Below are 72089 nucleotides of genomic sequence, written 5' to 3'. Positions count from 1 at the left end.
ACTTATGTTTTTGGTTTATCACCACCGATTTAGTCTGGTTCGGAGGCCAGTTATAGCATCAAGTGGTTCCAGCCCCCTCCCAATCGCAGTTGCGGAGGATCGAACCGTAGTTCTCCCTACCTAATCTAGGGTCAATCACCATTAAATCGACTAACGATTGGTTAGTTTACTTATATTTGACTCCCCTCAATCCTGCCTTAATGATTTGCCATTAATTACACTAGTCAAATATCCTTATACAAACACCCTTATACGAAATAAATTGTATTTAGATACGTATTTAAATTTAAAATTAATTATTAATTTTAAAATAAACAATAATTATATAAATTTAATTATATTAAAATATAAAGAGAAAAAAAATCTGTGAGATGAAAGAAAAATGAATATTTAATATTTGAAAGTAAGAATTTTATCTTTTAAATTAAATTAATTGTTGATTAAAATAAAATATGAATTGTGTTGATAGTGATCCGTAAAATAAAAAGTTTATTTAATACAATATAAAATATATTATATACAGATGTAAATTTAAAACGAATTACTTAATTGTAAGATGAAAAATAATTATATAAACTCAATAATATTAAATAATCATGCAAAAAGAAAAAAAGGCTCATGAGAAGAAAAAAGAAAAAAAAGAGAGGATATTTTGAAATAAGGATTTTGTCTTACAAATCAAGACAAGCGATAGATTAAAATAAAATAGACATTGTATTGATAATGATCTATGAGATAAAAAAATTATTTGATATGATATAAAATGTATTTAGATACACATGCAAAATTTGAAATGATTTACTTAATTGTAAAATGAACAATAATCATATAAATTTAATTGTATTAAATAATCATTCAAAATGAAAAAAAGGAATTGTGAGATGGAAAAAAATTAACATTTAAAAATAAGGATTTTGTCTCTCAAATTAAGACAATGATTGATTAAAATAAAATAAATATTGTATTGATAGTGAGCCGTGAAATAAAATAAATTATTATTTTTATTATGAATAAATAGATAGGAAAAAAATTAAAATGAAAGTGAGAAAGTGTAGGAAAAAGAAATGTGAGAGATATTTGAAATTTTAATCAAGAGAGAAAATGTGTGGATGTAATATTGGAAAATAAATGTCAAATATCAATCTTGGAAAGAGTTATATATATATATATATATATATATATATATATATATATATATATATATATATATATATATATATATATATATAGTATATTGTTTAAATAAATTATTAATTTTATTAAAGTTAAAAAATAGATTATTAGTATTTTTAATGATATTAAATAAATGGAGAGAAAAAATTAAAATGAAAGTGAAAAAATGTGGGAAAAATAAATGTCAGAGAGATTTGAAATTTTAATCAAGAGAAAAAATGTGTGTGTAATATTTAATTGTGATTTAATGGGTGAAAGTTGGAAAAATGAATGTCACATGTCAATCTTACAAAGAGTTAGATATATAGTAGATTGTTGAAATTGAACACATGTCATGTTATAATAAGAGATGAAATAGAAAAGATAAACATTACTCCCTCTGTCCCACAATGAGTGACCCAACACATAATTTCACACAGATTAAGAAAAATGTATAAAAGTAAGAAAGATAATGTTATTTTTACTATACTACCTTTATCATGTATAGGTAATGGTGAAATTTTTAATAATTAGAGGGTAGAATTGGAAAAAAATATATTGAAAATTGAAATAGGTCATTCATTTTGGGACATTATTTTATTCCAAATGAGTCACTCATCGTGAGACGGAGGGAGTACTTGATTACTTAAATGCTCTTTTCTTAGTGTAAATAATTTGTAGTGAAAGAACAATTTTGGAAGTTGATGCAATTGATTTTTAATAGATAGATAGTAGATAGTAGATTTAACCACTTTGCCTTTTTTGTCTGAGTATGACCAACATGTCATTATACAATTAACAGTCATGTCTTCTCAGCTGAGCGTGACCTTATAGCTATTAATTACTCCATATTCTTGTATGTAAATGGTAAGTCCAATCAATATGACTTGAGATCTACCTCGGCTCGTGTATGTCATTATGAGTCATCTCCACAAACTTAGCGTGCTCTAGACCTAAAAGTCTGAAGTTCATTGATGCCAAATAAACTTGGATCATTATGGATATATTGATGCACACCCATCAACTAATTTTTTTAAATATGTCTATACTACCTGATATTAAAAAAATTGTTTTAAAATACGGTCAAAATTACTAGTCTATATTCAGCTCTATATTTTTAACAAACTATTCATTAGAAGCAGTATATTAACAATCGACCTGACTTCATGATTAGATTGGTTAGATCATATAACGAAGGGTAGAGCATACTGAAAAAGATTAAATGATTGAAAATATAATTGACTCGATAAAATCGAAATAATCTCGTTAATTCCCAAGTCAAACTAGCAAACCAGTTAGTTTGCTTGAACTGACACATTGCAGTTTTTTTAATAACACATTTTGGGGAAGTAAAAAATATCTAAAATTGAAACAATACTTCTCTCTCTCTCTCTCTCTCTCTCTCTCTCTCTCTCTCTTAAACTCGAATTATAAAACTTTCATAAACTTAAGAATCTCTCTCATATCTAAACCCTTCAATTTCTCAAATTATAAGACTTTCATAAACTTAAGAATCTCTCTCTTCTCTAAACCCTTCAATTCTCACGATCAATATTTTTATTACTTTGAAAAGTGACGATTGAGCACTTTATAAGTGAGAGAATCCATATATCCATTGCCTTAAGATTTTGGGTGAATATGTGGCATCTCTCTCATTTTTTTTGGTATTTTTTGACCCAAGATGTTTCCCCTCCTCGTGACCCATAAAACACTCCACCCCAAGATAATCAAAGACACTCGAAGCCGCTATAGACCCATAATGAGGGTAAGGTTTTCCAACCAAGTAGATAAATGACAAATATAATGTGAAGACTTTCTAAGATACCATTTTCATTCCAAAGTGATGCTCATGGCTTCCAGGTCCTCCACTTTCACAACTTTACCTAAAAAACTAAATCAATTCAAGACTTCTAGATAACTCAAATCACAACAATCCATACCATCAGATGACCCTCTCTCTTTTTAGCTGAAACCCCTAAAGTACTAAAAGACTAAAAAAGCGACAGGATATTCCCATTAACAACAAAAAACCAACCAGACACCCAAATATCATATACCACATAGTCAAGACAACATCACAAGTGACAAATAAATTAAAAGTAGACTCTATTATATTCCTACATAGATTACAAGATACCCCTACATCGTCTAAGAGAACACAAAATCCCTTCGAATAAAGGAAAAAGATGGGTTGAACTTTTCCTTAATGAGAGAGCTATAAGCAGAAGAAATCATGTAAACCTCCTTCTTACCCACCTTTCACCACCAATAATCACTACTATGATATATATATATAGAGAGAGAGACCCCTAGCATAAAGTGGAAAGATTTATTCACTAGTACTTGCTCCCGAATAAAGAAAGGTTTCCTCCATTAAAAAATCCACCTCAAGTACCACTACCTCACCCACTAATCTACCAGGATTGTAGACAATCAGACACAACACATGAAACCTCTCTTTAGGAAGGTAGATCTCAGCCAAGGATCATTCTAAAATGAGGTGGTAAAACCATCCTCTATTTTCCTAATAATAATGTATACAAACCAGTTAGACTCAAAACCTTATTTAGAACCTAATAAAGATACCCATTTCCACAAGAAAGAGGCTGAGTAGAGATTGGAAGACCTACCACCTATAAGGGAAGAAATCACAGGGAACTATATCTAGCATATATGATATCCCTTCACAGACCAGTGGAGTGAGATGAGAATCTCCAATGCCATTTAACAAGCAAAGCTAAATTAACCAGGCGAATGTATCTAACCCCCAACCCACCAAAAAAATCTTACACTTACAAACATTGGACCAACATACCCAAGGAAATCTTAGTTTCTCCTTTCAATCCCTTCCCATATAAACCTTATTTTGGTCCTCACTATTTCTTCCAGACTTGAAATGGCATATTCAGAAAAGAGATGTAAAACACTAGGGTATAATTAAGGACCGAGTTCAGCATAACCAGACTCTGCTCAAATTCGCATACCTATGACACCAAAGACACCAACCTCCTAGAAATCCAATAGAATTGAGGATCCCAAGAAGACTCATAACGGGGGTTAGCTCCCACATGAAGAACAAGATACTTATATGAGATAGCACCCTATCTACTGTGGAGAAAATCATCCACTAAATTCAAAACAATCGGGTCCACATTAACACATATGAGACAACTCTTAAATAAGTTAACTCAAAGACTTGAAGCTAACTCAAAACCCCGAAGGATAACTTTGATCACCCAAAGATTCTCCATCGATGCTTCAGCCAAAATAAGAGTATCATTTGCTTACTGAAGGTGAGAAACGACAAAATTAGACGACCCAACTCTAAAGCCTGAGAAAATACCCAACTCTAAGGCTTTGAAAGATATCCCAATTAACCCTTCAACCACAAGAAGAAAAAGGAAGGAAGCGAGCCGGTCACCTTGTTTCAATCCTCTCTTAATAGTGATTTCATGGGTCGGGCTCCCATCAACTAAAACCGTCATATTACTTGAGAACACACAGACACAGATCAAGGCATGCCACTTCTAATAAAAGCCAAATCTATGGAGCATATAGTTCAAAAAACTCCATCTACCCGAGTTATAAGTCTTCTCAAAATCTACCTTAAAGGTGAGACAATCTTTCTTAGTTCTCTTGACAAGATTCACTAACTCATTAACAACAACCACCCCATCTATCAAGAGTCTCCCTTTCAAAAACACATATTGATTCCGAAAAATCAAGTTCTCCATAACCTTACCCGATCTAAACATCATGACTTTGGCTACAAGCTTATAAAGTGAGCCGAACTAGACTAACAACTTTGTTTTTTCATCTATTTGAAAAACATATAACATTATATCATTTACTCATACAAAACTATAATAATATACACTATATATTATATTGAGAATAAAAAGTAAATCACTTCACCTGGACTTGAACAGATCCAAAGAATGACAGCACAAACCAGCAAAACAAAAGGGATAGCATGCACTGCATTCTCAGAGAATTTAACACGTGCTTTCTCCCTCTTAGCCAACTCTACAATAGGATCAAGTGTAGGCAAATTATTACTAGATGATCTATGTGCTTGAGATAATGATGAAGAACTACTACTTGTTGCATGTTTGAAGTAATCATCAGAGAATCTGTTCCAGCTTGTAGATCTATGCATTATTAATTCTTTCTTAATTTGTAAGAGATAAAAAATTAGAGCATAAAATGTTTTGCATCCTTGTGATCAAAATAAAATTATTTTTAGAAAAAAGGAAAAAGAAAAAAGTCTTCACGAAAATAAAGGCTATTTCTTTGAGTTCGGCAATGTTTGCTCACATTTTCATTCATCCTCTTACCAATTCAATTATCATAATTTCTTGTGTCTTTCAAACAAATTAATCTGAAATTGTCAATGATAATTCTATAATTTTAGAAAAGGGTATATTATATATATTTTATTGGAGTTTAACGCAAATAATTTGTGTGTAAGGTGTATGAGTGTTATAAACCACTCCTATTTGATAAAAGAAAATTATAGGTGCATTTTATTGTTGCAATTTTACTTTTATAATAATTTAAGTAATTATACACTGTCAAAAAAAAATAATTATATATTAAGTACTCCAAAAATATATTTATATTTGGCTTAATTATAATTTTGATCCCTCTATTATTATTTTTTTGGAGTGTATTTCAAGAAAATTTAAGAAATTAAGAATTTGTGTATTTTTACTTTGTCCCAAGTATGAGGTGTTGAAGTACTTTTTGAAGTATTTTGATATGTCCAATGTGAGGCGTTACGGGAAAATGCTAGACATTTTGTTTTAGATCATGTTCCATATCTAAGGTTTTTTTTTTTTTAATCATTTTTTGACTAAGAAGTTACTTTTTTTGAGAAAGAAGTTTGTTATAGTTCAATGTTCTAAGAGTTTTGGTAATTTTGGGAGTTATTTAAGAGTTCAGAAACACTTTTAAACATTTTTATAATGAAGTGATTTATGTATTGAAAGGGCGAGAGATAGAGTCACGAATTGAGTAAAAAATAAGAGATATTTTTATAAATTTGAATGTTTATTTTTTTAACTCATTTGTAATCTCCTGATTAAAGACTCTTAATTGATAATGGATCAAAGGACTATTCTTTTTTTATATCAAATCATTGAATCGAATTGGCTAAACATTTTCCTGTGTATTAATTTCTCACATTTTATCTTATCTTGTTATTGTGTTTTTTTATGGGTTGTTATTGTGGTTTTGTTTGTAAAAGTTTGTATATTAATATTGCTTGAGAAAATTTAGTGTTGTTGCTTCTATTATTTGTCTTACACGTCATTTTTTTTTTGTGTAATCGGTCTTCAATGTTTAAAACAAGTGGTGTACATTGTATTGAACATGGTTTAAGTTTACACGTGAGCATTTGGGAATCTTAATAAAATATCAAAAAGTTTTTCAGAAATAACGATTTTGGATTATAGAAATTGAAGATGCAATAAATTTTATTAAAAAATTAAGTAGAAGCATTAAAAGATGAGATATTAATGTAGGTAAGCCTAATACAAGCAATGAAAGACAAGATGAAGAATGGGTCATGAGTGCAACTATCTTGTGTCTTAGATATAAAGTATTGATGGAAGTCACAAAGGAGAAGATCGTGAAAAAAAAGTGGATTAAGCTTGAGTTATTGTATATGATTATGACCAAGTCTTTCGCGCATAAATCGTGTATGAAACAACAATTCTACTCATTTTAGATAGTGGATAACAAATTCATTGCATAGCAATAGACAAAATTTTATAAAATTATTGATAACATGCAAAATATTGAAGTGAGACTTAATGTTGATGACGAGGTTATACTTTTGTTTAGCTCATTAACTAGATTTTTTTGAAAATTTCAATTATTTCCTTCTTTATGGTAAAAAAAAAGACTATACTTTTGAGGTGGTCCAATTACATATAAGAAGAACCTTGTGAGTTGTGGGCACTATAAAAAGTATAAAAAATTAGGATTGTATAAATTATTTATTAAGTCAAAGTATTTCGGCATTTTGTATTTGATTATCATATGTACTAAAGGACACTGTAAAATTACATAATAAAATACTACAACCAAATTTCTAATGGTTTACCATCAGAGACTTGATTATATACCTTGCGAAGACACTGAACTAGTATAAGTCATGACTATTATCTGTTTTATTCTTTCTTTTTATTTTCTATTTAGATATTGCATGTGATAGATTGATTATTTTCAATACTTTGTATGCTTTAGATTATTTTCTTGTTCACAGAGATTTATTTTCTAAATGTAGGTTTGTTTAAATCTAATCTTCTAAATTCATCTTTTTTCTGATTATACTGAAGAATGTAATATTAAAATATTTAATTTGTTAATCCAACTATATTCAAATATCTCTATTTGAATATTAAATATTAACCCTTCCATTGTTATTAGTTAATTCATAATTGTATTGCATTCCTTAGATATTCACTATACATTTATCCAATTTGATAATTTTTAAAAACGTCTTTCAAACTTCTACTTTCACTCTTAACTCTATTTTGAAATTATTTTTATAGGGAATGGTCTATTCAACCGCCTCTTATACACTATTTTACGCCTATTTTCACCAACAAGGGTTTTACTTAGGTAGAGGAAACTAATTGCAATGATATATTTTCATGTGGAAAAATAAATTTGTAAGGGTACTTAAGACTATTGTGAATCAATATAATCTAGAGTTGGAACAAATGTATGTCAAGAGTGCTTTTTTTACTTTTAGACCTTGAAGAGACAATCTACATGAAGTAATTTAAAGGGTTTGCAATGAGAAACACACAAAAACATCAATATTGAGAGCGGTAGTGATGATAGTTTTTGCTTTCAAACAACACTACACTTTTCTCTTTCCTCTTGGGTCCAATTATATTCCTCTTTGCCTACCATAACACCATTAACTTGATATTGGAGAAAATGACCATTCTCTATAAATTTCCAAATATCAAAATTTATCCCCTTTATAAATATTTTCATCTTCCCTTTCCACAAAACATATTCTTCTCAATTAAAGGATGGAGGTTTGTTTAGTGAATAATTGAAAGAAGTTCATTCCTCTCGGGTTGATTAGTCTTAAAACAAGAGGTATACTCTCATGGAACTTGTTGACTAAGTAACTCCAAACACAATAGGGGGAGGTGAATTATGTTATTTGAAAAGCGTTGTCCAAAAGACATGGAAAGTAAAAGTTTGAGGTGGAGAGGTATGGAGAGATATAGAGATAAAACGCATGAGCGATAGGGAAAATGAAAAACAGAGAGAGGGGGGGGTAAAAATAATATCAAAAGAAATAGTGAAAGAAAAAGGGAGAGAGTATAAAACAAGTGAGCGAGTGAGAAAATGAGAGAGGACGCAAAAGAGAGAGTTTGAGGGATATGGAAATACAGTTGGAGGAAAAGAATGAGATAAAATAGATAGATTGAGAATGATAAGGCAATATGCTTGTATACAAATGGAGAGATAACAAGTGAGAGTGATAATGAAAGTGAGAAAGTGAGAGATGAAAAATGAGAATGGGAGATATTGGGAGAAGGGGTTGGAGAGGGAAAAAGAGAGAATGAAGAATAGAGTGAGCGAGACCCTTGTCCATCTCTCTCTTTATTTCTCTCTCTCTCTCTCTCTCATAATTGATCTCTTTTATATCACCATCTCATATTCTTTTCTATTCCCCAATCTCTTCCCCCTCTTCTTTCCATTCCCTCTATCCTTATCCATATCTCTCTCTCTCTCTCTCTCTCTCTCTCTCATACACACACACACACACACACACACTTGTTCTATCATTTGCTATAAATCTTTCTCTCCTTAATAAAAACTATTTGCTATAAATCCTTATCCATCTCTCTCTCTCTCTCTCTCTCTCTCACACACACACACACTTGTTCTATCATTTGCTATAAATCTTTCTCTCCTTAATAAAAACTATTTGCTGGAAAATTTGAAGTGATTAAAAATATATTTAACTATAAATAAGACAATTTTCTTATGTGTCGTTATGCCAATAAGAAAAGTCGACACGATAGTAACACGTAGTCTTCCATTAATCAAACAGGGGTTGACTTAACGAAAGAGACTCAAATACATACGAACGATTTCATGAAGCCACAAGCATGTATTTTTTATAGAAACTAAAATGTTGCCCACTTGACTCTAAACACGAGGGAGGGGTGGGGGTTGAATTGTGTTGTTTGAATATTAAACTTATTTTAGTTAATTTTATTATTAAAAAAGAGTTTGACCAGCGGAATAAAGTGTAAATAAAATAAAGTAAAGAAGATTAAAGAGATAAGGGAAAAAGAGCATACATTAGTGATTTATATAAGTTCATCCTAATCACTTGACATACTCTTGTCTCTAAGAGTTCTTTCTAGAGAGTTTCACTAAAGATGTAAGTTTTTCAAATGTTATGCTCAGAAACCTTCTTATAAACAAATGGATATTTTAACTGGCTAATCTCACGAATCAAACAAGATATCTTAGCAAGCTAATCTACAAACCAAACGAGAGGTTTTGACACACTAATATCCAACCTAAAACATAGCTTTTAATAGGATGAGCTCACTAACCAAATAAAAATTTCAACTGACTGATCCTAAGAACCAAACACGTATTTTAAGTAGTTAACCTCAAGAACGAAACAACAAATTTCTTTAATAATATTACAAAAGAGATAATGCCCTCTTTAGTAAAAATACCATAATTCCACAACACCAAAACTCTCACAAATATTTTTTACTCTCAAAGTACTAAAGCAAATTTGTGAAGAAATAGAAAAGATGGAGTAGGAGAGAGTAAAAATGAGAAAGAATAGATATAGACTTAATTTTTGGTGTAAGAACTAAATAAGGAGAAACACTATTTATATGAGAAAATTTTGCTCAAATTTTAAAAAATCCATGCGCTTTTTAATGATTGAATCGATCAACTCTATGACTTAACCGATTAGATAAGTTAAACATTAAAGATTTTCAAATCCGTCGTCATTAATCTATTAGAAGCATCCTTAAATGATTGAGAGGCATTACAAAAGAGCTAATCAATTAACCCTAATGTGTTAATTAATTATTTAATGTAAAAACCACTCCTAATTGTTTCAGCAAGCCATTAATCATTTAGGTATGAGCATAAACGCATTCTCAGGTGTTTTAACAAAAAAAGAGAGACTTTAAAATATTTTAATATGCGTATGTTTGTGTGAGTTACCTCAGTATACTGAGAGTTACTGATCTTATACCTTTATATTTAACTAATCACTCAGATCAGGGCCGACCCAAACTGTTAAGAGGCCCTGTTCTATTTTAACAATAGGGTTCATAATTAATTAAAATAAAAATTAATTTAAATTATAAATAGTATACAAATTGAGCAAATTAAAAAACTATTAAGAAATATCTCAACTATAATTTTTATATTTTTTATGTCAGTAAATTTTTTCTATTTTTAAGAACTGTTGCTAGCTCATACAACTATAAAACCAATTGAATACAATTTACATATATTGTTTAGAAGAAAACATGAAATATTTCTTTAAAAAAATACAGAAATTTTTTATTAGGTGGTGTTATTTAACAAGCTATAAAAATAATAAAAAATGGGTATAAATTTTATAAATAGTACATTAATCTAAGTTATTCAAAAATATTTTAAATTTAATAATTTATCATCTACTATTTAATCGTAATAATTTAATTTAAAATAATATTAAAATATTAATTTTTAAATATATTATTGTAAAATAAAATTAACCAACAATACATCTTCAAATATATAGTAGATTTGTAAAAAAAAGAAGAAGAAAAATTAACAAACCAACCATAATGTATATAATTATTTTATCATAAAATATTTATAAAAAATTTAAGAGCTAAAATAATAATAAACTGTTTGCATTTTAATTGTATGTGTGTGAACTCTGAAGCATGTCTACTAACCTCTCAATAGTTTTAACTTTTTGTGAAAAAAATAATGTAATTAAAAAAGTAAATTTAAGACTATGTACAATAGTTTATGGATTCAATATCCTAATTTTTCACTTTTTACACTGCACATCATCTTTCCTCTCTTCCACTTAATAATTCAACACTCATTCAACTTTTATTCACTACAATGTTTTTTGTTTTATAAAATTCAACACCCTACCCCACCACTTTTATTTCATATTCATATTTTCTTTGATGTTTTTGTTTTTGTGATTATATATTAATAACAATTATCAATTGAAATTAAATTAAAATAATTAAGAGTTAAATAATTTTTTTCTAATTTAATAACTTATTTGAAATTTAATTTTCTAATTTTATATTTTAGTAGAATTTTGGGTGTTAAAAGGTTATTATTGGGGTCTATTTTACTAAAAAGATTGTTAGTGCTACAAACAAGATTTTACTTGAGGCTAAATAGAAAAATTAGAGAGAAAAATCTCAATTTTTTTCCGTGTCCAAATCTAATAAACCAAGTCTCTATTTATAGAGGAAAAAAAATAAATTTTGATGAAAATAAAAATAAATAAAAAATTGACTTAAAATAAAATAATTAATTTAAAATAATTAAAGTGAGATAAAAATCTAAACAATTACAACAACCAATAAGATTTTGCAAAGTATTATAGTGGTCCCCACTTCCTTCTCATTCAACATGTTGAATGTTTCCAACACAAATTAATCCACATCATTTTCAACACTTCATTTAACACTCCGTTGTAACTATTCCACTATTGAACAATTTTTTCAACACCTCCATTGTACATAGTCTAAGGAGGATCGAAACAGCCACTTTCAAATTGCAAAACATCTTACATCTGTTGTGCTACTTTGTTTGCATCATCCGTAACTCGTAAAGTCAATATATATTATATACTATGTAACATGGTATAATTATTTGGAGGGGCCCTGTGCTGTGGCCCTTGTTGCACATGCACAGGGTCGGGCCTGACTCAGATACATTATGAAATTAGCTTTCACACTTTCTCTATTTCACAACCATGAAGTTTCAAGTTCCTCGACTTGATTCATACTAGATTTAACATTTCTTGTATGAAACTTGACTCTTTTACTGACGAGTCTTGATATAGCTTATTTAATATACATCGTCATCAGAGGTTACTTAACCTGAGATCATCAAAGACTTTTCCAAAAGTCAATTGACATTAGATGTTGTCATCATCAAAACTACCAATGTCATTTGATGGTTGCAAAGTAATATCACATTGATCCACATAAAATTTATAACTTAAATTTAAAAAAATTAAAATCATATTTAATTGTTAAATTTTTACTAAAAATACTATTACACAGCGTAATAAAAGAGGTTTATCGACAATATATAGTCTAATTTCCTCCTAAATTCATTTTTTTTAATTTTTTCCCACTTATTTCATCTTTAAAAATGATATAATCTCATCTTATTGTAAATAAATCATATGAAAACATTACTCAAGTGAAAAGACAATATTGCTCCTATCTTTTAAGTTATTTTTATATTTATTTAATATAATTGGACACATATATAATTATTTATTGTTGTTCGACAAAAAAATATGTCTTAATGTAATTTGTTGTTTCAATCTCGTCTTTATATTGTAGAATAAAATAATTTTTCTTATTATATTTATTTAATGATTTATATAAATAGTTCTTTTATTCATTCATATATTTTATCTTATTTTGCGCCGTTCACAAACCCTAGGTTTTACAGACGAGCCAACTCGATTCGTGAGATTTGAAGAAATTGCTGGAAATCAAGCCGCGCCAGGTAATTCTTAACCTTTCAATGAAGGTCAAATGCTATTTATTATTGCATCGATGTCACTATAGTATTCTATTTTATAAAATACACCATGAAAACATATGTCTCGATGCGATTGATTTGATGTTTTAATCTTATGTTTATCACATGAAAACACAATTTCTCTCATTTTCTTCATTTTGATTTGCACTGCTTACAAATCTTAAGATATCGAGAGATAGTTGGAGATTGAATCGTGCAAGATGATTTTTGATTTTTTTAGTGAAGGCCGTATATTTTGAGAAATTAAATTTCACAATAAAATTGAAACCATTATTACAATTAAAAAAAACTGAAGACATAAAGTTGGTTTGATCATTGTTTTAATTCATCTAAATCTAAAAAATAAATAAAACCAATGAAACTCAACTCAAACCAATACAAAACTTGATGACTAGATCCTTTCTTATTTTTATTTTTATTAAAGCACAAATATTTTTATTTATATGATTTATTTCATTCCTTAGGTACTCTTATTTTCTTGTAGAGAATTTTGTTTATATTTCAATGCATTTTATTTCACTTATTAACTAACCCTAACATTTCCAAATTTTCAAGGATCCTAACCAGACAACAAATCTTCTTAAATTTACTTAACGGTATTGTCTTAATTTGACTTTTAAATGCTAATTATTTAAGATTAAGATAATAAACCAAAGAATGTGACATAGTCAAAAAGTTAGTGTATTATTATTAACTAAACCTTATAAACCCATGCTATTCTCATTTTTCATTTCATTCTCCTATGGTTGCAAACTTAGAACAAAGTTTGATAATTTTTTTAATGCAAGTTTTTGTTATTTATTCTTATTATTCTTCTGCAATGGTTTCACCGTTCATCGTCAATCCCTAGTTTGAATTTGTCTGCTTGATTCGGCACCGCTTTCAGTTTCTCTCTGTGTTCCCATTTCCCTCATGCTATTGCTATGCTACTCTTGTTCATATCCCAATCCCTTAACCCCTTTCTTCTTCCCATTCAGGACCTGGTATTCTCTCAATTTTCGCTTTGAATATTTTGCTGTTAATGTTTCTTTGTTCTGAATGTGTTTCACACAATGCTTATTAGTTTAGGTTTTCTTCTGCATTGTCATTTTCATTTTACACTCATTGTGGCTATATCATCTTAAATATGATTGTATGCGTATTACTATAATTAGGCTATGTTTGGATTGACTTATTTGAACTTATCTGAACTTGTCTGGTAATGGAAACACTCGCGAGAGTGTTTTGTAGAGCTTATGGAAGCAATTGATGAATTGTCCATAATCTGTTTTCAGCTTATTTTGATAAGTTATATAAGATAGTAAACTGCTTATAGCTTATAAGAAAACAATTTGACTAATTAAGTTGTTTATTCTAAATAAAGCCTTTATCGGTTACTCTTCCTCATAGAGAACTTGATGTTTAAGCTGCAGTATGGTGCACTAATAATATTCATTGCTTCCCGATATCTGCGTTATGAGATTTCGATATATGGTTTTGGTGATTTTGTGCCTCATTTCAATTTCAGGTTTGTTTTCACATACACAGAGGTTCCGTTAAATGTGCTTATATCCTAGACTTGTATGACAATAATGCCAGGCTATCCTGTCGCTGATGGTGAACTATGGTATGTTCTCTTTTAGAAAATGTGTTCCGTTCAGAAATGTTCTCGATGTATTTTTCCATGGAAGGGAAACAACTGCAGTTTTCTCTTTTCTGTTTCAAAAATGCTGCAACGTAACTGCTAATATCTGTTTTCTCTTACAGTAGTTTTATAAGCACCGATCAACAGCCTAGCTCTCTAGATGCTTGTGCACAATTATCTGCAGAAGAGAAACTTGCTGCAGAACAGAGTCTTTCAGTTTTTTGCAAGCCAGTAGAGTTCTACAACATTCTTCATCACCGTGCAACAATAAGCGCTGTAGTATTTCATCTAACTGACTAAAATTATCTATCATTGTAAATTATAGTATTTGTTTTATTTCCTGGGATAAATTGCATGAGCTACAAAGCTGGTTTTATTATTGGTAGAATTATTGTTTCCTTTGGTTTTTCTTTTTCTACCTGTTGTTTTCCAACCATTTCTTACATTTTCTATTTACTTCTTATCTGAAGTTACTTAATATCCGCCTTTCAGTTTTACCTCCTGGCCTCTTGATTTATGGTCTCTCAAGATTTTACGTAAAAAATATTATTGCATAATGCATACTAACAGAATACATGTTTATTTTATAGCCACTTTTCCTTCCGAGGTGTTTCGAGTACAGGATACAGGCCAGGGACAACAAAAGGTAAAAGTCTATCATATCATTTATAATCCTCCCTCCCTTATTTCCTCCCTTTTCGTTAGTATATTCATGTCAGTTATATTCCATATCCTCTTGTTGGATGTTTATGCTACACTCAGTTCGAATAGAGGAATTTTATAGATATATCTATGAAGTTTAGGAGCCATTTTGTGGTATATCTGTGAAGTTTAGGAGCCATTTTGTGGTGGTTACTATATAAGTAAATTTTCTTTTTTTAAATTGACATGTATTTAATATTATATGTTATTCTTCACCAAGGGCAACCTAAAGCTATAAAGTTTCCATCATTGTTGGGTCCAAAGAAGGGCCGGATCCATTGTGGATTTATTGTAGTCAGTAGTTTGGTTTTGCAAGAGAGTGATTCATAACTTGAACCAATGCCATCCACTTGAACCTTTGATCACCTTATGTGATTGATTTCAAGAGATTGTAGACAGTACCTTGTCTTTGCAAGAGATTGATTTCATAGTTTGGGAATTGAGAAAAAAGTAGAGTGTCACTATTATAATAAAACTAGTGACACCTTTGATTTTGGCTCAGCTGAATGAGTGTACTTAAGTTGATAGTTTTGCACTTGGACATGTAGAGTTTTCATGGTCTAAGCCGAGTTAGGATTAGCTTTTTCTGTAAGTATTGTATTTCTCCACTACTTTCTTTAAGCAACTTTGATACCTGTTGATATTGTTGCTGTGGAGCAACTTTTATCCACACTTAACGTAAATAGGCAAATTAATTCTGGCAGACAATCTTTTTTAGCATGAAGCGATGTTTAAGATAATTTATGTTATTTAGATCTTGTGATGCCATATTCTTAAATCTTTATTCAGGCTGTACGTATAATTTACTATGTTTTTTGAGATAAGGATGAAGCTATTATAATTTCTAGTTATTTCATTTGAGCCGGTATTTCAATCTGGTTGTCGCCTTATTTTCTTTGATTATTCTTTAATGTAAATAAAAATATTGAGATGCTGATGAGATATCTGATACGAATGTTTAGGATACAAATAACAGTTTTTCTGTCATGGAGTGATGAAGAAACTCAAAACATGTTTCCGTTTTATGTCAGTCTGGCGAGACGTAATCCTAAAAATGAAGACGCTGATGTAAGAATATTGCTCTTAAGCTGAACTGGTTTTTGTTCTTTATGCTAACTAATTTTAGTATATAATTATTAATGTCTTATTTAATAAATTTTCTCTTGCATAATACTTTTTGCTTAAACCTACAAAAAACAAAAAGTATTCTACTGTTTATCTACTCAGTCAGATAGTCACCATTCGAGGTTCATCCGGCGCTGATGGGAACAGGATAATCAAAGCAGAATTTACGCTTTGTGAAGTTAATAAGTTAGCTGCGGAGGCTAATTCTGGCTCACTTTTTCTCTTGTTTTTTACCACTGGTATGCATATGGTTTTGCAATCCAATTGTCATATATGTGACTATGTGTATATATATTGTTTTGCTAAATTCATTCTTATAACTATTTACTTGCAGAGGGAAACTCAGATTCATCATCTAGAGTCAAAGCAAGCCTGGGGCCTTCAGATCCAACTTCTCATGAATGTGAGATATACCAATTGATAAATTCATTCATGCTAAAATATAGTTTGGCAATTTATTTTGCTACCTTGTTACCACCTGAACAGCCTCCATATTATTTATTTTGTCACCTTTTTATTGCCCGAGCAGCGTCCATATTTATTATTTTTACAGTGATTTTTCCTACATACTTTTTGAAATTTTATTTGATCTCTGTTGTTTGATTTCCTTGTTATATTTTAAGGAGGATCTCTTATCATTCAGACTCATCATCTTCTATTTTTCTTAATGAATTTCTTCTTTCAAAAAATGTAAACAGAAATATGATATTTTGACTGCCTTGCCACTCTTGGATATTTCCTCCCAAAAAAATATGTTCATTTTATTATAGAAAATGGTGATTTGTGAACTTTCATATGGTTTCATTTTGTACTTGACAGCATTAGCTGAAAAGAACTGCTTATATGGGAAAATTTCTTTTCAATCCATTTACTTGGCTTGGAAAAATTCTCCAAATTTCCGTTGGGGACAACGAGCCGAGATTAAGACTACTCTTGAACTGCTTCCATGTGTTTTGAAGGTATGACATCTATCTATATGCAGCTGATGATCAATAATGTATTTGCCCTGTGCTAGTTAAATGATATGCTACTCAGTGGGCACTAATTTTATTTACAATATCTATGCTTTTATTGGATCTTTGCATTATGATAGACACATTTTGTTACAAATTTCTTCACATTACAGTATGACTTTGTAAATAAGGGTACGACCATCGCAATCCAAGATCTATGGAATTTTGGGCTTGAGGTTTGTTCAGCCTCAATTGTCTTTACACACTAAGCAAAAATCCCCACACCCAAACATGGAGAACTTGTTTTGACTGCTTCTTGTTTGTTTTCTGTTCTTTCCAAAGAGTACATCAAAGAGCGTTGAAATCAAAATCTTTGCTGAAGAGATCAAGGCCATGGAGAAATCTCGTAACCGCAGAAATACATTACCATCATCATCATCATCAAGATCATCATTATCTCGTGTCATTCGGTAAATTTCATTATGCCATAAGTGTCTGTCGGGGAGTGTTAGATATATAGGGATGTTACTATGAGTTTTGTTATGTAATTTTAGCTTTAAGATTTATTACTGTGTACTATTTTTACAGCTGTTAAAGATTTCTAAGCAAGCTCTCTCATCACTTAATAAAATAAGAAAACAGTGACTGATAAAGCCTTTTCCATATCTTGGGTTTATCTCTTAATTTGCACTGTTAAACTAATGGGGTTTCCACTTGATTTAGTTCCCTTGGTTCTGAATTTTTGTTACATTTTTGTGCTTTCCGCAACTTAAAGTAGTAGCATTTTGTTGTTGGTTTGGGCGGGGCAGGGTTTGAACTTTAATATAATTCCTATTCGTTAAGTTTTGGTGTTTAATGTTTAGCTGCTTGTATGGTTCAGGTTGAAAGAAGGAAATGTGACATTTAATTACAGGTATTGCATTTTAACTTAGTTGTGATGGGGTATTTTATGTCTTCTTTGTGGACTGGAAATAAGAAATAGAAGATGGATTGGAGCGCTATTTTAAAAAAATTATTTTCCAACTTCTCTCTTGCCTCCCTTTCACGCCTTTTGCCGTTAAACGAAATGCTGATATTTTTGCTCTGTATTATTCTACAATTTTAATGATTCTTGTTTTATAAAAATATTTCAGGTATTACAATAACAAATTGCAGAGAACAGAAGGTAATCTAAATGGTGCTTACCGCATTGAATTTTTTAGTTTATTTCTTCTTAGAATAACAAATTTATAATTTTTTTCTTCCAATTTAGTCACTCATATAAGTTTGCATTTGTTTGAATATTAGCATCTATATTAGATTATATAATCAATTATATTCATGTAAATTATGTAAATTATATCAGAGTAATGAATTACTAAGAATTATTAGGTTGGAGATAAGTTTTTTGTCAGCTTTTTTTAAGCAAAAAAGTTAAAAGAGAAGCAAACGATGATGACCCAAACATCCTAATTAAGTTGGCACTCCTGCACTCACACTCAAACTACTCAATTTTAATAGAATAAAAAAGAAAAAGTTCGGGGAGATTAGCCACAAATTGTCATCATGCATAATAGAGGTAATTTGCTGAGTAACATGTCTAATCTTAGCAATCTTGTGGAAGTAGGAAGTGTTTCTGTCTCCTTGCACATGCCACTTCATCTTGGCTTTCTCATGCCGATACCCCCCTTCCTCTTCAAAGCATGCTCTAAGGCAACTTGGCAACCTTTTCTCGATCTCTAAGAATATCGGAATAGCCATCATATTCAATCCGATCCTAAACCTCAGTAGCCTTTTGCACGCACAGCAATATGTATGTTGCCAAAAACAATTTTATTTCAGTCTTTTAACTAAAGGTATTTCAAATTGGTGCATAAAACCTCCATGAAACATCCTATGCCTCTCTTGCCAAACATTCTTGATTACATTAGCACAGTCAGGATAGAAATTAAAAACTTTATACTTTCAGAAATTTAAAAGAGGTGATGTGTCTAGTATTAAGAGATGTAATTAACCATTGTCTATTTCAGCTTTTTTTATTTTTCTAGTCTCTTCTCCCGATAACTCAAGCTTTTTGGGGATAGTTAGTTTGTGAGATGTTACAGAGCCTTATCAACTGACAGTTCAGGAGCTAGTTCACCAATGCTCAGACCCAGATCTTAGTCTAATTGTCACATCGAGTAAATTTTACCTTCCTGCGAGTAAATTTTGCAGACGCATCGAGTCTTAGTCTAATTGTCATCTCTCAAATTAATGAGGAGTTTTTACATTTATATTAAGAATATTAGCTTTAATCTCAGAATATACAGCCAATTATGTTTTTTTGTTGTTGATGAGAATAGTCAATTACTGATTATTAGGCTAGAGATTAGTACTTAGTTAGCTGGGCTCTGTTATAAATAGTCAGCTCTTTATGTTCTTTTATTTTCTATATATTATATATAAATGCTTACTGGCAATCAGCCCACATATTAACTGAAAGCTTTGTCAACAGTCTCTGAAAATTTCTCCTGTCCATTCTGTTTGATTAAGTGGGGAAGCTATAAGGTGAACACTACTTTTGGCCACTAATTTAAAGCTATAATGTTTTTTTTAATTACGATAAGTATATACCAGTTTTCAATGCTTCTGACATGACCTTTTTTAGGGTCTAAGATGTCACTTGCTCGCATCACATGATTTTTTCAAATTTGAATTTTCGGTCAGTAATCTTCAGAACTCTTGCAATCTCTTTAATCACTGAGCTGAGTCATGGAAAAGGTTTCAAGTATAAATAACTTTGCAGGCATCGGAAGATTGTCTGGCTGTTAATGTGTCTCTGAATTTTGATATATGGAGATTTGAGGTCAGAACAGTTTTTCCTATTAAATTTCTGTAAATCTACTATTACTTAGTATTGTATTGGTTACAATTTTATTGTTCATCGGGTGCTTTATTCTCGGAAATGTTAATCTTACTCTTTCATTAGGGGTTTATGTTTTTTGATTTGTTAAATTCTGGGATCATCAACCTTGTTTTATTTCTCCATTCACCCTGTTTTATTCTCGGAAATGTTAATCTTACTCTTTCATTAGGGGTTTATGTTTTTTGACTCGTTAAATTCTGGGATTATCAACCTTGTTTTATTTCTCCATTCACCCTGTTTAAACTGAAGGTGAAATTGTTGACAACTCTAATTATGTTCATTTATGTCTTTTCGTGAGAGGAGGAGAAAGAACAACCAAGAGAAAAACAGTTTTTTATAGCCATATTATGCAAGGTGTGACCAATAAATTATCTTACCAATTCTTTTGTATCTTCCGGTGTCAACAGGAACATTTCCTTCTCTAAAACATTTTGCATTAGGATCCATGGGGGTGTCAGCCGGCCGAAAACCACCCATCCCTACTTCTCTCAATAAACGAAGAATGTATTTCTGCTGTGAAACCGCAATTTCTTCTTCGATCAAGAAAGTATCTCAAGAGTCCTAAGTCCTTGATTTCAAAGTCTCCAACAAATCTCTCTCTCACTCTTCCAATTTCATTTGTATCATCTTCCATGAGGATACTATCATCTACATAAACAATCAATCAGAGCAAAAAATTTTCCATGAGGGAAACTTTTTGCTAGTAAAGTGTGGCCAGCTTGTCCTTGAATACCTTTGAATCTTCATAGACTGAGTGAACCTTTCAAACCAAGCTCTCGGAGAATGTTTTAGACTATAAAGAGATTTTTTCAACTTGCATACCTTTGATACAAATTTGTCTTCAAAGCCAAGAGGACCGTTCATGTATACTTCTTCTAGATCACCATTGAGGGAGACATTTTTAACATCCAACTGGTGTAGAGGTCAATCTAGGTTAGCAACCAGAGATAAAAGTACTTTGGCAATGTTTAGTTTTACAACAAGATCAAGTAGTCTATACCATAGGTCCGAGTGAAACCCTTAGGCTATGTTTGCGAGTTTGGAGGGGAGGGGAAGGGAAGGCTTCCGAAAACGAAATTTTAAAAAAATATAGAAAAACTTATCATTTTCAAATTCTATTTCTTACTTCAAACCTGTTTTCTTTACATTACTCATCATTTTGTGGCATTTAAGTTAGTTCACCATCATTATCATTTTCAAGATTCTCATTGTTTTCTTTAATGAGAAAATGTAGTCTTAAATTCACCAGGTTCCTTACTCATAGCAAAAGTAGGTTCAAATAATAAATCATGACCATTCTTTGTTGGTGCAGGAGTACAAGTCTTAGAAATTTGTGATATAGGAAAAGTATTATAAAATATGTCCTCAAATTCAAAGAATCTTCCTTTAAGTTCCCCTTCCTGAAGATAAGTATCATCAATAAAAGATTTGCTTTTAAAGAATGTGACATCCATAGTGACATGCATTTTCTTTTTTGTAACCCCATTTTGTTTGCGAGTATTAGGACATGGATTTTGATGCACAATTCCATTAAAAAAACCCAACATTGTGATAAAATATTTCTTTCCTTTATCACTTCTAAAGACTTGAATATTTGTCTGAAGTTGATTTTCCACCATTTAATATAAATCCTGTACGGTCTATCAAACATAAGATTTTCCCTTTTACAAGTACCTAACATACTTTTGTGAAAAGTACATAAGATTTTCCCTTTTACAGGTATCTAACATACTTTTGTGAAAAAGTGCACCCATTCAGTTAGGGTCCTAAACATCACTGTGAATAAAAAAAAGATTGTGATAAGATTAGAAATTATAATATTAGAGAGTGTAGGGGTAGCACCTGTAGTAAAAAAGACGGTGGAAAATAGACTTAGGGGATTTGGACATGTGGAGAGGAGACCTGTAGGTTCTGTGGTAAGGAGGGTAGATCACATGGAGAGAAATCAAACAACTAGAGGTAGAGGAAGACCTAGAAAAACTAAAAGAGAAGTTATTAAGAAAGACCTCAAGATTAACGATTTGGATAAAAACATGATCCTGAATAAAACATTATGACAAAAGTTGATCCATATAGCTGACCCCATTTAGTAGAATAAAAGTTGGTTGTTTTTGTTGTTGTTGTTGTTGTTGTATAAAGGTTGTATTGGAAAGTAGGAACGATGATGATATTTTGCAAATTCACATACTTCACATTTAAACAAATAAACAAAGACAAATCCTTGTCATGAAATACATTAAGAAACAAGTGTTTTAAATTACGAAAATTAGGATGAGCTAATCGTAAAAAACATACCTTAACGCCGCCATCATTATTCAAAGCATAACAAAATTCAAAACAGGAATTTATTAGTTTGGAAGATGGCTGGTTTGGAAGGTAGTTATGATTCAGGTCTCATGTCTAAGTAATAGAGTCCTCTATGCTCCTTAGTACCGCCAATCATCTTCCCCGCGTTCAAATTCTGAAAGACACGATGAGAACAAAAAGTTAGTTAGAAAGGTTTTACAATGGGAATAGTTTACTGAGAGACACTAGATTACATGCTAGGTTTTGGAACGTGTAGAACTTCTTTAAGTGTCAACATTCAACTTTTACATGCAATGACTAAAAAAGAGTCATTTGCGACTTTTATTTTTTGGTTACCTACACAAGGACTATATGAAGAAAATGTAATAGATTCACTTATCATGTGATGAGTTGTACCTAAATCCACTATCCATGTACGGTTGAGACTGACAATAAGAAGGGCATAATTAATTTTTTGCGCTATAGAGCAAGAAGGAGAATGAGTTTCGAGGAGTTTAAACAGTTTGTCTAGTTGTTATGCTGTGAGTGAAACTGAAACCTGAGTTGAAGAAGATTGATGCTCTTGATCAGAGTTACTGGTCTCAATGGTCTGGAATGCATGAGCTTCGTCACGACCTTTCTTCTTTCAATTCAGAGGCCTGCCATAGAATTTCCCACATGTTTCACATTTACGCTATGTGTGTTTTTTGTGATCATACCAAGATTTGTGTGATTTCTTACCTTCATTCAAGTTCCTAGTGGCCATAGCCGAGCCTTCAGATTCTAAGTTTCGAGGTACCTTACCCATCAAGTTTCATTGTGGTTAGTTGTGTTCACTTGATGGTTAATGAGTTCCAGCACCTTGTTATATCCATTAACCATATATTGAACGTAATTAGCCACATATTTAACTTGCATTAACCACTTAGTTTGTTGTTAAAGTTTGATGTCAAAATAACACAACCCTATAAAAATTGTGGAGCATAATCCCATTTACAAGTTTCAATTGACCTGAACCATTTATTTATCATGCAGTTTATCTAATTGTAAGAAGATAGTTGTGCACCGGTGCACTGCATTTGAAGTGGTGCATCTTAAATGCAACTTGAAAATTAATGTTTTTATTGTTTCATATTTAGAATTCCTCTCACCTACCCAATTTTGATTTGGGAAAATAATCTTTGGATCTTGGCATATGGTTTCTTATAGGGGTTTCCCGAGCTGAAATGTGAAGTAGTAATTGGAGAGAGCATTGTTGTTGCAAACATGTTTGTTTGTAATCTTTTTATTTGTCACCTTTGTTATTTCTCAAACTTCCTATTTCAGTCCATTTCTAATAAGATTTCTTTGGTTTATAAATGTTTTTGATCGATTAAAATATGAAAGAATTTTGCTAGCAGTATTTACTTAAAATTCTATTCATTTAGTCCTTAAAATAAAATTTAAATAGGGATTAAAACAACAAAAACATAGTAAGGTAGTTTTAATGTAAGCATGCTCTTTGTCCATGATTAGTAGGCTTTTCTTGTCTGGGAGTGTGCATTGTAGAAGTCATTCTTGAGTTGTGTTCTTGGTTAGCAGTTTGATGTTTCAGGTCTCTACTCCACTGAACTTGAAATTGGTGTTGTTCTGTAATCTGTATAAGAAATGATGTTCAATAGCTACAACACTGTTGCTTTGGTACACAGTAGCTCAATCATGTAGATGGTGGATTTCATTGGCACTTTATTAATGTTGCACTGTGCATCCGCCTAGAAACATCGAAAAGCTTGACAAAACTGTCTAAATTTTTTGCATGAATGCATTTGGATATTTGTGCTTTCTCCAGAAACTTATTGATTAATTTTCCTGCAGCTTGTTGGAGATGGCGTTGATCCAAAATTGCAAACTTTTTTCCTTCAGTAGGCTATTTATTTCCTACACCATTCTGAAATTTTTTGGTCCTCATAAATTTCAATATAACTATTGATGAAGTAAAATGGTCAATTGATAATGTTTATATGCAGTGGCAAGCGGATGACACACATAAGCCCAGAAAATGCATGTTTTGAAGTGGTCCAGGATGTAGACCCACCGACCTTAGCTAATAATGAAGACCCACCGGCCTTAGCTAATAATGCAGACCCACCTGCCTTAGCAATGGACGAAGACCCGCCGGCCTTAGCAATGGACGAAGACCCGCCGGTCTTAGCAATGGACGAAGACCCGCCAGTCTTAGCTATTGATGCAGACTCACCGGTTTTAGCTACGGATGCAGACCCGCCGGTATTAGCTACGGATGCAGACCCACCGGTATTAGCTACGGATGCAGACCCTCCGGTATTAGCTACGGATGCGGACCCGCCGGTATTAGCTACGGTTGCGGACCCGCCGGTTTTAGCTACGGTTGCAGACCCACCGGTCTTAACTACGGGTGCGGACCCGCCGGTATTAGCAATGGATGTGGACCCGCCGGTATTACCAATGGATGCGGACCCGCCAGTTTTAGCTATGGGTGCAAACCCACCGGTCTTAGCTGTGGGTGCAGACCCATCGGTCTTAGCTGTGGGTGCGGACCCACCGGTCTTAGCCGTGGGTGCGGACCTGCCGGTCTTAGCCGTGGATGCGGACCTGCCGGTCTTAGCCGTGGATGCGGACCAGCCTGTCCTAGCCGTAGATGCGGACCAGCCTGTCCTAGCTGTGGATGCGGACCCGTCTCTCCTAGCTAGGAATGCAGACCCACCGGTCTTAGCTATGGATGCAGACCCACTATTCTCAGAGTCGGAAACTCCTTTAGGAGATAATGAGTTTTTAAAGAAGATTGATGGAAATTCTGCAACTATATCAGGTACTTTACTTGTTGAGTTTATGTGCTTAAAAGCTTTATGGAAAGTGCTATATAGCCAGCGAAATTCAATAGAATTCAGTGCTGTTGTTGGATATGTCACATTTTGGGGGACCTCTTCTCCATCTAAAAGTTAATAACAGTGTCCACTACATATGGAAGAAAAATAAGGCTATTTAATATTTTCCAAAACAAAATAATGGCTTTGAATGGTTTTCCTCTGTTTGTTGATTCTTGAATATCCAGCACTCTCTGCTGCAATTAATCATGACATGTCTATGTTGATACCAACTCAAAGCTGGAATATATTTCCCCTTCATAAAAGTTTGTTAATTCCTTTTTCTCTTAAGACCTAATTGTTAATATGTGTTTTGATCATATGTCAGATGGAATATTTGTAGAATGTAGAGTTTGAGCATTATTGGTGCTGTGTAAGGAATGTGATACATATTGCTATGATATTGCAGGGGATGCAAAATCAAATGCAAATATTGTGCCCAATCCCAATCCAGACTGTGTCCCAATAATATCTAAGCATGGTCATGGGACTTCTGCAGGGCTGCAGATTGGCAATACAGGGAAGTTACCAGTTGAGCATTTTGACCCACAAAAGTAAGTCCTTGATCTTTTTTCTATCCTTTGAAAGCAAAAACAGCTTCTTAGATTCTTGTAGCTTATTGGATGCATGATTAGAATGGTAATTACAAATACTAAAATGTTGCTGAAATGAAATATAGTCTCACACAAAATTAGTTCCATCTCACAGTACTTTGTTTGGTGTAATAAATCAGTGGAATATTATTATAGTATAAAACTGTTGACCTGATTGATCAATGATTCCTTGATTTTCAAATAAATATATCTTCAGTTTGAGCAGCCCTAGCATAATCTTGGAATGCCATAATAATTTACAAAGCCCTTGAATATAGTAGATTGTCAAAATGTACATTTGGGAACTTATTTTATGTGGCTGACAGGGTGTTGATTTCGGTTTTGTAAACTTTTAAACACAAGTGTATGTCAGTTAGAAGGCCTGTTTAACAATGCACGGATGGGCTTTACTCTTTTTTCATTCTATTAATAAATTCAGTATTGCTATATTTCTAGGTCAAATGTGGTTGATGTCATTACAAGTTACAAATATTTGACATTTATAGGATTAGTCTTTTAGATGTAGAGGGAGGAGAAATAATTCTCAGAGTATTAAAGTTATATAGATATATCATTGAATGATATGTTTGATGTTATTACAAATGAAAAACACTAATCATTATTTATACTGATTCTAGGCTCTTAATCCTAATTAAATAAGGAAACAAATATTGATATATTCATACTGTTATAATTTTTTTCTCATGTGATACCTAGATTAGTATGATTATTGTTTATAGGCTGTGTTGTAATAAACTGTCACTTATAATATACTACTTGTGATTAAATTTTTGTAACTCTTGCTATAAGTGTTCAGCAACTTCGTGGACAAAATTTTTACCTAATTCTTTCCAAACCATTTCAGCATAGCCCGGTTGAAGAAGAGGCAGTTTTATCATTCTCACAAAGCTCAGGTGATGAGTCACTACCATTTGTTTTCCTGCAGCTTTATTTTCTTTGCATGTTAATGGATATTCCCTTTAAAAGTGAAGCTGCCTTTATATCGCATTAGATTCAATATTCCATAAGAGGACCAATCTCATTGAAAGAATTTGTATTTAAGTCAATGATAGGTGCTTCAATCAATTATGTGTCTAACAAGTTTGGTGCATATAAATATGGGTAAGGGGTGTAACGGGTTGGTTTGGTACGGTTTTTTAGAGGAAATCCGGACCAATAACAAATAATTTGTTTGATTTGGTTTTTACACTATCTTTTCATGAAATCCGAACCAAACCAAATCAAACCAATGGAAAATACACTGGTTTTGTTTGGTTCAGTTGAGTTGATATTAAAAAAAATGGTAAGAAACTTATATTAAAATATCTAAAAAAACAATTTTTTTCAAACACTGGGCTTTTAATACTATTAATTCAAAGAGGGATAAAAATGACTTATGGTTTTTATTGACTTAGAGAAGACGTTTGAAAAGGTGCCAAGAGAGGTTTTGTGGAAAACTCTAGAAAAGAAAGGTTGAATTGTCTATATTTAGGTTATCAAGAATACGTATGAGTGAGCCGCCCACGTCTAGTGTGAGAACGTTTGGTGGTGCCGTAGGATTTTTCAATGACTATAGGTCGTCACTGAAGCTCTACTTTAAACCCCTATGTTTTTAAAACACTCTTGGATATACTTAGTGAACACATTCAAGAGCCAACACCTTGATGCATGCCTTTTGCGGATGATATTTCCCTTTTTGGAGAGATGGGAGAGGAACTAAACTGAAGGTTAGAAACTTAGAATCAAACTTTAAAAGCATACGGCTTTTGATTGAGTAGAATGTAGACAAAATATATGGAATTAAGTTTGGAAAAAGGCAAAGCACACCTAGTTTAAAACTTTCAGTGCAAGAAATAATATATAACACTATTATGGCGCCGTGTGATTGATGGAGGCAACCCCACCTAGTGAGACTTGGTTGTTGTTGTTGTGATTCCACTGTGGTTGCTCAAAATCGGAACAACATTCTTTTATGCCGAATATTGATTTCTTTATTTTTTAAAATAAAAGTCTAGTTTCATGTTGTTGAGAATTTCAAATATCTTTGCTATAATCATATTTCTGATATCATCTGTTCATTTTTATCTACCTTTTTCTTAAAGGCAATGTGTCTTGATGAAGTTCTATCAAATTACGATAGTGAGGATGATGTTGATGATGAAGTTGCAGATATTGAAGAGCGGGTGGTATGTACAAATATGTGATCTTCTATTTTGATTTTATACATATCTATTTTCTGCAACTATATCTTTTATTAAACAACAAAACGCTTTCGGAGCTTTATACTGTTTTCCTTATTGAACTTTTAAGGTTAACAGTGAGAATTTGAGGAAAGGGGAATAGAGGAAAATAGAAAAAATATTACACATTATTTGAGAGTATTTTTGTAGAGAATGATAAGAAAATGTTTATCATTAATATACTTTTAATTGAGAGTATTATAATAATAGATTCAACTCGAAAAATTTATCTTGAGTTATCCGATTTTGGGGAATTTTGTATTATGAAGAAAAATAAACTCCCCAATGCAAGTTGGGGACCATCTTTTCTTCCATGTTCCTTTCCTCCTTTTTACCCAAAACCTTCCCCTCCCCTTCTAAATCCCTAAACTACCCCTAACGAACTGGACTTTTTATATTTCTTTTGCATTATTTATTCATGGTTTCAAATGTCATGATATGGTGAAGTGGTGAGCGAAAACCCGCAAGGAGGAAGTAATATAGAAACAACACTTGTAATGAAAATTTGTCCGTTCAAGTTCATTGGGACTGGTTTTTGAGTTCAGTTTGGTTCAATTTGAGTTTTCTTGTAAACTGCCATGATCAGACCTACCCCTGATGAGATCTCATCTCTGTTGTTCAATTGTAATCCAGCTCATAGTTCCCATGATTACACCATAGCTTCTACTTTTAGTAATATATATCATCATCAACTCTCTCAGCATCGCCACTAACAGTCCGAATTGGTTATTCCCCGGCCACTCAAACTTTATTCATTACCACTCATTGTGTTGCTTTCAAGAATGACAATGAAAACAGTCTTGGCTTCAGTTATTTTTTAACCTACCAAATTACCACAACTACCAACTAAACTAATCACATGATAGAAACCACTTAAACTGACAAATCCTAAAATTTGACAAGCATATGACTGAAGTGAAAACCTTCAATACGCAACTCAGAAACTAACTAGTACTGAATTAAGAGAGTATATAGATAAAGAAGGCACATGGTGTTCTTTTTTGAGCACCCAAACAACTCCCTGCAGGCTGTAGCTGAAGCTGTCATACTTTTTACAATTATTCATGCTTATTTCTTGAAGAACATTGATATGCCTTTGATACCTTGCAGAAGCTTGATCTTCAACCTTTGAGCAAAGAAGAGAAGCAATTCATGTTCATGTGGAACTCATTTATTCGGAAGCAACGGTAAGTTCTTTTGATTTTGGCTCAAAAGACATTCACTTCTTGTTGCATGTTTCATATTTGTTTCTTGCTGTCAGTAACAAGTAACAGCACATACTGAATGGTGAATGCATCTTAGCTTTAGAAATGTGATATGCTTGTCCTTTCTGAATTTAACTTTCTATTTTAAATTATTTTCTTCTTGTGGCAGTGTGCGAATAGATTCTCACATTCGTTGGGCATGTAAGGCTTTCTCAGTATTGCATGGCTCTGAGCTTGTTAAATCCCGCGAATTAACTTGGTAACTACCATCTCTTTTGTGTTAGAGTGCCCCTTTTAGAAATTTATACCTAACTTGTTTTCTAATGGCTTTTATATATTTATTAGCATTGGAACATAATCATATGACAACACGTACAATCTTCAAAAGCAATTTTATGAAGATGGTTTATTTTGTTAAATTCAATATTTTATGCTATTGTAGCACTTTTTTATGGCTTCACCTGGTCAAAATACCACACATTATTACACTCTTGTATTTTTGGATATATTTATATCTGCAATTATTTTTGGCAGGTATTGGACAATGTTCAGGATCAAATTATATAATTTGGGTCTTATAGATGGAAAAATCATCACTGATTGCAGTAATATTCTCGAACAACACGTGAAGCATAATTCAAATCCTGAGATCCCAGTAGCTAATATAAACTCCATTCATTTGTCCCCTCTTAAAAATAAAAGAAGTAAGAAGATAACACAGAAAGTGACTTCTTTATAAGGTGCAAATTGCCCTCACAGTCTTGTGGAACCTCCTCGGATTTAAATTTATACCTTTGTTGTACTATTATTATTTGTTGTACCATGAGGTTTACCAAAGGATGAATGGTTCATTCTACATCTCTTTTTCTGCGGCATGGAACTGAAAGAAACTCGTGAGCAACCTGAGTATTATATTCTTGATCCATTTCTGTTGAAGTTTGAAATTTCAATGTTCCATACTTTTTTTGACACCAGAGTTATATGGAACTGGGTTGCCAGTAGTCCAAAAGGGATCTCTGCATGAAGTCCAAGTCTCTATACAAAAGCTCATATTTAATGAATTATGTTTACATATTTTTTTTGGTTATAGAATAAGACCTTTTTATGGTTGACATTCATTGTGGTATACACCTTTAATAAATTGGTAGACATACTCATTCGGATTGTTTAAATAGATGATTCATATTAATTTTTTTATGAATTTTGTCTATTTGTATGCTTATTATTTATCAATGTCTTATACCCTCTTAAAACCTTTTATGGTTACTCTCTGCTACTCATTGCAGTAGCCACCATTACTGCCCTCGACACTACTCCCTCTCCCTCTGTTTGTGGAAAAAATTTGTTTCAATTTAACTGTCATTTTCAAATTTCAATGTAGTAATCATTATAGTTTTGTCAAAATTGCCCCTAACTAATTATTATGAGAGAGAAAAAAGTATATGGAAATGATTAAAAGTTAAGGGTATTATAGGCAAAAGAAAAATTATAACCTAAAAAGTAACAATCATTATTAATTTTCTTGGTATATGTAAACAGTCAAAATGTGACAATTAAAACCCTTTTTTGTGTCTTTTTATATGAAAATTTCAATATTTTTGAGAAATGAATAGTTTTCTTTTGAAAAATAAACGATTTTAACTTCTTCAAGTTTTGTTGCTGTAACATGTCAGACTCACTTCATTATTGTGACAAAATAAAACCCTTGGCTGACTTACATCTTTCAGCACCATCGTCGATGCTATTTGAAGTGCATAGTTAGTTTCAGTTTTTGGAGAAAGCAAAACTGAATCAAGAGATGTATAATTAATTTTGAAAATTTCTTTATCCACCCCATGTCTTTTTGGTCACCTCTGGCGAAAAATCCAAAATACCCCTAACTTCGAAAATGCATTTCTGAAATGCAAAATAATGCTGTTTTCGGAGATGCATCTCCGAAAACGCTTTTTTTTTTTCTTTCAAAATTTGTCTTATTTCGGAAATTCATTTCCGAAAACAGCATTTCGAAAGCGCATTTTCGAAATACTGCGCGTTTTGCAGATTAAACAAAACAACCCCTCCCCCTATTATTTTTGCCCTAAATCACCATCAAACTTTCTCTCTTAAGTTTTTTTGCAAAATTAAGTTTCAAGTCTACATCATAGTTACTCAAAAGCTACTCAATCACATTCAAAAGCTACTCAATCACTTCAATTGGTAAGTTTCTAAATCTTAAGATCTATGATTCAAATGCATATTAGGGTGGTTAGAAATTGCAAAATGATATAGGAGTAGGTTGATAGTAGTATTTAGGTTGTTTAGAAGCATTATAACATGTTAGAAGTTTGCATTTGGGGTTCTGCCATGGAAGTTGCAGGATTTGGCTTCGCAGGGGTGTTTCGGAAGTTCATTTCCGAAAACACCTCCATTCCCAGTTTTAGAAAATGAACTTCCGAAGTGGTCCAAAATTGATTTTTTTTGTTTTTTCAATTGTTTCGCATTCTTATTGATTTCAATTGTTTTTAGGAATATGACAGGCAACCCAACATGCATCAGACAGGGGAGAGAGACCCAGACAACATCGGCTAGACGCGAGCGGGAGGCGCAGCTGGCGTCGACGCAGGGACGGGGTCGTGTGCGAGTACCTGTGCAGATGGACGAGGGTACTTCCTCATCTGGATCGAGGAGTCGTCTGGCTCGAGTCTCTTCTTCCCGCCAGCAGGAGGTACGGGAGGAGGAGGAGGAAGTTAGATACCAGGAGGAGGAGGAGGCAGTTAGATACCAGGAGGCGGAGGAGGTACCGGATGTTGACCCTCTGCACGGGGAGGAGGAGGAGGAGGGCTACCCGGGAGGGCCCTTTGACACGTTCTTGCTAATTTCCTACCACGAGCACGTCGCTCGACGTGTCTGGGGGGAGAGACATTTTTTATAATTTGTCCGACTTTATTATTTAACCGTTTTTTATTTAGTTGTTTATTCCACATTTTCTTAACGGTCTAATTAACAGTGTTTTTTTTTGTTTTTGTTGTAACAGGAGAGACAGACTTTAAAACAGGTGAACCACGCCGGGAAGATTTTCAGTCTCTTTAAACCAGAGGCGCAGTGATTTAACGACGCGGTGACAGCTTCAGGGCTAGGTGGGCTGTGCATGACGAGGTATACCAACATCAGCCACGACATGCAGGGGGCCTTTGTGGAGTGGTGGCACAGGGAGGCGTCTTCTTTCCACTTACCGGTTGGGGAGATGACTATCACCTTGCACGATGTGCAGTGTCTTCTCCACTTGCCGATTAGGGGGGTGCTGCTGGACCATTCTCGGATCCAGAGAGTCGATGCCATCGAATGGATGACGATCTATCTGGGTATGGAGTCAGATATGGTTGACTTTGAGTGTCAGACGAAAAATGGGCCTCATACCCGGTTCTCCACATTGAACGCTTATTTAGAGAACCACCTGGTGGGGCCGAATTCGAGGCTGCGGAGAACGCCCTATTTATGGAGTATCACTGTGCCTGCGCTCTCCGGTGTTGGTTCATGTTTGTGGTAGGCACTGCACTCTTTGTGAACAAGAGTGCAAGATACATCGACGTGACCTACCTCCGCTACTTCATGGACTTGACTACCGTTCACCAGTGGAACTGGGGGTCAACTATTCTAGTATACCTATACCAGAAGCTGAATGAGGCCTCCAACTGGAGGACCAGGCAGTTGACCAGATCCTGCACACTCCTGACGGTACGTTTCATTTTAATTGTTTCACATTTATTTATTCTTCGTATTTATTTTTAATACATTATCGTGTTTGTGTTTCAGAGCTGGATCATCTCCTACTTCCCCCGCATCCACGGCTTCCACGTTGATTCTGCGTACGAGGACGCCATGCCCAGGGCCGCCCGATACGTTCTCCAAAGGAGGAACAATGCATTGGGACCAAACCGTGGGTACCTCGTCCGCACGATGCACGATGACATCAGTTGGAGGCCATTCAACGACTACACTGCTGTTGTCGCCTTTGACAGCATCTCGTTATATTCTGGCTGGTTGGCATGCGGGACCAACACCATGGTGAGGTATCTCCCTGAGCGGTGCATGCGGCAGTTTGGATTTGTGCAGATGATACCTAGGTCAACTTTTGAGGCTGCTCCCGACACAGTTACCCGAGTGCAGCTCACTGACATATTTGCGGATTGGGAGCGTCATGTGGTCCCGGAGGAGTATCGTCGCATGCAGGTCACCCAGGACTGGCACAGTGTGGAGGGGTATGCCACATGATTCTATCGGGTGTCACATCCTCTAATGACATCTGACGCTCCCGGCGCTCCTAGGCCAGCATACGAGGAGATCCTGGAGAACCAGCAGGCCGAGGATGACCATGTCATTGATCTCTTGCCGATAGAGCTGCTTGAGCGGGACACGTTGGATCGAGGTATCATTGATCTGGGCGGTCGAGAGGCAGTCGCCGTGGTGGAGAGGATCGTCGGTGATGCGGGCCGTGCGGCGGCATACAGGAGGCAGAGGAGGTCCCAGGGAGAAAGGGTTAGGCATACCCAGTAGGGGTTCGGGTTTATTTTTCTTGTATTCGGATTGTATTTCGCACACTATTACTCGTTTTGTATATATATATATATATATATATATATATATATATATATATATATATATATATATATATTATTCGGATTTTATTTATCATATTAGTATTTTATGTTGATACGGCGTTTTCACTTAATTAAATACAGGACTGTTAAGAAAAACATTAAAAAAAAAACACAATTTCTGCATAATTCGGAAGTGCATTTCCGAAACCCCCCAAAATGTGAAAAAAGGTGTTTTCGAAAGTGCATCTCCGAAAACACCCCCCATTTGGTGTTTTCGGAAGTGCACTTCCGAAGTCTGAGAAAATTTAGAAAAAAAATGAAAATTTCTTCACCCACCTCCTAACCTTCTTGCTCACCCCTGGTGAATTTACAACATTACCCCTTGTTTCGGAAGTTCATTTCTGAAACGGTACTTTTTTTGGAAAAAAGGTGTTTTCGGAAATGAACTTCCGAAAATGTGTTTTTTTTAATATAAAATATTGGTTTCGGAGATGCATCTCCGAAATAAAGTTACATTATCAGAAAATGTGGTGTTTCGGAAGTTCATCTCCGAACGCACCCCCATGATGGAATTCGGAAATGAACCTCCGAATTTATGTCTGGACAGAAGAAAAATGAAAAACAACAACGATTCGCTTTATTTAATCGGGTGAAGATTACAACGATAATATTACTGAAAAATTAAAGTTACATATTGTTGAACACGGGTAGGTGGGGATGAGTCAACATTTTGATAACGTCGTCCGCCGATCTTTGAAGTTTGGCGTCCAACTCGATCGGGCCTTTCGAAGAAAATCGGTCGAACGTTGTCCACATAACCGCTAAATCTTCGTCGTTCTTGATCTCAAAAGGTGTGAACTTAATGCCTCCCTCGTCGTTAAGCGATGGCGAGCGGTACTCGAGCTTGACAACCTTTCGATTCTCGGGATAGCGCAAAAGCGTGTTGAGCGACGGTATCAATTCCGCAAACGGCGTGTCGCGCGAGAAGCGAAATTGGAACGGCATCGGGTAGCCGGTTTCAAAGTAGACGAATGCTAGGTGGGGGTAGGTTTGTGTCATTTGTGTTTTGTGGTGTGAAGAGCATGAAGAAGAGTGTGTAGTATTTATAGACATATTGGAGCATTGATGGCCCAACAAACCTTATCCTGCCTCAGGGGACATTTCGGAAATGAACTTCCGAAAATAGGCTCCAGACATGTATATTTCGGAAGTTCATTTCCGAATTATGCAGAAACAGAGGTGAATTTTGCATTTTGTGCATTGCATTCTGTTTTGTGTAAACAATACCAAAAGCATACAAAATAGGCATAAAATAGGCAATGACAACATAAAACATACTTATATTATATATGTATTGAATCGGTCCGATTTTACATGATAAACAACAATACATACAAAAAATGATCGTTACAAACAAAAACGATCCGGAACGAACTAAAATTCACCGAACCAATCGGTGGATCCTAAGTCCAAAATAGGCACGTTCTTCGACCGCTCTCTATTTTGCTCGCGCTCTTTGCTCATCATTTCTTCAAACTCCGCCATCCTCGAAACGAACGGATCCGGCCAAGTCTCCGCCTCATTTGAACGATGTGCCGTCCATTGACAAGAAGTAGCCGGTATAGGACGACCCGGTTTCAAAAACACTTGAACGAAGTGCCGCGATCGTAGATACCCGATGCATATGATGCGGCCCAACGGCGGTCGACTATGAAGTGGAAAGAAAGTCTCACTTAGTCCAAACCTCGTCAAATCGATACACACCATATCATACGCACTTGCTATTAGATGACCCATATCGGGGAATGACATCCACTTCGAAACCGGAGCGATACCGGTAAGTGATGGAACAAGTGCATCATGAATTTTTGCAAACTTTTCTTGATTTTCATATAGTCGGCCGTAGATGTCCTGATACGAAGTCAACTCCGCAATGAGTTCCCGTCGGACTAAAGTGTGATTATTTTCCCCTTTACCGAGCAAACCCGCAACGGCCCGATATCCACATTTGCCGTCGCCTCCAACATCAACGATGTTATCGATATATTTGTGCATAAAAAGTGGCATCTCATCAATGTAGACAATTGGTGATTTTTTGATCGGCGGTGTACGAGGTGGCTTCGAAATACGGGCTCCTTTGTTACCACTACACTTAGACTTCGGTGTCTCATGAATTTCCGGGAACGATGCATCAACATGTTCAAAGTAGGAAGGAGATCGTTTTGTTGACGTGTCATCTTGTGTAATTTTGGACTTTTTCGGTGCACCTTTCGTTTTAACCGGTTGAGATGGCGGTTTCAAATCGGTGGTCTCCAGAAATGCGATCTTTCGCAATTGTTCTTTTATGTGCATTTTTGTTGTGTCGTCCGCTCAAACTTCTCCATTATCACTTCCAACTCGTCGGAGATGGTGATTTTGGAGTCATTTTCTTTCGGCGGGTCAAAATCATCAAAACGAAGCTTCTTCCAATGGTCGGCTACCTCATCCATGCGTATTGGTGAATTCAACTTCTTCTTTTTTGCAAGTATACAGGCACATGGAAGGACGTATGTCTTTCTAATGGTGCACCCACATAATGAACTATCCGTCCCCGTGGTCTCCGACCGCTTAGCTTCATGAAACAAAAAATTCAAACCCGTTCGAGATATGTTGTAAATCAATTGGGAGAATAGAATTTGGCCCTTATACCGGTGTTCCATAACCGTCTTGCTCCGACCGAACAATGTTTGAATTTCATTGTGTTGATTTTCAAGCATTTGGTTCACGGTGTCCCATCCCCGACACAAATCTCCCTTGCTATCACCCAACCACCTCTTGAAGACCGCATGTGCGGATTTAACACGGTTAGTCGTGGTGCAACCAAGATGTCTAACTCGATTTGTCCAAGCGCACACGACTTTTTCTCTAACTTTGTCAAGAATGGTGGATTCGACGTAATGACAAAATGTCCTAATGGAACCACACAAAGACCTAAAGTGTACCAATTTCTCGGTATACACCTCTTCGGAGTGTGCATCCAAAATTTCCTTCCATGCCGACATTATCCTTTCAACCACAACACCGGCTTTGACAACTTTACCGTTTTCATCCGGCCTATCTTTTGTCCCAACCGCGGGTTTCAACTTGCTTCTCACGTTGCAAGTTATGTGATACCGACAAAGTAACGCGGTCGATGTCGGGAAGACGGTATCGACCGCATTCATTAAAGCATTGTCTCGATCGGTGACAATGACGTTTGGCATAATCTCTTGATCAACTAACAAAGACTTGCAAATTCCCAAGGCCCACGTAAAGTTTTCTTCTTTTTCATACTCTAAAAAAGCAAACCCCACCGAATAAGTCTTGTCCGTCGAGGTCACACCGACGATCTCTAGAAGAGGAAGCCTATACTTGTTTGTCTTGTACGTCGAATCCATGACTAGAACGGTTGGAAATGTGTTGAACAATTTGATACTTTCGGGATGAGTCCAAAAAATATCACGCACGGTAACTTTGTCCTCGGAGGTTCGGAAGCTTGAAACATAATAGTTATCGCCTAGAAGTTTCAAAAGTTGTTGCATTTCCGACCGAGGGCCCATATTCAAAACCTTGAGATTGTGCCGTTCATTGTAAACTTGCTTGATATTTGAAACGCTATCCGGTTTCTTACGCTTCAAATCGGCAAGTATGTTGCGAGGCGCCACTTTGACTATCGTTAGGTCCGATATCACATTTCTCTCTTCGCGGGACAAACGACACGCCACTGGATGCCCGTGTAACTTGACATCCAAGGCATGATTATGCATTCCACAAATTACGGTTAACCGCCACAAATCATCAACCCTCCGAGTGGCACGCAACTTAAACGGACACCCGCACTTTCTCGATCCCGTGTCCTCGTGTTTTAGCACCCGGTTTGATTGTACATATCTACCACCCCGTTCGCAATTCAAAACAACGAAAGCTTTCCGCCTACTATTTCCGTTGTCCGACCTTAAAATAACAATTCCAAATCCATGTTTGTTAGCTTCCTTCCGAACCCAATCAATCAATTGTTCTCGACTACCGAAACTCCGATCATTTGTAAAATGTTGCCGAACATCGACCGCATTGATCATGGGAGTAGCGTCAATAACCGGATCGTTATTAACGTTGACAATTTCCGGATTTAATACTCCATCGTCTTGCACAATGTTGTCCGGATGCACCATACCTAACAAATGCAAAAATTAGCAAAATTGGCCAAAACTGTTTTTTTTAACTGCCAGGGCATATTTCGGAAGTTCATTTCCGAAATTTATTAGGTGATATATTTCGGAACTGAACTTCCGAACCATATCAGTTTTCAGCATAAATTTGTTGAATCAATGTAGTGAAATAGGGGATGAAATGAGAGATGTTTACCTGAAATTGTAGCTTTCTATGCTCCCTTTAACGTGATCAACGGTTTGAAACTTGATTTTAGGGCGAAAAATTGATGGAGATTGATTGGGTTTTAGAGAGGGTTTTGAGAAGTTTTGGAGAAAAATGATGAAATAGTGAAGGAGGGAAATTTGTATATGCAGAAATATTTTCGGAAATGAACTTCCGAAAATATTCACGGTTTTGAATTTTTTATGACTTCGGAGATGCATCTCCGAAAATACCAAAAAAGTGGTGTTTTCGGAGATGCATTTCCGAAGTAAAAAAAAAAACTTCGGAAGTTCATTTCCGAAGCAGGGGCAGTTTTGGGTTTTCGCTGGGGGTGACCCCCCATAGGGAGGTGAGTAAAGAAATTTTCAAAAAAAATACTTCAGAGGTGCATTTCCGAAGCATGGGTAAGTTGCAGTTTTCGCTGGGGGTGACCCCTATAGGGAGGTGGATAAAGTAGTTTGAATATTTTTAAGTATTAATTAATTTTATGTATAAAACTGATTTTAATTTAAAACTAGAATTCGGAGGTTTTGTTTCATTTATTGATTTTAGTTCCATACTAATTTTTCAAATCATTTTTGCATATAAATTTTCTGAGCTGTGACTGACTCAATTTTATAATGCACTGAGGTAAAGATAGACCTATAGATGTATTTTTAAGTCATATTTTATTTAATGTAAAGAGTTTTAGGTATATTCTTTCTTATTTAGTAATATTGGGTTTAATGTATGATATAAATGGTAGGTGATTTGCCTGGAAAGGAAATTCTGTTACACTTTGTATTATTGGGCGTAATATGTTGATAGCGAAAAATTGAGGGGATTGTTATTCCCACATTAAGTGGTGGAAACATATATGTGAAAATTCAAAAATATTTTATGAATTTGAAAGTGTATTTACGAATCTCCCCATTCACACTGAATCCATGGTAAATGAATCACACCTCTATTTTTGGTAGAAATTAGTAGGGACGTTCAAATCTAAACCGATTCAAATAAAAATTGCAAATCGATCCAAAAAAACTTAAAACCGATCTTAAAAAATTGAAAAATTACAAAAAATTGAATATTATTGGATGTGTTTGGATGTCATTTTGTAAAAATCGCTCATTTCGGGTCGAAATTCAGATTGATTTTTCAAAATCAATTCAAATCGAACTGAACCGTATATATATATATATATATATATATATATATATATATATATATATATATATATATATATATATATATATATATATATATATATATATATATATATATATATATATATATATTTAGATTTATTTATTTTTTCATTAATATGATATGTTGTGTTAGTTTATTATCCCAATATTTTTGACCAAAAATTGATATTCTTTCTTATTTATTTAGACCAAAAATTGGGACCATTGGTTTGATTTGGACCAATTTTTGGTAAGAAAAAATGTTTGAATCCATAATATCTCTATTTGTTTGGTTCAGTTTTTAGTATTTTTTAAAAATGAAATCGAACCAAACAAATCGGTTTGGTTTGATTTGGCTTGGTTCGGTTGATCAGTTTACGATGTTTTTTTAAATATTATATTCATCTGTGTATTCTCTATTACCGTGTTTTTAGTGTATTTTATGCTATTAGTATCTACTTAATATAAATGTAAAGTTGTCATGATGACAACCTTAGACAAAAACCCTAGCATTTGCTTATGTGTCATCTTCACATAACATTTGCTTATGTGTCTTCTCCACAAAATTCTAGCTCCCAAAATTCTACCAATTAAATATAATAATAATAAGAATTATATTTAATTTTCAATGGACAACAAATTAATTTTTACATTAACTCAAATTCTTCCAAATTACTCATATAATGATAATAACAATATTTTAGTATTTAATATTTTGTAACTCTCAAATATATTTCAATTATAAAGTATAAAAATATTAGATAAAAAACTTTTATATGTATGTATTTTAATGTTTATATTGTTAATAGTATTTTATTATTTATTATTTTGTATCTCTCAAATATATTCTAATTAAAAAGTATAAAAATATTAGATAAAAAACTTTTATATGTATATATTTTTAACTTTTATATGTATGTATTTTTATGTTTATATTTTATTATTTAATATTTTATGTGTTAAAAGTCTTTTTAATCAAATGATTTTATTTGTATATATAATATAATAATTTATATTTTTATACTTATAAAATTATGTGTTAAAATTATTTGTATAAATATTATTTTATTTGTATAAATAATATGATTTATACAAACCCTAATTTTAACTTTTTTTAATTTGATCCTACGTTAAATATAAATCATAATAAATAAATATGAATAATAATAATAATAATAAAGTAACTCCTTATGTAATGAATAAATTTTCAAATTTAAAAATATCAAGAACTAAAATTTATATGAATAATATGAATAAGAATTAAACATTATACAATTATAATAATAACAAAATTAAAATAATAATTAGTGCATTAAATTACTATGTATAACTCCTATAATAAATTGTAATTAAAATTGAAACGTACGTTTTTTATGTCATTTTATATTAAGAATACAATGAATATATTATAATATCAAAAAAATTAAAATAATAGTTATTGCATAAAATTATTATGTATAACTCCTATAATCAATTGTAATAAAAATTGAAACCTACATTTTTTATGTCATTAGTAATGACCAAAATTTAGACTTTTCAGTTCCAATCAAATTAAAAATGATGATATAATTAGATTTGATACTACATTAAATATAAATAATATTATTAAGTATAAAATAATAATAATAATAATATAGTTCAAGTATTCATATTTTTATTCTTATAAAATTATGTGTCAAAATTATTTATATAAAAATTATTTTATTTATGTAAATAATATAATTTATACAAACCTTAATTTTAATTTTTTTAATTTGATACAACATTAAATATAAATAATAATAATAATAAATATGAATAATAATAGTATAAAGTAACTCCTTATGTTAAGAATAAATTTTCAAAATTAAAAAAAATTAAGAACTAAAATTTATATTGAGAATACAGATAAAAATTAAACATCATACAATTATAATAATCACAAAATTAAAATAATAATTATTGCATAAAATTACTTTGTATAACTCCTATAATAAATTGTAATTAAAATTGAAACCTACATTTTTTTTTATGTTATTTTATATTAAAAATACAATGAATGATAAAAATTATACAATTATAATAATGACAAAATTAAAATAATAATTATTGTATAAAATTATTTTGTATAACTCCTATAATCAATTGTAATAAAAATTGAAACCTACATTTTTATGTTATTAGTAATGACCAAAAAATTAGACTTTTCAATTCCAATAAAATTAAAAATGATGATTGACTATAAATATGTCTTTTCTATAACCTCTCTGCCTATATGAGAATGCTTTGATCGAAGAAATTGTACTTTGTGGGTAGAAGAAAATATTCTTATTGTGTATTTGTATTATGCATTTGTATCGCATTCATAGTTGTAATTTATAATTCTGTTTTTATTATATATATTTGTATTTGTATTATGGATTTATATCTCATTCATAATTATAATTTATAACTCTTATCCATTCTAATTTATATATTTATATATAAGGTCAAAATCTTGATTAAGTGTTATATTTTATTTAGATAGTATAAATAATTTAAGTATGTTTTTATTGAGTATTGTATTTTATTTGGGGATGTAAATAATATATATCACACTTTTATGAATATATAAGTAGTTTCTAAAATAACACAGGTAAAGTAGATGAACGTCACCATATGAAGCAAGTGGAGGAGCAACTGAAAAATGATGAAAGTTAAAACAAGCTCAATTGTATGATATTTAAACAACTTGCAAAAGCTTGAGATTAATTAAAAAATAAATTGTGTTTGATGGAATCTTTCATTAATCTTAATAAAATTGAGAAAATTTTATACGAAACAGATAGGATAGTTAACGATTATTCTATTCATTTTTTATGTATTTGTAAAATTCATTTTTTTTTATCATAGTTATAATTTCATTATTTTTTGAATTTTTAGGTTGAATCACATTTTTATGAGAAAAAGGTGAGTTGATAAATCACATTTGATTATAAGATTGAATTTTGGATTGACAACGTGTATCATAGAATTAGACTAATATATTATTTGAGTTTTCTTTTTCATTGCTATAATTAATTGGAAGAATAAAAAATATATGAAATTTCAAATATGTATTTTTTTGTCTTTATTTTTCATCTATCTTTTTCAATGATATATCATATAAGAGATTTGCTCAATTAAAATTTTATTTTATATATATATATATATATATATATATATATATATATATATATATATATATATATATATATATATATATATATATATATAATTTTTGTGAAACTTAAGATTTCTTAGTTACAAGTGAATATAAATATATTATATAATATTACTATTAATTAATACACGTGACTCTTTTTTGTGTTTGGTCAAATAAACTATTTATGTATTATATTAAAATACAATATTAAAAATGAGAACTAAAATAAATACAAATAAAGTGATAAAATAAATATTAAAAATAAATTTAAAAATCATAAACATTGTTAGGATGACACATAAGGCAATCTCTGTTTCCTTCTCTTCAAGTTTATGTTATTATTTTTTTTTTTTATTATTTTTTTTTTATGAAGAAGTAGATACAAATCAAAGGTCTGAAAAACCTATAAACCTAGCTAACACCATTCAAAATAAAAGTCAAACCTTGATAACCAAAAAACCATATCACCCTTTACAAGATCGAGAGAAGATGGAAAGAAGTAACAGCAGCTATCAACTTTCCATCAACAGCCACAAATGCTTCCTTTTGATGAGTTGAGCAAGAACAATGGCCTTAGGTTATTCTGCTGCTGCCGGCGATTGGGTTAAGGTGAATAGGAAGGGTAGACAGGGCAACTCAGGATTCAAATGGGACATTTTCAAGAATACTTTTGCAGGTGAAAGAGGAGTCGTTACATCTTATTTCATCACGGATTTTGACAGTAAATGGAGAGCTAGAGACCTCTTCTTTGAGTTCAAAACATTGGGAGAGGTGGATGAGATTGTTATACCCCCTAAGCTTGATTGGAGAGGGGTTAAATATGGTTTTGTGCGGTTTGTAAAGGTTGCCGACGAAAGATTGCTGGAGGTTAAGCTTGATAACGTGTGGTTAGAAGGGAAAAAATTGAAGGCTAATGTATCCAGGTACAGAAGGAGTGGCCAAAACGGTGCTCACAAATCTAAGCCACAAGCCTCTGCGGGGTTGCGCCCATCAAGTATCAAGAATGCAGTGTGGGGATCAGGGGGTGGACCAGCTGCTATTCCAGGATTCAAACAACACTCCTTTGCAGATTTGCTAAAAGAAAAGGCACCTGTTTGGGGTTCGAGTGAAGAAGGAGAACAATCAAAGAAAAATCATCTCAACATAATCAAAACAGGAGAAGCCAGTTGTCCAGAGGTCATCAACAAATCTTTCTTCTACAAAACTAACAAAGAAGAGACCGAACGTTTCAGTAAAGCTATGGTGGGCATAATGAAAGTACCTGGTTTGGCTTACGGAGTCAGCAAGAGTCTGTTGGAGGAGGGAATCTTCTCAGTCGTGGCGACTCCACTGGGACCTAACTTGTGTCTGTTGGAGGAGAAAACGGTAGGGGATCTAGATCTGTTATTGAGAGATGCAGGGGATTGGAAAGATCATTGGTTCAAGGAGGTTAGGAAGTGGTCGAAGTCGGATGTCGAATGCGTGAGGTCGGTGTGGGTTTCCATCAATGGTATCCCTTGCTTCGTGAGGAATAGAAGATTTTGTGAGAGCCTCCTTTCCGATATCGGAGTGGTGGCTAACGGTGACGGATTAGAAGGAAATCAGATCAGAATGGATGTAACAAATGTTATGGTGTTTACTAACCACCTTGACACGATTAATAGACGGATCGATGCTTCCGTGGATGGCGTTTGGTACAGGATTCTCGTGAAGGAAGATACAACGGTGAGGGTCGGAGATCTGGAGGAATCCTTTACCGGATCCGTGTTCTCCTCGGACGATTCGGTGGACTCCGTTTCCACGGCGGAGGAAGGTTCCGGCGAGATGAAGGACTCGGTTGGTGAAGGCGCGTGCGAAGGGTGTTCTGGCTCACATTCCCAGGAAAGTGTCAGAGAACCTGAAACGTCAACATCAGTAGATCAGGGAAGAGGATATTGTGGAAAAGGTTTTAAGGATGTAGGCTTAAAGGAGGGTGCTTTACTGTCTGGAAAGGATGTTCAGGAAGGAACAGCTAGCTTTACTAGTGTAACTCCCAGCAGGGTGGGTTGTACTGGGAGCGTTGATTTTTCTGGGAAGGAGAGAATTGAAAAGGTGGAGATGAAAAAGCAGAATGCCGCAGAAGAGAGAGATAAGGGTTTGTGCCAAGGTATTGAAGCTTCGTTGGGCCCCACTAGTCATGGGCCTATTATTTTTACTGAGGAGGCCCAAAAACGCAACTTGGACCCAGGTTTAATTGGTAAACCGCCTTTAGCTGCCACGAAGGCCCTTGTGGAAAGTAGTGAAGACTTTTCCAGCTTTATTTCTACTTCTTCTTTGGTGGGACCCAATATTTTGGAAAGAGAACCTGTTGTCAAAGGTGGATTGTCCATGCACGTTAATAAGAATATAGAAGTGGGGGAGGCATTGTCTTTTGATGCCCAATGTCTTAAATTGAAAAATTCTAAGAAAGTGAGAAAGCAATTGAGGGAGACTTTCAATCTGGGAGAAAGGGTTGCTAACTTCACGTATCCTCCTGAACTAATGCTCCCCATGAACCCCGATTTAGAACACCATATCGTGGAGCAGGATTACTCGAGCAATTCTCTTACCCACTCGGATGTGAGGAATTGTAATGCTAGAATTATCAAAAGGGGCATTGGTGCGTCATCGGAGGGTCTTTGGAAATCCATGCAATCGTTGGGAATTAATTACAAGTCGGAGTTTTGCAAACCTATCGCAAAACTAGAGGAGATGGAGCTTCGTGGCCACAAAGGGAAGGAGATTTCAAAGGGGACACAAAATGGTTTCAAATGATTATTTTCTCTCTAAATATTAGAGGAGGTGGTAAGAGGGTGAAGAGGAAGAGGATAGGTTTCAATATTCAGAGAGGTAGGGCGGATGTTGCTTTCTTACAAGAAACAAAATTGAGGGATATTCAGTTTCACCATGTCAAGGAGTTTTGGGGTGATGAGTGGGTGGAATGGTCTCATTTCGAGGCCGAAGGGACAGCGGGAGGGATGCTTATTATGTGGCGGAAAGATTTCTTCAATCTCAATTTTAGTTTTCGTGGAGAGGGATTTCTAGGTGTTTGTGTGGAGAAGGATAACAAAAGGTTATACTTGGTCAACATTTATGCGTCTTGTGATCACAAAACTAGAGTGAATTCTTGGAGAAAGTTAGTGGATTTGAAGAGGAGGAGTGTTGTTGGATCTTGGTGTATTGGTGGGGACTCCAACATTGTCTCATCTACGGAGGAGAGAGTAGGTATTTCGAAAAAGAATTATAGAAACGAAATGACCGACTTCTTGAACTTTATCGATGAGATGGAGTTAGTGGATCCACCTACGATTGGAGGGAAATTTACGTGGTCTAATAGAAGCGGGAGTGCTATGAGTAGATTGGATAGATTTCTTTTATCTTCTTCTTTTATTGATGATTGGAAAGTGGAGGGTTAATCTATTGGTGCTAGAGATGTGTCGGATCACTCTCCCATTTGGATTCGAGACAACAAAAGGAATTGGGGACCAAAACCGTTTAGATTTAACAATCTTTGGTTTAGTCACAAGGACTTTTTTTCTTTTGTGGAGAAGGAGTGGAATTCCGTGAAGATGAAGGGTAGAGGTGATTTTTGTCTTGTAGAGAAAATGAAGGTTCTTAAATCAAAGTTATCTTTGTGGAACAAGGAGGTGTTCGGGTGGATTGACACAAACATAGAGGAGGCGGGAAAAGAAATGCAATTTTTAGATAACAAGTTTGCTCTTTTTGCAGGTAATGTACCGGAGGAGGAAGTGATTAAAAGATCTAAGGCGACCACGGCGTTTTGGGAAAACCTTCACAAAAAGGAGGGTTTTCTCCGGCTCAAATCGAGGCAATTGTGGCTTGCCGAAGGCGATGGCAATACTCGATACTTTCATAATTCCCTTAAAGAGAGGAGAAGGAGGAATGCTCTTTGTTCTCTTGTGTCTAGTAGGGGTGTTCTTGAGGATGCTATGGAGGTAAAAGACTTTGTTTTCAATCATTTTAAGTCTTTTTTTGAGGAGACGGAGGAGATTAGGCCGAACCTAAGTGGTGTGGGTTTGAGGAGTCTTAGTGAGCCGGAGGGGTTGAGGTTGGAGCGGCCGTTTTTGGAGATGGAGATCAAGGAGGCAATTTGGGCGTGTGATGGTAACAAAAGTGTCGGGCCGGATGGTTTCTCTCTCGAGTTTTTCAAGAAGTTTTGGGTCGTGATTAGGGAAGACGTTTTGAACATGTGTAACGACTTTTATCTTAGAGGCTCTCTTGTGAAATCTATTACCTCATCTTTCATTGCTTTGATTCCAAAATCCAATAACCCACAATCTTTAGGTGAATTCCGACCTATTTGTTTGGTGAGTAGCATTTACAAGATCATTGCTAAAATTCTAGCGGCTAGAATTAAGGAGGTCATTGGTTCTCTTGTTTCTAACAACCAAACCGCCTTTGTTCCGGGAAGAAATATGATGGATGGTGTTCTCTTGGTCAATGAAATTATTGATTGGTCGAGAAGGAAGAAGAGAAGTTGTCTCTTGCTTAAGGTGGATTTTGAGAAGGCTTATGATTCCGTATCTTGGCAATATCTTAGAGAAACTATGGTGAGGATGGGCTTTGGAGTAAGGTGGATGAGATGGATGGAAACGTGCATTTTTAGTAATCATATGTCCGTTTTGGTGAACGGTAGTGCAACTAAAGAGTTCAAGGTTCACAAGGGCCTAAGACAAGGGGATCTGTTGTCCCCTTTTCTCTTTGTGATAGCCATGGAAGGTTTGACCGCCCTAGTGAAGAGTTCGGTAGCGTTAGGGAATTTTAAGCCTTTTTTGTTCGAGGACAATGATAGTGTGGACATCCTCCAATTTGCGGATGATACCATTCTTTTAGGCGAAGCTTCTTGTGACAACATTTGGAATATGAAGGTTATTTTGAGAGGTTTTGAATTGGTTTCCGGGTTGAGAATCAATTTTGCTAAAAGCAATATTTTTGGAGTTAATGTGGGAGAGTGGTACATAAATGCCGCCTTGACTTTTCTATCTTGCAAGAAAGGGGCGATCCCTTTCAAATTCCTTGGTCTTATTGTGGGGGACAATCCTAGAAGAAAGAAAGTTTGGTTGGAAGTGGTGAACAACATTAGGAGGCGTTTATCCTCATGGAAGGGGAGAAATATCTCAATGGGAGGAAGAGTTACGCTTATAAACTCGGTATTGAATTCTATCCCTATTTTCACTTTATCTTTCTTTAAGATTCCCGGAAAAATTGCAAAAGAAATTAGGAAAATTCAAAGCGAGTTCTTATGGGGTGGTAGTCTTGATAAAAGGTGCATTCATTGGGTCAAATGGGAGGTGGTGTGCAAGCCGAAGGTGAAGGGGGTTTGGGGATTAGAGATGTCAAAGAAATGAATAATGCTCTTCTCTTGAAATGGAAGTGGAGAATTCTTCATGATGCCGATGCAATTTGGAATACATTTATCAAAATGAGGTATGTTTGTCCTAAAGTTAGGATTCAAATTAATGGAGGAATTTTGCATAGAAGTGACGATTCAATTTGGTGGAGAGATATGTGCAACATAAATGTGTTGGATGAATTTATCGATAACGGTTTTTCCGGTTGCTTCAAATGTGTGTGCAAGAATGGTAAGGACATTCTTTTTTGGCACAATAGGTGGTTGGGAGAACAATCTCTTTGTTTCGACTTCCCGGATTTATATGATTTATCTACAAAAAAGTATTGTACGGTGGAGGAGGTTATAGATTGGCATGGTGGAGTTTTTAGGTGGAAGTTGGATCGCCTTTTCTCGAACGACCCTTCTCACGGCCAGACGGTGGCAGCCGCGGCTGTTGCTGGCAGCAGCTGGGCTAGGCTGCGTGACTGCATCAGCACATACAGCCCCAGCGAGTCTGCCTCCGACACTTTTGTGTGGTTCTTACACGATAACGACGAGTTCACCGTTGCGAGCATTGCTTCCGTGATTGATAGCGCGAAGTCTTGTGCTTGGGATTATCATGTGATTAATTCGTTGAAGGTAATGTGGGATCTTAAACTTCCTCCCAAGATTAAGGTCTTTACTTGGAGGCTTTTTATTGACCGGCTTCCTACTAGAGATAATTTGTTGAAAAGAGGTGTGACTAGTGTTGTGTGTCCGAATTGTGTGATGTGCGGCTCCTCTCTTGAATCTTCTTCCCATTTATTCTTTTTTTGTCAAGAGGTGAAAGCGGTTTGGAACTATGTATTCACGTGGCTTGATATAGCGGAGGAGATTACTGTGGATGATTTTCTTAGGTTCGAAGTTATCCAAGAAAAGGCGTTAGGTAGCAAGCGTAGAATTGCGATCAATTTTGTTTGGATAGCTACTCTTTGGTGTATTTGGCTTATGAGAAATGCCATGATTTTTAGGGGGGAGATTTTTAGTTTTGAGGTGGTGTGTACTAACATTGTGTTTCTTTCTTGGAGATGGTTAGGTTGTGGATATACGAAGTTTAAACCAAACTACTACGAATGGTTTAAACTTCCTTTATCCGAATATCGTATACCATAGTGCCTTGTTTTTTTTGTAAGGGTTGCACCCCTAGTGCGAGCTTTTCAATCAATCAATCAATTGCTTATTAAAAAAAAAAGTTTATATATTTTTTTATTTAATTTAATTGTAAATTTATAGTGGTTGGAAGTTATTAAAATATTATCATCTAAAGATATTTATTCATTAAAATCATTAAATTTTTAAGATACAACTAATCAATAAAATGTAATGTAATTTCTAAATTATTTACAATTACATTGATTTTTTTATTATTCTTTAAAATTCAACATATTTTCAAATCTTATAATAAATTCATATAATAACTATTTAAATAAATTCATTAGAAAAATATCCTATAAATATTAACCGCGCGCGTTATATACTAGTTATTTTTTAAATATTAAATTTCATATAATTTATTTCATGATCTATTTTTTCAACAGTGACATGAATCCCATTATATCATGAAATAAATTCAATATCAAATATAAAAATTGACACTTGGTAAGTTTGGAAGGGATTTAAAAGCTTAATAAATAAAACACAACAATAAAAACAAAAAATTTCAATATACATAAGTTAATATGTTTCACACCTTAAACACACAGAAAAAAATATTTTGTAACAAGACTAGAAGAAATTTTGTTGAAAAAGAAACACAAACAGTAAAAAAAGAAGATAACTAATGAAGAGAAATTGAATAACAAGAAGACGAGCACAACATATCAGAACAATGGTAGAGAGAAATAGTGGTGGCAGAAAATTCAGTAAAAGCAATTTTTTGTGACTTATGATTTCTACTTTCTATATTTAGAGTTTATTTTTAGATGTGTGTTTTGGTGAAAGTAGGAAGCGTAAACAGAGGTTGTGAATGGTTGCACCGAAACAAAAATTGAACGTAATGATAGGTAGAATAAAAGATTTAAAGAATGACTATAGTCATTGGTGTAGTACATAAGTTTAGCGGTTTAGTTCCTAAATTTGAGTAATGCTATATTTACATCCATGAACAGTACTTTACAGTAGTCACCAAATTTAATTAATGCAGTGTAAACTTAGTTAATGCAGTAATGAAGTTGGTTAATGCAACATCTAGATATTAAAAATAATTTTTAGTAGTCATCAAACTTGATTAATGTAACATCTAGGTATTAAAAATAATTTTTAACAGTCATCAAACTAATGCAGTATAAAAATTTGGTTAATGGACGTCCGTACATGAAAAAAGTATTAATATATAATATGAGTATTCCTCCGAAAAACACCACTTCTCCTACACCGTGATAAACAAAAAAAAACATCACTTCTCCTACACCGTGATAACCAAACAAAATGTATTGCACAAAAATCAAATTGGTTAACTTATTAAAAAAATAAAACTATACATTTAGGTGGATACTAATCATACCCACATTATACAAACTAAAAACTGCAACATGCAAACTACACAAAACAGAGAAACTACGACATGTAAAAATAAGCAAGAAGAGAGAGAGAGGTCAACAAAAACAAGAACTAGAGAAGAATCATACAAATGAAATTACACTTGAGTTTTCGTAAGATACAATCGAGTGCATGCGATGGCAGATTTAAGAATTCTGCGTCCCACTGATTTTCTGTTGACTATAGTCCCTAATCTCACGCGCTTTGTTTATCAGAGTCTGACGCGCTGTGTCCAACCGATCAGCGCCAGGTGGATGCTTACCGGTAACATACGTATAGATCCATGCTAACACCGTGATCGCAGCCACACCGAATCCACCGGAAGCAAAGAACCCCAATGTCAACAGAGAAAAAATGATCACCGCAGGAACCAACACGGGACTGAATATTACAAACAGCGGTGTGATGATTGTGAGGGCGATAACTGTGCCGGCTAAGACCAAACCAGAGAGGATCACAAGAGAGCTGCCGGCGGTTACGGCGGTGGCAGCCTTAACGAGCTGAGTTGACTTGGTTGGTGGAGGTTGTTGTTGAACTGTGGTGTTACTGTTGTGTTGGTCGTTGTAGCCTCGGAGTGGTTGGTAGTGTCCTTCATGAGACATGTTTATTAGGGTTTTGAATTTGATGGATGAGAATTGAGGATTAGTTGCAGTTGCATGGGTTAGATGAGAGGGTTATGGAATTATAAATGGTGATTGGTGGAGGATTGTGTGGCAGCAGGTGAAGGTGGTCAGTGGCACGTGTTGAGGTAGTTTTCATGCAAGGCTTGCATGGGAAATACAATGCTCTTCCCGTGACACGTACGTCTTTTATTTCTTTCTGTACCACTTATTATTATTATTATTATTATTATTATTATTATTATTATTATTATTATTATTATTATTATTATTATTTCTTTTCAAAATCAGAATTAGAGTTGGTTGATGATGTAGAACATTGGTGGTGTTGATTTTCGATTCGAAGGCGTGGAATGAATTTATAAAATTTACCCTCTAAAGACGAATCAATTCAGAGTTTAAAATGAATATAGTAAAAAATGGAAATTAGAAAAATATACCATGCATCTTACGGTTATATACTTTACATAACTTCATCATTTATATTGAATTATTACTATAAATAATATATTTTTTAATAAAATTTTCACATCAATCTACCAACATAATTGAATAACTCAGCTCCATGTCATTTCATGAACATGAGCGCACGGGCGGCGATAGGTAGCGGCCGACCGCTTCTTCTCTTTTAGGGCTTTCGCAGGTGGTCGTGTTTCAGAGGTAAGCCGTCTTCTACCTTTGTTTTTCCGGGGAGGTTCTTCTGGTTCTGGATATAACTATCATAGGGTTTCCCTCTGCTTTCGCTCCATTTTCGGTTTAAATTCCTGGTTCTAGGATCAGGGACCTTGGTGGAGGGATAGGAGTTTGGGTCTTGTGGTAGTGTTTATCCGCTTCCCCCGTTTAGGGTTGGTTGAGTGTCTCGTGTGGTAAGCTGCGTTTTTCTTTCTTTGGGCCTGTTCTCTCTGTTCTGGAGTATGAGGCATTTAGGTTTTCAGAGGGGGGAGGATTGGACGAATGTGAGGAAGAAACAATTTAGGAATTGGGTCGCGAGATGGGATACTTTCCCTTTCAATTCGGCCTTTACAGGAAACGACTTGAGGAAGCTGTCTTCATTCTATATTTCTGAGTTTCCTGAGGATACCAAAGCCAAAGATCTGTTCGGTTTGTTTGGTTGTATTGGTTCGGTGGTGGAAGTTGCAATATCGCCCAGAAGGAATAAGGTGGGGAAAAGGTTTGGGTTCGCGAGGTTTAGTGAGGTTGTTGATACGAGACTGTTTGCCATTTCTTTGGACAACGTTCAGATCAATGGGAAGAAAATTCACGCCAATGTTCCTAGATTCGATCGTTCTAATCTGTGGGCACACGGGAACACTACGGGTATGAACAGAGTTAAGGAGCTTGACAATGTGGCTGCAGGCAACTTCAGAAAACAGATGTCTGGTTTGGGTCATGATGCTCGTAGAGTTGGGAGCCGGTCTTTCGCAGACGTTGTTTTGAATAACAGGCAGCAGAAGTTTCTGGATGACAAGTTCAGGGTCTCCTTTTCGTCTAAGGCAGAAGAGAAACTGAGATTATCGAAAGCTTATGTAGGAGAGGTGTCGGTTTTTGGTTCAACATTTAATATGCAAACTAAGTTTGAGATGGAGGGGTTTTTTAATGTTAAGGTTACGCCATTGGGTGATTCTCTTTGCCTTTTGGAAGAATCGGAGTTGGGTGTCATTAGCAATTTAATCGAGGAAGGCGACATTTGGTGGAAGAATTGTTTTGAGAAGGTGTACAAGTGGGAGGAGGATGTGGTAGATTCCTTTAGGTCGGTTTGGATTGGATTAAGAGGAGTGCCGGCTCACGCGTGGAATTCGGAATTCTTTGTTTTGGTGGCTAACTCTCTTGGCAGGTTTCTAGCTGTTGATGAACACACTAGTTCTGGGCTTTTTCTTGACTATGCTAGGGTGAAGGTATCGGTTCCATTGTCTTTTCATTTGCCGGATTCGTTTACGGCATTGATTGACGACAAGCAATTCTGTGTTAGCCTTTCTGTGGAACCTGTTAAGATGTTTTCCAAGACTGTGGTTTCAGATCATGAGTTTTCCGAATCGGTCTCCTCCGAGTCGGATTCTTTGTTATCTTGTTTCGCGGTAGCTTCGATGGATGACATCGAAGAGTTTTCCAGCGCAGAGGGGTTGGCTGGCAATGTTGTGGCTGGGGGCGGTTTTGATGCTCAGCAGCCTAGCGTCGGGAACAGAAGTGTGGAGTCGGTAGGTGACTCGACTGTTCCGGAGAGCTCCTTCTCGAAGTCTGTTTTGCAGGAGATAGGCGTTCCTAAGTTTGTTTCTGAGCGGGTAGCTGAAGTTTCTAAGCTTGATGGAGAGTATGCTCAGAAAGTTTATGAAAGGCCAGCTGAGGTTGCTAAGCAAGGTGGTGATTTTGTGCATGGCTTGGGCCTGTCAGTTACTAAGCATCATGCTGAGTCTGGCGGTTTAACTGTTGCGGGTCAGACCGATGCTGTTGTTGTAGGTTTGGAAAACTTGGTTGTTCCGAAGGATGGTGCGGCAGGAGTTTTCGACGAAGCGGTGAAAGGGATAAAGATTAGCAAGAGGAGTCGTAATAAGAAGGTGGTCTTTAAGAATGTATCGGATTGTGGGGGTTCTTTACATAGGAGGACGATGAATACTTTGGCCAGACGAAAAGGGAAGGAGCCGGTGCTGGCACTTGCAGGAGGGAAGAAACATAACAGTGTAGCTCCTTTTGGGGGCATCATAGCTATTTCCTCTTCTTGTAATTCCGGAGCTAGTTCTTTGCTTAAGCTTTCTAAGGATGCGGTGGCTACTCACTTGGGTGATAATTGTTATGGTAATCTCAGTGGAGGCAGTGACATCAACAGGAACAATGGTAGACAATGGGGTTTCTTAGACAAGGAAGCTGGAACTAAAATATGGAAATCTATGGAAGATTTGGGGGTGGTGGCTAAGGGTGGAGACGAGATAGTCATAGAGAACATTGAGAGATTGGAGCGTGAGGCGGTTTTGAAAAAATCCGTCTTGAAGGAGTCCAAAAGTTTGTTGAAATGATTATTGGAACTCTAAATATTAGAGGGGGTGGAAATGCTCTTAAGAGGAGAAGAATTAGTGCTTTGGTGATTAAGAGCAAAGCGGATATTTTTTTCATTCAAGAGACAAAATTATCAAGCATGCATGATTTTGTGGCGAAGAGTTTTTGGAATGTTAAAGATATAGGTTTTTCGTTTTCTAATGCTTCGGGAAGATCGGGAGGGCTTTTAACCTTGTGGAGGGGGGATGCGGTGGATGTTGTTTTGAGTTTTAAAGGGGAGGGATATCTTGGCGTGAAGATGTGCAAGAACAATAATTTCTTTTATTTGATTAATGTGTATTCTCCTTGTGACCTTGCCAAAAAGCGTATTTTGTGGCGTAAGTTGTTGGAATTGAAAGATGTTTTTAATGATGGTGAGTGGATTATAGGAGGTGACTTCAATGCTATTAAAGTAAGGGAGGAGAGGAAAGGTAGAGGAGTTGTTTCTAATGTTCATGATGTTATTGAATTTGCGGAATTTATTGAGAAAAGTAAGTTGGTGGATGTTCCTTGCAAAGGAAAAAAATTCACTTGGTATAGCGGAGATGGTAAATCGATGAGTAGGATCGATAGAATCCTTGTTTCGGAGAAGGTGTTGAATGATTGGGGGGTGATAGGTCAAATGGTGGGGGAGAGGGATATTTCCGACCATTGTCCGATTTGGCTAGAGATCGACAACAATGATTGGGGACCTAAACCATTTAGGTTCAACAATGAATGGTTTTCTCATAATTCTTTTATTTCTTTTGTGGAGGGCGAGTGGAAAAGCTTTAAAGTGGAAGGTAGAGGGGATTTTGTTTTGAAACATAAATTATATCTTCTTAAAGGTCGGTTAAAGTGGTGGAATAAAGAGGTTTTTGGAAGAATAGATTTGGATATTCAAGAGGAGGTTAGAAATATTAATTGTGGGGATGATTTATTAGAGGTAGAAGGCGAAGACTTAATAGCGGATACTTTGTTTAGAAGGAAGGAAGCAACTAGTCGGTTTTGGATGAAATTGAGAATAAAGGAGAACATGCTTGTTCAAAAGGCTAACTTGAAATGGTTAAAAGAAGGAGATTCCAATAGCGGTTACTTTCACAAAGTCATGAAGGAGAAAAGAAGGCATAATCACTTGGGTCCCATTAACACCTCGGATGGGAGTTTGGACAAGGTAGAAGATATTAAAGAGTTTGTTGCTAGTCATTTTTCAAAAAAATTTGATGAGGAGGAAGGGATGGGGTTGTCTTTGGAAGGAAGTCTTTTTGATCGCATTAGTGAGGAAGATAAAGTGTGGCTAGAGAGACCGTTTCAAGAAGATGAGATTTTGGAAGCTTTAAATTGTTGTGGTGGTTCCAAAAGTCCGGGACCGGATGGGTATTCTTTTCTTTTTATTAAAAGAGGTTGGTCTTTTCTCAAAGTAGATTTCTTGGGTTTTTTTGCTCACTTTTTCGAAGGAAAACAATTATCTAAGGCGGTTACTTCCTCTTTTTTGGCGTTGATCCCTAAATCCGTAAACCCGCTTTCTTTGGATGATTATAGGCCGATTTGTTTGGTGGGATGCATGTATAAATTCATGGCGAAGATTTTGGCGGGTCGTTTGAAGTTGGTGTTAAATTCTATTATTTCTCCGTGCCAAAGCGCTTTTGTGCCGGGTAGACAATTGCTTGACGGGGTTTTGGTGGCTAATGAAGTGGTGGACTTTGCGAAAAAAGAAGGTAAATCATGCTTACTCTTTAAAGTTGATTTTGAGAAAGCTTATGACAAAGTTTCTTGGAATTTTTTGAGACAATTATTATTATTTATGGGTTTTGGTGTTAAGTGGAGGAGTTGGATGGAATTATTGGTCTTCAAGAGTGATATGTCGGTATTGGTTAACGGGAGTCCTACTAATGAATTTTCGGTGAAGAGGGGATTAAGACAAGGTGATCCTCTTTCACCTTTTCTTTTTGTCATTGTGGCGGAGGCTCTTTCGAGGTTGGTTCGGAAATCCATAGAGGTTGGAGAGTTTGAGAGTTTTTATTTTAATCGGAGGTGTTGTGTAGATATTTTGCAATTTGCGGACGACACTTTGTTAGTGGGAGAGGGATCTTGGAAACACGTAAAGGCGGTCAAGATTGTGTTGAGAGCCTTTGAGTTGATTTCGGGTCTTGGAATCAATTTTCACAAAAGCAAATTAATTGGGATTAACGTTTCTCCGAACTTCTTGGAAGCGGTTTCTTTTTACCTTGCTTGCAAGGTAGAAAAAAGTAACTTTTATTTTCTTGGCATTCCGATTGGCTTCAATCCGAGGAAGGTTTGTACTTGGACCCCGCTTTTAGATAAGATGAAGATCCGTTTGATGGGTTGGAAAAATCGTTTCTTGAATCTTGGCGGGAGGATTACCCTTTTGAAGTCTATTTTGAGTTCTTTGGCCATATTCACTATGTCTTTTTACAAGATGCCGCTAAAAGTGGTCCGAGCTTTTTCCATGTTGCAAGCGAAGTTTTTATGGGGAGGAGTGTCTGAGAAGAGGTGTATCCATTGGGTTAGTTGGAAGGAGGTGACATTGCCTTATTTAAAGGGGGGATTAAATATTAAAGACTTAAATGATTTTAATCTAGCCCTTTTAAATAAGTGGAGGTGGAGAATTGCTAATGGGGGGAGACTTTTGTGGATAGAGGTTTTGAAGGCGCGATATGGAGATATTAATATGTACTTATTTGGAGGCGGGGATCATCATAAATTCTCATCTTCTTCTTTTTGGTGGCGTGACATGTTAAAGGTTGGTAATTTCTCCTCTTTGCATAAAGATCCTTTTCTTGAGAATAGTTGTTTTATTGTTGGTAATGGCTTTAGCACTCCTTTTTGGGAAGTTAGTTGGTTGAATGATGTTTGTTTGTCGGAAGTGTTTCCGGATCTTTATGGTATTTCGTTGTTGAAAAACGTTTCCGTTGCGGCGATGGGGGGGTGGAGAGATGGGTTGTGGACGTGGGGGGATTTGGGAATTTCGTTAGTTGAAGTGGGGGAGGCGGGTTTATTAACCGAGTTTTTGTCTTTACGGAATCTTTTGGAAACTTTTGCGGGTTGCAATTCGGAAAAGGATTCCGTAAGATGGAACATCGAGAAGGATAAGATTTATTCGGTTTCTTCGTGTTATGGTCGGTATGCTTTTCGTCGTATTCCGTTTGGTCCCATAAATAGGAACGATGAAGTGTTGGAAAAGATTTGGAGGATGGAGATTCCTTTTAAAATAAAAGCATTTGCATGGAGACTTTTTGTGAATAGGCTTCCAACCAAAGATCTTTTGAAGGTTAGAGGTATCGCTTTTTCTACTCCTAATTTTAATTGTATTTTTTGTGGGACACATGTGGAGGATAGAGATCATATTTTCTTCAATTGTTATGTAATTAAACTTGTTTGGAAGGACATTGGTGAGTGGGTGGAATTTTCGGGTTGGAAGGAGGAGGAATGCATTCCGCTTTTCATGGAGTGGTACGCTATGTGCCGTTCGAAAAGAGTTAAAGAAGGTAAATTGGGGGTGTTTTGGTTGGCTACTTGTTGGACTATTTGGTTGACAAGGAATGGTTTTTGCTTCAAAAATGAAGTTTGGAGTATAAATGATATAGTATGGAAGATCAAATTCTTGGTGTGGAGATGGTCCTCTTTAGGTGATATTACATACTCCAAGTGTAACTTTTACGATTTTTGTAAAGACCCGTTGTCTTTTTTATCGTAATTGTATTTGGTTTGTAATATTTCTTTTTTGTCGGTTGTATGCCGCTCTTGTGTAACAAGGTTGGAGAACCCTTAGTTCTCCCATTAATATATTTCTTGCTTACACAAAAAAAATATGTCATGGAAAATCTTTATTAATTTCTTTTTTTCAAAAATATGTACAACTACCAGGGCCAATCCTAGACTCGGACAAACAAGCCCACAACATTGAACTAAAAAATATGGGACCTCTAAATTTTGAGGTATATATGATAAATTATAATATTGAAATATTAAAGAATAGATATCGCTTGCGAAATTAATAGTCAACTTGTAAGGTGTAGCCTAGTGGCTAAGCACTTGATTTTGAAATATATTAATTTTTAATTAATTTATTTCTATGGTTTTGCCTAAAAACGGACATGTTATGTTTGTTCTATTGCATGAATACTTCAGAGAATTAGATTATAATTTTTCATTTATTTATCAACAAACACTCTAACTTCATCGTCATTCTCTTCACAAAAACTCTTCCAACATCAACTCGAACATCATCCCTTTTCAACGTAAATTATACTAACGTCGAATCGAACATCATCTCTTTTCAACGTTAAAACTCTTTCAACCTTACTCATTGAAGCTTCGTTATCACATTTGAGGTACATAAATCACCACTGGAATATTCCTAAAAATTTGTTTAAAATGTTGTTACGCACTATGGTGTTAGTTTTAGAAAGTTTATAGAAATGATAATACCACTTAAATGTACGTAACTATTCCATATATGTTATTTTTCTTGAAATGTTTCATCAAAATTTGTTGTTTTAATATTTTATCATATTGATGCAATGTGTTAGAAATTGTAACATTGTGTCTTCTTATTACCTTATTACTTGTGTTTAAATTTGTGTTACGAATAAATATTGTGTTATTACATAAGTGTTGTGTATATTTCTAGTTAGTATGTTTCTATGGTCTCTGTCTATTGCATATGTTAGAAAATATTTTATTTTCCCATTTTATTATTTCCGTTTATTTTCTTTTATTCTTTATTAAGGAGAAAATTAATGTAGTTTATGGTATTCCCACTATATAAACTAGCCTAGGGCTGAGAAATAAAACGGAACAATATTTTACCATTGTGTTTAATATGGTATCAATAGCACTAGGTTAGGATTACTATAAAGCTTCTCGCAACTAGTGGGGTTTGGGAAGCGTTTAGAAAAATTTATGTTCGACCCGCTTTCTTACCCGACCCACTTCACAAACTCGATTAGCCTCTTATGGCGAATTACAACAATAGGTGGCCTTCTTCAGCACAGGCCTACATCGGATCCAACCAAGGAGAACTATCACCACCAGAGTTGAGCGGCAGCCGCAGAAATGATGGCGGACGTGGTAATGGTGATAGTCGCGGAGATAACAAAGTAGAGGAGTTGTCAGTGGTCACAAACAACGGCGCCGCCCTGGCGCCCCATACTATTTATTGTTTGTTTTACTTTTTTTATTAATTATAATTTAGATTTTTAGTGTTTTTTTATTTAGTTTGACCTTATGTTTCTAACCTCTTGCATTCCTTTTGCACCTCTAACCCATTTTGTTCTGGCTTGTTTAAATTCTTTAAGTTAGTATCCATTTATCTTTTTTAGTTAACTTTTATTTTAATTAGGTTAATTAATTATCTTAGTTTTATTTTTTTGTAAATAATTGTTGATGTTTTTATTGGCTGATTGGCATCTATGTTTGGCTAAAATATAATAGCAGTAAAATGTAATAGAATGTATAAGTCTTGCAAATATAAAAGGACATAACAGGTACAAAAGCAAGATGTTATATGGAATGTCATGACATCAACTCATGACATCGCGCCTGCAGAACTGGAATGAAGATTCAGTCTGATACTCAACAGATACAGAATATTCTATGGAATATTATGTAATCCTATGTGGCGCAGATTTAAAGGTCAAAAGAATATTGAAGAATCAAATCGGAATATTGAAGATTCAGCAGTTTCTAATTTAGGAGATAAATTAGGAAACTTATGATTGAAGACCTTTCTTTTAGTAGAAGATATCTGCTGATTTGTAACAACTAGTAGTGCTGCGATTTGTAAGCCCAAGTCTAATTGGGAATAGGTTATAAATAGAAACCTTTGTAACCTAGTTTTGTAAGCAAACCGAGTATTGAAAAAATGTAGTCATTAGGGTTTGTAAAGGTAGACCACCCAGGTTGTGGGATGGTTGCCATGTCCTTCTCGAAACCTGTAGGTAAGAGAAGTTATTGTTCTCACTCGAAACCTGTAGGTAAGAGTTAAGTATTATGTTCTTGATTGAAGCTGTGAAGCAAGATCAAGTTATTTTTTCTTGTTAATTGTTTAAATAGCTGTTACAGGGTTGTAACAGTTAGGTATCACTAGGGAGTGAGCAGAGGTTCTCTTGTCTTTGATGGATTTCTAAGATAAAGGTTGCATTGGGTAGTGACTAGGTAAACCAGAGGTTGTTTATCTGTAAACCAGAGGTTGTTTACAAAAATAGTACTACTGATAGTGAAATCTTCTTCCTGGCTTGGTATCCCCCAGAGTAGGTAGTTAGACCGAACTGGGTTAACAATTCACTGTGTTATTTATCTTCTGCATTGTATTGTCTGTTCAGTCTTGGATGTTGTAACATCGTGTATAACATCACGTTCAGGTTTGATAGCTTGTCCTGTTACAGAACCAATGAAGTTTACAATCTGGTTATGTTGACTGAACTAACATGATCCCAGTACTCATGGACTCCTTCTCCTTAGGGGTTATAAAAAATTGGGGATCATTCTGTCCTGCCTTTGCTAAGCTGATAACAGATCAGATGTCTTGACATCGTGAGTGACATCCTGAGTCTGTCATACCAGAATTTCAATAATTAATTTAGTAATGTAATTAAATTAATTAGGTTAACTTTTCAATTAGATTAAATCATTTAGTTGTGTACATTTTAGGGTTTTCCGACTAAATATTGTTGTAAATTAAATTTATTGCTCTCATCATCAACTTGTAAATAATTCATCGCTAACCTATAAATAAATCACTAATACGAAGTCAATTAAATATCAAGCATTTTTCTAATCAAACTAGTTCAACAATTTTACAAAATTGGCCAGGGTGGATGTACATCCACACTTTCCTCAAGTAACAAATTGGTTGGTGTACGCCATATCGCTCGGTCATTCATTTTAAAACACTAAAACTCATCACCAACATAATATCTTATACATAATTAAAACCATTTTTAAAATCAAACTAATCAAACCTTTTGCAAACAATTGGACGAGGTAGATGTACATCCACACTTTTCAGTAACCGCTTAGTTGGCGTACACCGTACTGTTCGATCATTCAAACTCAAAAAAAAATCAATCTCCAACTCATCGAATCATTTTTGCACCCGTGCAACCAAAACAACTTTTTCATAAAAGAATAGTCTGATTCATTTAACGCGAATAGAAAGAATGCCTAAGTCTCCATTGTGCGAGCATACATACAGATGTTTAACCGCTAAAATGCGATCTAATACTATTCTCTAAAATCAACCAACACACAAACCTTTTTAACAAAAATAATGCTCTTAATTTCCCATTGCAATTGGGAATATATAGGCACAGGATTTTGAAACCCTAGCGAGCACATTAATTAAAAAAAACTTTCTCCCCTTTTTACCCTTTTATAAATATCCAATAAGTAATAAATAAGAAATAAAGCCTTGCAAACATTCCTTAACAAAACACTTAACCCTAAAATTGATAGGAGGTTCTTGTTGAGTACAACAAGTATGGGGAATGTGTAACACGGTGGGAGAACTGACTTTTATTTTCACAAACAATGTTGCGGTGAGCAAGAGTCGCCACCGACTTTTATTTTATCCAATTAGGAAAGACCTAAAAGAACAGGAAAGACCTTCTTTAAAAAGAGATTGAGTTCGGGGGTAGGTTATACAAAGGGAAGGTGTTAGCACCCTTTGTATCCCTGGTTATTCATGGGCTCTTAATTGCTTAGCTCACTTGTTTTGTTTGAAATGTTTAAAAGTGTCGTGTGTGTTTAGAAAAACAATTTGACTTTGAAAATGTCTAAAAAGACAACGTTAGAAAACGGGGTATGAAAAGTATTTGATTTGAGCGATAGTACTATCCATACCATATGAGGGTAGGTAGTCCTATACGTTGGATGTGCGGGTCATCGAAGGGTCATTGAATCGTCATAGGGGCTATCCATACCATAAAGAAGGTAGGAAGTCCTATGAGATGTGAATAGTCATAAAGGCAACCAGTAGAGATACCTTAGCATTCGAAGGGACGATCACCATTTAATCGAGGGACAAGATCATTTATATCGAAGGCGACATCGAAGGGACTATGATCTTCAAATCGACGGGACATGGTGATTTTGAATCAAAGGCAGCATAGGCTAAGGTATCCCTACGCTCGAAGGGACTTGACTATTTTTCTGAAAGGCAACAGAAGAGGGGAAACCCTAAAGGTGAGTGTGTGAACAGTAAAAAAGGGAGTGTGTTATGTTCAGATATTTAATCTTTGAGTTAGTGATCTAACGAATGATTATTAGTTTTGCCATATACACCCTAATTAGCATACATCTAAGCAGTATAAGTTTTTGCAGAAAAATAAGGTGCGGGAATGTAAATCTACGCTATTACAAAAAAAAACCCTTTTGCAACCTATACATCGATTTCGAGAATTTAAATAAACAATAAAATAAATAATTAAATAAAAGGCGAAAATTCGAAACAAGCACGCGACATTCATTGGAGTATGAGGTGAGAGGAAGAATCGGGAGAAGAAATTAGGGTTAATAAAAATATTTAGGGTTAAAGTTAATTGAGAATCCTAATTTTCTAATCTTAGTCGTCAAAAATAATTAGCCTAATTTGTACAAGTTAACCTAAATGGAATAATTATATATGACTAACCTAATTAAAATTAATTAAAGAAATAATTATGTTAAAAGAGAAATTATATCAAAAATTAAAGCTAATTTAACCTAAAACTCTAATTATTTTTGTTATTAAGATTTTATGATTAACTAAAAAAACTAATTAAACTAATTATATAAAAACTAAACCTTTTTTTACCTAACTTTAATTAAATTAAGTTTATTGGTTGATTAAAAAAAATAAGGAAAAGAAAGGAGATTAGTTAAAACAACAATAATTGGAATAAGAAACAAAGAAATAAACAAAATAACACAGGCTGCAATCCAGGGCGGGACTCTCCTGGAGGAGCATGGTGGACAACATTCTCAGGGGCCTTGGACTTAGGATCAATAATGATCCAATGGCAGAGGTCGAGACTGCATCGTAGACACGCTTTGAGTGGAAGCGCTGGATCTGCAGGCATATGCTATCAAAGAAAATAAAAAAAATGTCAGTACCAGGGAAGGATCGAATCCACGCTCTCTAACATACCCATTCCACCACTTGACCAACTATGCTATATTCTTTAATTGATATTAGTTTAACCAAAAATCAATATATATTAAACGTGAATTAATGGTGGGATTTTCAAAACAAAGTCAAACTGGGCCCACTGACTCATGAATAGACCAGTGAGAATTGGAGAGAGTATGTTGAATCGCTGACTGGCCAATGGAAGTATCTGAAAACGCCACGCATGCACGTGACTGGCCCACGCCGCCTGGGACGCCAGAGCCACCGTCTTCTCCGACGGGACCCTCTCCATGTACCTGCGAAATACGCGTGAAACAACAACAAGGAAGATCCTTGTCCACTAATTCAAGCCCTGCGAACTCAATGGAAGTGTTAGTTTTGGATGAAACGTCTTGTTGTTGAGAGATGAAGTAAAGAACTGAAGCTCACGTGCAGTTTGTTAAGTCAAGATTCTAAACATACTACACCTTCCATCACTCCTGAACAATACGATCAGCTGATGAATCTTCTTCAACAGGCAAATCTCAACCAACCTACCTCTTCCTCTAACCATGTCCACTCTCTTCCACCAGCTGCTTCTTCCTCTAATGGTAATCATTATTCCACCTTTTCCTACTCTTATTCATGTCATAAATTCTATATTAGATTCATGGATAATTGATTCCGGTGCAAGCGATCACATGCGTGGTTCACTTAAATGGTTTCAATCTTATCATGATATTGTCCCTATTAGTGTTAAGATGCCTACAGGGCAATTTGCCATTGCCAAACATGCTGGCACCATTCAGTTCTCTCATCAGTTAATATTGACCAATGTGTTATATGTTCCATCATTCTCCTTAAATTTGATTTCTGTATCCAAGTTGTGCCAATCTTTGGATTGCACAGTTGCATTTAACAATCTTACATGTTCTATTCAGGAAAGGAAGACACAGAAGATGATTGGTTCTGGTGACAAAGTGCAAGATTTGTATATTCTAGTTTTGCAAAATAAGACTGTGTGTAATTCTATATCCATTCCTGTTACTTTACCTGAACATGCCATTTGGCACTTTCGATTAGGGCATGTATCTGCTAAAACCATGAATACATTACACTCACATTTTCCTTTTATAAATGCTGATAGTAAATCTGTGTGTGATGTATGTCATCTTGCCAAACAACGAAAACTGCCTTTTTCACATAGCCTAAGTAAAGCTGAACATCCCTTTGACCTTATCCACTTTGATATATGGGGACCTATTGCCATACCTTCCATACATGGTCACAATTACTTCCTTACTGCCATTGATGATTGTAGTAGATTTACTTGGCTCACTTTAATGAAAACCAAAGGTGAAGCCAGACAACATGTCATAGACTTCATCAATCTTATCCTAACCCAGCACAACCATAAAGTTAAAACCATTCGAACAGACAATGGCCCTGAATTCAAAATTCCCACATTTTATGCTTCTCATGGCATAGTACACCAAACCAGCTGTGTCGAGTCCCCTCAGCAAAATGGTCGTGTAGAAAGAAAACATCAACAAATCCTTAACATTGGCCGTGCCATCCTCTTTCAATCTCAATTGTCCAAGCCCTTTTGGTCTTATGTTGTTTTACATGCAGCCTTTATTATGAACAGATTGCGTAGCCCTACCCTTAATAACCAATCACCTTACAAGATTATGCATCATGAAAATCCCAACATGTATGACCTTAAGGTGTTTGGCTCTTTAGTCTTTGCTTCTACCCTTCAAACACATAGAACCAAACTATCTCCTCGAGCCAGAAAATGTGTATTTCTTGGATATAAACCTGGCATGAAGGGAACCATCCTTCTTGACATAAATACAAATGAAATATTTGTCTCCCGAAACATTACCCACCATGAACATATATTACCATTCCATTCAAAGAAACCTATACCTAGTTGGAATTACTATTCCACTCATGACACACCTTGTCCCTCTAACCCAATATCCTTTCTTTCTGATCCAAACAATACCTCTGACCAGATAAACATTTCATCTGATTCCACTATACCCCCTGATCACAACTCTCATACCATTGATAACTCAAATACACAAATTCAGCCTACCAGACCTGTTAGACCTCGAAATACACCATCTTACTTGCAGGATTATGTGTGCACTTCTTCCACTAGTCATTCAGAGCCATCATCCTCAGGTACTCCTTATCCCATTTCATCTTTCCATTCTTTTGATCACTTATCTTCTCTTCAAAAGACCTTTGCTATGAACATCACAAAAAGCATTGAGCCTAACACATACAAAGAAGCTTGTCATCATGAGTGCTGGATACAAGCTATGAAAGATGAATTAGCAGCCCTAAACAACAACAACACTTGGACGATTGTTCCAAAACCACCTCATGTTAAACCTATTGGCAGCAGATGGGTTTACAAGATAAAGCATAAAGCTGATGGTTCTATTGAGAGATATAAAGCCAGGCTTGTAGCCAAAGGCTATAATCAAATAGAGGGCCTTGATTACTTCGATACATTCTCTCCCGTGGCAAAGTTAACCACAGTCAGATCGCTAATTGCATTGGCATCTATGAAAAACTGGCATATCCATCAAATGGACGTTAACAATGCCTTCTTGCATGGTGATTTGCAAGAAGAGGTTTACATGGCTATTCCTGATGGTGTTGAAGCTGCTCCTGATCAGGTCTGTAAACTCCAAAAGAGCTTATATGGCTTGAAACAAGCCAGTAGAAAGTGGTACGAAAAACTGAATCATCTTCTCATCCAGCAAGGCTACTCTCAATCTACCTCAGATTATTCTCTTTTTACTCTCAAGAATGATGGTGCTTTTACTGCTCTCCTTGTGTATGTCGATGACATAATCATAACTGGCAATTCTCTGACTGAATTCTCTAGAATCAAAGCCATATTAGATGTCAATTTTAAGATTAAAGATCTAGGAATTCTCAAGTATTTTCTCGGATTGGAAGTTGCCCATTCTAAAAATGGCATTTGTATTTCCCAAAGAAAATACTGTTTAGATCTTCTTGCATCACCGGGGCTTCTGGGATCTAAACCTGCCAACACTCCTCTTGATCCATCTACAAAACTTCATCAAGATGACAGTCCTCCCTTTGAAGACATTTCCACATATAGAAGGATCATTGGGAAACTTCTATATTTAAACACTACATGACCCGATATTTCCCTAGCTACACAACAACTCAGTCAGTTTCTAAATTCACCTACTATTACTCATTTCAAAGGAGCTTGTAGGGTGATAAGATACTTGAAACAAAATCCTGGAAAAGGCATTTTGTTCCCTAGAAATTCAAACATCCAAATCCGAGGATATGTGGATGCTGACTGGGCAGGATGTCATGACGTGTAAAGAAGCAAGCTACCATTTCAAGATCTTCTTCTGAAGCAGAGTACCGTGCCTTGTCTACAGCAGCTTGTGACAAGCAGCCAGCACTGTACTGCGACTCTCAAAGTGCTATTCACATAGCATCTAATCCAGTGTTTCACGAGAGGACAAAACATCTAGAAATAGATTGTCATTTTGTTCGAGAAAAGGTGCAAAAGAATGTTTTTAAGCTCATGCCAATATCGACTCAAGAACAGCTCGCTGATTTTCTAACAAAGGCTCTTGCTCCACCAAAGTTTAGAGATTTCATAGCCAAGCTTGGTATGATTGACATATATCATAGTCAAGCTTGTGGGAGGGTGTTGAGAGATGAAGTAAAGAACTGAAGCTCACGTGCAGTTTGTTGTGTTGGTTAGCTTTAGGTTAGTTAGTTAGTTTTGCATGGTGTAACTAACGTAACCGTTTTCTGTTAATCATTGCATGCATGCTGGTACATGATAGATAGAGTACATACTTCTCTCTTCATATATAAGTAACACTGCTGTATTGTAACAGTTCAAGTGATCAAGCAAATATTTCCCTTTCACTTCTTCTTCTACTTTTATTTTCTCCATTGTTGTTTCATGGAGTTTTAGCTTTCTCAACACTTGTATCTAAGTTTTCGAAGAAGCGAAAGCTTCACGCCCTAACAATGGAGGATCTTCATTCCTGCACCATAACTTAAAAATGAATGACGTAAACACGTCTAAGAATCATTAAAAGCATGAATATGGACCTGGATATGATTCATAACGTGTAACATGTGACTTTGGAGGCATGAAAGTTCTTACCAAATAGTGAAACTCAAAGGGGCATCCTGGTGTGCTGTGATCTTCCAATATGGAATGAAATTGCTCCTGATAGTTTCAGGAACGTGATACAACTCTCAAAATCCTTTGATATTGGCTGTAGAGGGATGTATCTTATGCCCTAGTTTTTTTGGTTTCTTGAAAGTTCTTGCAAGGCTGGAAGCTAGGTTTTTTTCGTCCCTTGATTCTGAACATCTTGTAAATATATATTGCAAGTAATTGGATCAAAAATATTGGAAAGAATCAACCTCTTGAATAAAGAATATTTGATTTGTTTTTATAGCAAAACTTTCCAACTTTGGTTCCAATCTATTTTCCAACCTTTTTACGTGTTCTCTCACTTCCAAGATTGATTTTGGATTAATTGGATATTTGAAGCATTGACCACATAATCTTTTATTATTTAATTTGTGATTTTTTTAATTTAAATTGAATTTAAATGAATAAATTCAAAAATAAATAAAATAAAATCATAAAATAAATAGGGATTAGTTTATGGGCCTCCTATGAGCTTGTTATCACGTGGGAAATTCAAAATTATAGGCCCATTACTCAAAAGTTCAAAATTCATCAATTGTACCTTCATGCCTTTCTCAAATTTTACCCAACTTGTACCAACCATAACTCACACAATTTTTGTCATATGGAGACGGTCTTGTACTTTTTGGAAAGCCCAAGATGTCCTCTACGACCCACTTTGGGACATTTTTTTGTATTTGAGTATTTTATCCTGATGATATTGGTCCTAACAAAAAATAGCTTTTTGTTGACTTCTAAATGGACTCGTAATGTTTTGGCTCATATCTCTCAAATGATGCATTTCTTGGATTTGGGCCCAACATCGAAGTTGTAGAGAATTGAATTTCCATGAGAATTACCTTTGGTTGGATAATTTTTGATGAACCATGTGAGAGTTATGGCCAGTCAAAGTTCAGTTGACTTTCTCCTTAAAACCCTAGTTTAGAAACTTGGACTTTTGTTGATTTCTAAACTTTTCTTTGATGAGTCATGATCAACCCTTGATCAAATGATGAATATCATCTTCTATGCTTGATGTTGACCAAAAATCAGGAGTTTTAACTATAAGCTGGCCATAATTGACTTTTAGGTCAAATCAGTCGATTGTTGAGCATTTGAGCTTTTGTCTGGGAAATCTTGTGAGTCAGATCTTGAAACTTGGTGTGAGGATTCTATGAGACATATGAGAAGTCATGAAGTTCACTTGAGGCATCAGAAGTTGATTTTACCTCGAGAGAAGCAAAACCCTAGTTGGGGCTTGTTGCTTAGGAGACAGGTAAGTGAGCTTATTCCTCAGTGCTTGAACCAAATTATTTGAAATATGATGGGAAAATTTTGGGATATGACAGAACGATAATAACTTCCCATCGCATAACTCCTAAACCCTAAAATGCTTGCAATGATCATGTTTTGTCCTTTAAGGGTTTTATTGATGTTTTCCGTAAAATAAAAACTTTGATGGAGACTCTGTGTCTATTTCGAGCGTTTAGACGCTCAGGTATTTTTCGCGTAGCGACACTCTCTATTACTTTGGTAACTGTTCCATGACCCCCTAGATTCTCGTTAAGATTGAATATAACTGCTTGAGGCCGACTACGACTTTGAAATATTTATCGACCAAGAAACAACTGACTGAGAACAATTGTTCTGGGTCGGCCAAAGGACTAAAACTTTGAGGACAAAGGTCTTAAATGAGAGCGAAAATTCTGTAAATGATGGGAAGTTGTAAAACCCCATTTTTCTAGAAATTATTTATATTAATGAATTAAAATTTTATGTGTGTATTAAATTATCATTTGTGTGATAATTGAGATGTTTTGGGGAAACAAGGGTGGGTGACCCTTAGGTAGAGAATGTGGAGAGTAATTAGAGGTTGTTAAATAATGTTAGTTAGTAAAAAGTTAGGCCTTAGTGGAATATTAGAAAGATAGAAATTAGGTTTTGATATATAAGGATAAAAGTGAGGGAAAAAGGTCACAGTACGTGAAACTTTTAGAATTTGGGAAAAAGAGACAAGAGTAGCGAACAATAAGAAAAACCTAAGTAGATCTCTAGGGAAGAGAAGCCATATCAAAAAATTTGAATTTTTTTGGAATTACAAGGTAAGAGTGAGAAATTGGGTCAATAATAGGAGTATAAATAAAAGGATAGAGTAAGGTTTAATTCTTTTTTGGTTGATGATAAATGTTGATATTTGTTGAATGAAAATTATGTTATTATGTGTATTGATATGGATTGCTAAGGTATATATTGAAGCGTTGTTGTTGTATTCTTAAAACATGATGAATTGGATGCAACTAGATGATTTTAGGGCATGAGTTGAATGAGTGAATCATGGTGAAAGTGATGAAAATTTATGATAATTGAGTTGTTGATTATGTATATCTTGATTGAACTGTATGAATGTGTTTTTAAATGTTAAAAATATAGACGGGTTGATGCTCGAAGTGTGGAAATTGATGAATTCACATAACAGGGGGAAATTGGGATTTTTTTGGAAGATATACCAATGATAATCGATTTCACACAACAACAATCGGTATTTTTTGGGTTTGGGAGTGATGACAATCGATTGTCATTTGTGACAATCGATTGTTGTTGTAACATTGTTAAAAATAATATTATTTTGATCATAACTTTTGATCTGTAAATCCAAATGAGTTGTCGTTTGAAGTGTTAGAAAGATAACAAAATTTCCTATCAAGTGATTGTAAAATCAGCGGTTGAATGTGTGATAATAATATAATTAATTGGTGAGAATTATGTGTAACATAGACGTGTTGTTGACGGTGAATGCTATGATTTATATATTTACGTGTCACGAGTATGAATTGATGTATTATACATGATGAGTGTAATTGATGTGATGTTGTATGTGGTTGATTTAATGGTGAGTTGCATATATGTGAATTAATAATTTATTGGGTTGATTTATGATATGTTCGGTTGATGAATTGTTGTGTTGTAGTAATAATGTCGTGTGATAATGATGTTGCAATATTAATGATGTCATGATAATGTTATTTAGGTGTTGGTGATATTATTGTGGTGTCGAACATGATTATTAAATTGTGATAATTATGTGTTGTTGAAACGTGTTGATGGATGTATATGAGCATATTATTGATGCTTGTGGGTAGTTATGTGGAAACGCATAATCGTTGTTGTTTATATTTTGAAGGGGGAATGTAAACATGAATTGTTGTTATTGATGAGTTGTTGCATCAATTATATGCCATGTATCTTGGGTCTAGAAGGATGGACTCTGGGGTCTAGAAGGGTGGACTTGGTTAGTATGAAGAACCAACTATTGAGTTAGTACCACATGCACATGCTTAGAGTTGCATAGTTAAGTGCATTACAAGTTGAGTCATATGTACATTTGTTGAGATATAAATGTTGGGTGTGAATGTAATTGAGACATTGTGATTAAGATTATGTTGAATATGACTATTTGTGATGTTGTTGTTGTTGTATATGATGTTGTTGATGATTTGGACGTGAGAATGTGTTATATTGTTGTTCATGATTGTGTAGATGTTGTACCCTATCTTACATTCTATACTGTTATTATTGAAATGAATTCTCACCCCTTCTAGTTGAATGTTTCCTTTACATGGGCATCATGTAGATACTCAAGAGTAGAAACGATGTTGTGAGTGAAAGTTAGTTTTTGGAGCTATTTCTTTTAGTTTATTCGTTTTATCTTTGGTTATGCTGTGATATGTAACACTAGGGAGCGAATTATTTATTTTATGTTGAGATTTTCTGAGAGACAATGTATTCTCTCCCATTTGCATTATGTTTTAATGTGGTAGCACTTAGAGAAGACTCGTGATTTGGTGCTTTTGATTTTGTTATGAAAACTGTTATGAGATTTTGAATTGGTATGTTTTAATTATGATTTCGTTGCAAAGATATCAGGTGAGTTAGATGTCGTGTATACATCCCAAGTACAGATCAGATGTGTTGGATGTCATGTAAACATCCTAAGTATAAAATTATAATAGGAAAAATACCCTTTTTGGTCTCATATGTAAACTTCGGGGTTCATTTTGGTCCCTTAACTTCAAAAAGTTCTATATTGGTCCCTTACCTCTTCAAAAGGTACTATTTTAGTCCTTTTTGTCATATTAGCGACTGATTTAGCGATTAATTTTTTAGTTTTTCCGTCGCTAATTAGAAGATACATTTTGAAGAGTTAAGAGACAAATATGGAACTTTTTGAAGTTAAGAGACAAAAATGAACCCCGGAGTTAACATATGAGACCAAAAAATGTATTTTGCCATTAAAATATTATGCTGCATGTTGTTTAAATTAAGTGTTACATGATCAACATGTGTGTGTTTATATATGTGTAATATCCTATGCACAAATGTTCATGAAAAATCTATGATTTAATTATAATTATGCTTTGGGAATATAAGGTGT

General features: G+C 34.6%; 5 protein-coding genes across 8 annotated transcripts in view; 3 read left to right on the top strand and 2 right to left on the bottom strand.

Annotated features, from left to right (window-relative positions):
- Window positions 1–5311, bottom strand: part of LOC131651769 (uncharacterized) — a 5759-nt gene extending 448 nt beyond the window's left edge. Inside the window, exon 1 of the mRNA XM_058921463.1 lies at window positions 5068–5311. Within this exon, the coding sequence (XP_058777446.1) occupies window positions 5068–5311 (244 nt within the window). The remainder of the gene's footprint in view (window positions 1–5067) is intronic.
- Window positions 5312–13699: 8388 nt separating this feature from the next.
- On the top strand, window positions 13700–30883 carry LOC131643868 (polycomb group protein EMBRYONIC FLOWER 2-like). 4 transcript variants are annotated; one of them, XM_058914213.1, is made up of 23 exons: window positions 13701–13958; window positions 14483–14581; window positions 14725–14878; window positions 15190–15245; window positions 16264–16369; window positions 16506–16665; window positions 16761–16829; window positions 17246–17385; window positions 17553–17615; window positions 17722–17849; window positions 18260–18292; window positions 18513–18544; window positions 19853–19905; window positions 20006–20059; window positions 20144–20203; window positions 24404–24450; window positions 24556–25376; window positions 25841–25985; window positions 26890–26938; window positions 28127–28210; window positions 29375–29451; window positions 29639–29728; window positions 30004–30883. In XM_058914213.1, the coding sequence occupies exons 2-23, from the start codon at window positions 14538–14540 to the stop codon at window positions 30206–30208; spliced, it is 2670 nt and encodes an 889-aa protein (XP_058770196.1). In that variant the 5' UTR covers window positions 13701–13958; window positions 14483–14537; the 3' UTR covers window positions 30209–30883. The 4 variants fall into 4 exon arrangements, 3 of the variants coding, with proteins under 3 accessions (XP_058770196.1, XP_058770195.1, XP_058770194.1); XM_058914212.1 differs by having other exon boundaries at window positions 14722–14875; XM_058914211.1 differs by having other exon boundaries at window positions 14722–14878.
- A 14652-nt stretch (window positions 30884–45535) lies between these two features.
- On the top strand, window positions 45536–46180 carry LOC131651758 (uncharacterized). Its single transcript, XM_058921453.1, has one exon. The coding sequence runs from the start codon at window positions 45536–45538 to the stop codon at window positions 46178–46180; it is 645 nt and encodes a 214-aa protein (XP_058777436.1).
- Window positions 46181–48129: 1949 nt separating this feature from the next.
- On the top strand, window positions 48130–49269 carry LOC131651738 (uncharacterized). The gene has a single exon (XM_058921431.1). It carries the CDS (start codon window positions 48130–48132, stop codon window positions 49267–49269), a length of 1140 nt encoding a protein of 379 aa, XP_058777414.1.
- A 1317-nt stretch (window positions 49270–50586) lies between these two features.
- Window positions 50587–51363, bottom strand: LOC131614566 (oleosin Ara h 11.0101-like). The gene has a single exon (XM_058886134.1). The coding sequence runs from the start codon at window positions 51294–51296 to the stop codon at window positions 50841–50843; it is 456 nt and encodes a 151-aa protein (XP_058742117.1). The 5' UTR covers window positions 51297–51363; the 3' UTR covers window positions 50587–50840.
- Between the last annotated feature and the right edge of the window lie 20726 nt (window positions 51364–72089).

This window comes from Vicia villosa, linkage group LG1, assembly GCF_029867415.1.
Source record: "Vicia villosa cultivar HV-30 ecotype Madison, WI linkage group LG1, Vvil1.0, whole genome shotgun sequence".
Lineage (NCBI taxonomy): Eukaryota > Viridiplantae > Streptophyta > Magnoliopsida > Fabales > Fabaceae > Vicia > Vicia villosa.
This window is presented reverse-complemented; position numbering and strand designations above follow the sequence as displayed.

Bases quoted from the DNA above. Each gene is read 5' to 3' on its own strand.
- LOC131651758 (XM_058921453.1), top strand. From the start codon at position 45,536: ATGATTATTTTCTCTCTAAATATTAGAGGAGGTGGTAAGAGGGTGAAG.
- LOC131643868 (XM_058914211.1), top strand. From the start codon at position 14,538: ATGACAATAATGCCAGGCTATCCTGTCGCTGATGGTGAACTATG. The intron at 17,850-18,259 runs GTAAATTTCATT...TGTATGGTTCAG, and splicing joins TCATTATCTCGTGTCATTCG to GTTGAAAGAAGGAAATGTGA. The intron at 20,060-20,143 runs GTCAGTAATCTT...ATAACTTTGCAG, and splicing joins TTTTCAAATTTGAATTTTCG to GCATCGGAAGATTGTCTGGC.
- LOC131651738 (XM_058921431.1), top strand. From the start codon at position 48,130: ATGAATAATGCTCTTCTCTTGAAATGGAAGTGGAGAATTCTTCATGAT.
- LOC131614566 (XM_058886134.1), bottom strand. From the start codon at position 51,296: ATGTCTCATGAAGGACACTACCAACCACTCCGAGGCTACAACGACCAA.